This window comes from Chenopodium quinoa, unplaced genomic scaffold, assembly GCF_001683475.1.
Source record: "Chenopodium quinoa cultivar QQ74 unplaced genomic scaffold, ASM168347v1, whole genome shotgun sequence".
Taxonomy (NCBI): domain Eukaryota; kingdom Viridiplantae; phylum Streptophyta; class Magnoliopsida; order Caryophyllales; family Amaranthaceae; genus Chenopodium; species Chenopodium quinoa.
Genome location: NW_018743575.1, coordinates 948,687 through 1,020,775, shown reverse-complemented (window position 1 = coordinate 1,020,775; position 72,089 = coordinate 948,687). Strand labels below are relative to the sequence as shown.

At 36.2% G+C, this 72,089-nt stretch overlaps 1 protein-coding gene across 2 annotated transcripts; it reads right to left on the bottom strand.

Moving 5' to 3' along the window:
- Positions 1 to 25,834: 25,834 nt before the first annotated feature.
- Positions 25,835 to 66,587, bottom strand: LOC110682678 (exportin-7-like). Of its 2 annotated transcripts, none has more exons than XM_021859010.1 (29): positions 66,112 to 66,587; positions 65,634 to 65,897; positions 63,084 to 63,244; positions 61,556 to 61,621; positions 56,850 to 56,967; positions 56,572 to 56,681; positions 56,333 to 56,428; positions 55,294 to 55,414; positions 54,106 to 54,173; positions 53,136 to 53,222; positions 52,417 to 52,569; positions 52,224 to 52,319; positions 51,985 to 52,044; positions 51,780 to 51,898; positions 51,599 to 51,686; positions 49,101 to 49,205; positions 48,916 to 49,020; positions 48,788 to 48,840; positions 48,629 to 48,692; positions 48,386 to 48,520; positions 44,817 to 44,929; positions 44,637 to 44,730; positions 43,784 to 44,003; positions 39,438 to 39,568; positions 34,885 to 35,031; positions 34,577 to 34,705; positions 34,206 to 34,304; positions 26,808 to 26,846; positions 25,835 to 26,436 (listed from the first exon to the last, which is right to left on the bottom strand). In XM_021859010.1, the coding sequence occupies exons 2-29, from the start codon at positions 65,872 to 65,874 to the stop codon at positions 26,299 to 26,301; spliced, it is 3,156 nt and encodes a 1,051-aa protein (XP_021714702.1). In that variant the 5' UTR covers positions 65,875 to 65,897; positions 66,112 to 66,587; the 3' UTR covers positions 25,835 to 26,298. The 2 variants fall into 2 exon arrangements, with proteins under 2 accessions (XP_021714702.1, XP_021714703.1); XM_021859011.1 differs by having other exon boundaries at positions 48,916 to 49,017; positions 66,112 to 66,586.
- Positions 66,588 to 72,089: the final 5,502 nt, after the last annotated feature.

Genomic DNA, 72,089 nt, shown 5'->3' with positions numbered 1-72,089 from the left:
ACTATAAGCCCATCTGAGTATAAATTTCTTCTTGTAAGCCTTCATCATAATTGTAAACTCGTCATACCATATTTTACACAAACATTCACATATACCACGATTATTGTATGAAAACTAGAATATGTAATATGAAATGTATAATTCTTGATATATATGGATGATGCAATTGAACAAAATATGCATAATGAATTATGCATCTAATGACTTCCTACACATGCAATAAATGATAATTTACCTATGACTCAAACATGCACATAAAAGACTCAAAATGCAAAACACTGTACAATGTGGATTTTAGAAATCCATATTTTTGCTTGGTCTTCTGGTCCATGACAAACTTTTGATCATCATCATTTACATTTCGTTGGACTTCTAGTCCATGATAAGCTTTGATTGTAATTAATGTGTCGACATCAAGGTGGACAATAATTTTAGATCTCTTATTTTAAGTCCACCCATTCTGCATATGCATAATAACCATCAGTTCCATCACATACCGGTATCATAATATAATTTGAGATTCAATTTTCACTCGCATGCTATTTTACAATGATATCTGACTTCATTTCTCATTGGTACCATCATAACTTTTCTTACATCATAGGTCATCTATTATAATAATTCAGATATCTATACCACTTTTGGGGTATTTCATACACTATGGTATTTATATACTATTACAATATTAAAAGTGTCAACTGCACTATCTTGCCATCCATATATCACATCTTTATTTTGGAACCGATTATACAATCTACACTTCAGGTGTAGTGATTCAAGTATACATAATTGACAAGCTTTATCTCAATGTATACACATGATATGACCAAAATGTATCTCTATATGCTTCTAGAAGGGTCATAATGGTATACAAATCAAATCATACATGTGCAACATATCTTGATAACATATGGACGAAAGTTGGCTAGAAAATATTTTAAATTACCTTTATATATATAGAGATCATCAGTTTAATTAATTTTTTGCCAACTTACTCCAATTCTCCCCCTAAGTTGGTAAAATATCTCATATATAGGGGCATCACAATTCTTCACCAACTTAGTATACGAATTTGCAATAAAATTCATTTCATGGGAGGATCATAATCAACAAAATTTATCTCTCAGAAGAATTATATTAAACAAACTTTTATCTCTTCTAGAGAGCAATTTCAAAGAAAAATCATTTCTTCATTAACTATACATTGCATAACGCATATGTATTTATTATTAAATCTTTCATGATTTTTTCTCTTCAGGAGATTAATAATTCAATATCAATGGGGAGACATATGTTGTGCAGTTGAATTTCCTTCTTTTCCTATTTCTTATGTGCTGACATAAAATAGCCCCAATCAATAGAATTGTTATACAAATATAAACTTGATTGTAATTCTACTAGGTGATGATCTTCTGGATCACTAGAATTGAAACCTTGATAGTATGATACTAATTAAATATTCAAAATTTCCACATAAAACTTGTATTTGGTGAGCTTCTGGTCACCAACATGTGACAACATATAAGTTATTTAGGTGAACTTCTAGTCACTTATTACTCTTTCGTATGAAAATTTATTCAAAATGAATATATTATCTCTTGAAATTTTCTTCAACACAAATCATTAAAAATCACAATCCAAATATAGCTCAATCTCAATGTTATGTCTTGTCATTCAATTCATTTCATATATCTAACATTGAGAGAGTGTCAGCACATTATCAAATGATACTTCAGGTTTCCATAACGGGTATTTATTGAACCCGGATGGCCTAATTTGATTATCACATCCAATCGTTTATCTAAATTTAAATTCTGGTCATTTTTCCAACACTAGTGTTTACTTTATTAGATATATTTTATGCATTGCCATGAGTATGATGTGATATTAGAACACCAATGTGTGTTTCTTTATACATTAGGCAAGACAATCAACTGATACTTGATCCAATAATAACTCAGCTCATACCCTGTTGGAGCATTGATTATAATCTTGATACATGCTAATCTTGTTGGACATTTTATACTCTTCTGGAGTATTTTATATAATCATGGTACATAATAATTTTACTAAACATATTCTCTTATATAGATCTAGCACAATGTATCACTTTCTCAAATTTGCTATTGTCAATAATTGCTCTTTCCTATTTGCAAATTCTTATCTTTGGAACTTAATTAGCTATACGCTTCAGGTGTGCTTTAGGATCATTAGAAACTATTGTTATCCTTTTGGGATATCAATTTTAATTGGAGCATTTACAGTTGGTATATAGTGTCATTGTAAATTTGTAATATAGTTTATAATTATGTGGCCGCCCTATTAAATAAATCATCGACATTTAAGCTAATGTATGTACCAAACTGATCATCAATGTATCTTATTATTCATGTGCAAGGATTAGATATAATAATGAAATAAATGTTATATCCCTCTAATCCTTGCATATGGGGGTATAGAACCAATTCTACAACCTTTATAATTTAATCTCTTGCACTTTTTAAGTCATAAATTCTTTTGACAATGTCATGCATCAAGCAAAGTAAAACTACTCTTATAAACTCTTACTTGTTTCTCTTGCCCAATTATATTAATCTTTATATTGCAAATTCTTAAAACTATGGGCATAATAAATACATTTTTCGAGTAAGGTGCTCACAATGTCATGTTTAATTTCTTAAACTCATAAACATTATTTCTCGGCCAAATAAATAATATATAATCATGTTTTTGCAATTCTTATTTAATGAATCATAAATAAGAAAACATAATGCAAACATGCTTATTATCCTTTCAATCATACAAATCCTCATTTACTTTAGGGAGTGAGTAAATCTAATAATTATGAATCACCATTTCACACCCACCCAGGGTTCGGTGTCTAGATACTATTCAAAATCTTTTGTATATACTTTCCTCATGACACTGTTTATAGAATCACACTATCCCTAGTATTGTGAAATGTGAATGTAGATTGTTTAAGCAACATACTATATTAGAAACAAATATATATATTTAAGTCATATACGTATCATAATATAATTTTTGAGGCTTTCTGAATCTTCATAAATTAAACGAACTTCAGGTCCATATGTATGAATATATCATGTTCAATTTATGCATCATTCTTGCAATCCAGCTTCATGTAGGCATATTATATCATATATAAAATCAAATTTAAACACGCAATATCAACTTATAAGGTTACTAACATGTCATGTCAGCTGAAAAACCATACTTAAGAAATTTCACAGAATCCAGCATATCAAGGTCATACATGAAACTTATGTAGCTCATAATTCACTATACACATCACCTACACTTATAAAGTACCTATGATTTATGTGAAACACTTTAGAGAAAATAATTCTTTATAGTCAAAAATCACTACATCACGATACATATATCACATGTGAATAAACACGACTCTTGTCATGTATTTAGAAAATGAAAACTAACTTCTTAGGTGAATAACATATTATATGTATAAACAACAATTCGGGATTATGTATGAAATAATTTCAACATAGCGCAAAATCCCATTGAAACTTCCTACGTAGTACAATTTATTAGACACATAGATACATAATGACCCAGTTGAGAATATTCATCATTGCGGAGGGCAATTACTATCCTTTTGAGACTAGATTAAAATTCGCATATTAACAAGAATAGTAAAACAAGTGAACTATTTCAAAAGAAGCCAAAAATTAAACATAAGTGTGGCCTGATACCTACATGACTTTATTTTGGAAGCAACCACACCATCCAATCTAGAACATTTTATTCTCGATTTTTTCCACTGTATATAGTTTCTATACACGAAAGATATAACTTATGTTCATCACGAAGGCGTCAAAAACAGGTGAAGGTTTTACGATTTATCAACCAACTCTTTTGTACAGATTTATCATCCCGTATAATAAATAGTCACAAAATATACATAAACATTCAAGAAACAGAGGTACAAACTTCATGTTTTTACCACATGTGGATTACATACAAACTAACTTTTGTGCGACCTTGCTTACTGACATGATATTATATTGAACCGAATTTTTCACTTTAGCTATCAAGTGTAGAGGTATAATGGGTGTTTTCTAGATCAAGAAAAAAAATAAATGTTATACCTCTAGTACATATATACATTTCAAGTTTATAGATACGCTAAATTATATATCAAAGATTAACATTAATAATTCTAATTCCCTTTTAAAGTTTTAAGCTAATAAGGATATTCACAAGGTAAAGCTTAGCACATTCTCTATGCTCAACAAAACCATTGCCTAACACTCTAGATCAAGGAGGAGGTTCAACACAATAAAACATTCGAAAACAAAAGCCTAATCAACTAGGATAAATTATAAGTCCATAATCAAACATGATTTATCAATGGACACACAACAAGTATTAGCAAAAGTAAAGAACATGCAACTTAACCAGTCAACTAACACATTAGCCCCAAATAGACAGACTCCCATAAAGGTCTTCGTACTCAACCCACCTCCATTACTAATATATATCACAAATATATTCTAGGCATTAGATTATTATGTATATAATGATTTTTATTGTATTTATTCTTTCCTAGCTGTCAAATATTTAGTTACCTTAGCTTTAGCTAGTTTCCGTATTATTAGCAAATCAGTGGCTGATTTGTAGCCCAAGATTGCTCTTTGTAATTTGTGTATATTTGGTGAAAGTTGAATGGAAAGGTACGGAATTGATTTTCTTCAATTACAAATCCATACATTTTGCAAAAGAAAACGCATAATTAAGGGCACATAATAAACATATTATACAGAACACTAGAATTAGATTACGAAGTATAAATTTATAAAAACAGTATATTAGACTTGAAAGTGAACTTCCCTGATATCGAGCGTGAGTCCAATCACCTTGATTATTAAAATTCGGGAATAAAAAAACCCACTGAAGGATAGTGCCGGCTTTAAGATCAAACTTAAGGAGTCCTTCAATTGATGCGACAACTTGTTTACGGAGAACTTATTATTATAACAATGAATATTCCTTTGATTAATAGTATACCCAGAAATTTGACGAACTCTTTTCCTCTCGTTTTCTCATCGGACCCAGAGATATTTCTCCCCAAAACATCAAGAACAAACCGTATATTATTATTAAGAGCTTTGGTGTTGATAACGTGTTATAAAATTAAAGCTGTTTGGGGTAAAAATTACCTCTGCCACGTGGTCCAATGAGGGCCTGACACGTGTCACCCTCTTATTGGCCTAAAGGGATCCTATCAAAGGACGCCATGTGGCATTGAACCCCCAATGGGGGAGCAGATTCTCATCTGCTATGAATTCAGAAATACATCCATAAATACAAAACACAAAAACCGAGCAATATTAATTGCGGAATCTCTTTGGATCAGGGGGAATATTTACCATTTCCGTACGTTTTATTACTCCATCCAGATACTAACTTGATCGTTGGAGGCGGAACTCCAACCAATCGGAGTCTCCGTGCTTTTGCAGGTATAGGCGTCGGACTACGCATACTCAGGATCGTAACTCTCACGAGGGACTCAGAAAACCCCGAAACATTTGGCGCCGTCTGTGGGGAGAGTACTTCTGAGATGGCATCTGATACTATACCACCTGTAGAGGTCAGCCGACCTACGGGTGAACCTGAGGTCCATACGGACCAAGAAAGTGTAAGTGGTGACGACTGCGAAGTTGAAACCTATATGGCCCCAGACGGGTCATTTCGATCCAGGCGCATCCGTTCCAAGGAAACGAGGGAACGGGCTCAGGATAAAGCTGGTCTCAATAACCCAGGCGGTAAGCCTGCTGGGCGAACCCAGGCGGCGGTGGGAACTACCCCTGTCACCAGAGACGAACTCATGAGCCTCATGGCGAGTTTCAAAGGGGAGATAACCGACATAATTAAGAAGTCAACTGGCCCAATCAAGGGTCAGCCGACAAAGAAGGCTTCTGGGAAGAAGAAAATTAAAGACAGGGTGCCTACTCCTCACCCTAAGCCTAAGGGGACGGATGGGCCCCTGATCGACCTTTCAAAACTTCGTTTCCCTGAATCAGGGCAGCGGAAAGCCATCCGGCATACACAGCCGGATGGGTCCAAAAAGACCTTCTCTGACGCCTGGATGTTCATCTAGGAGAAGAGAAGTCAGAGCATGTCTCAGTCGGCTTCCACGTCGACCTATCCAGACAGTTTCCGAAATGCTTCAATGAAGCATTCGGAGACGCAACAAGGGAGTCAGTCGCGCAGCATGTCTGCACGAACTGGCCCTCACGTGGCTCCGTATGTGCCCCAACAGCACTACGCACCGTATGGATCTCCATTCATGCAGTCGGCTCCCTTCGGGGGTCAGGCGGCATACTAGGTCCAGCCTATGGACTGGCAGCCTTCGGCTTTCTCCCGAGAAATAAACTGGCCCTCATGTGATCCAGCAGCCTATGGACTGCTAAATCTTGGAGAGCAGCCTTCGGCTTTCTCCCGAGAAATAAACGAGGCGGCACAGCCGGCCAAGGTTAAAAACGTTTTGGTTGGTGCCTACGACGGTACCGCCAACCCGGAAGACCACCTAATGGCATATACCAACCTCATGTACCTACAAGGGTTGGATGACGCCGCCTGGTGTAGATGCTTCCCGGCTACATTGAAGGGCATAGCCCAACGATGGTTCGGCAACCTGCCGGTTGGGTGCATCATTAATTTCAAGACGCTAGCATACCTGTTTGCGTCCAACTTTTCAATGAACATCCCTGCCAAAAAGACAAGTCTCGACCTAGGGGCTATCCAGCAGGGTGACAAGGAGGGACTTCGGTTCTATGTCAGGCGGTTCAATCTGATGAGAATCCAGATTCAGGGGCTGTCTGACGAAGTTGCTTATACAGACTTCTTTAAGGGTCTGAAGGACGGGTCAACTTTCAAGTTTGACTTAGTCCGAAAGAGGGTGGCTACCCTCTAGGAGGCGCTGATGGAAGCTGAGGCCTATATACAGGCCACTAAACTCTGCGCCATCAAGCACCCATTGGAGCCCAAGAGGTCCGATAGGAGAGACAGCCGGCCTACTCAGCCGGCTAAAAAAGAAGAAAAGAAAAGAAAAGAGGTCTGGGCAGCTGACCGCCCAGGTCAGCCGTCTCAGAAGAAACAAAAAAAGTTTGAACCGTACGTCCCCAAGTACGAGTTCAACAAAGACTGCTCCTCCATCCTCATGGAAATAAAGGACCAGTTGACAATCGAGAAACCGGCTGCATTAAAAAGCTCTGTCAAGAACAGGGACAAAAGCAAGTACTGCCAGTTTCATGAGGATATTGGTCATGACACCAATGGCTGCTATAGCCTCAGGCGGTTACTGGACCGTCTGGCTGACAAGGGGTCTCTGAAGTCTTATCTGGTTAAATCCAAGGGCAACTCCAAACCAAGCGGGGGTCAACCACCCAAAAAGCCAGCTATTAGCTCTGAAACTGATAAAGAGCACATCTTCACTATAGCAGGCGGCTTCGCAAGCGGAGGTCCCACCATCAGGGGAACCAAGGATAACATCCAAAAATTATCCAACCCAGAGGATGAGGGCCAGGCGTCGAAAGACACCTTCCCTGAGGTCTTCATCTCCGAGAAGGATAGGGGCATGGTTAGGCGGCCTCATGATGACCCAATTGTCATCGAATGCAAAGTTGCCAATCAACGAGTTGGCCAGATCCTAATTGATACCGGGATCTCGTCTGACCTGATCAGTTACCAGTTCTTGACAAAGATCAAGTACAAGCCTAGCAGCATGCACAAGGCCCCTCACCCCCTAGTCGGCTTTGGGGGAGGGGTAGTGCATTCGGTGGGAAGTATTGACCTACCCATCCGGCTAGGAGACAAGGGAGAGGGGCGGCACATGGTCGTTAAGTTTTTGGTGGTCGAAGAACTGACCGCCTACAACCTTATTCTGGGCCGTCCCACTCTCAACGAGTCCAAGGCAGTCATCATCCCCTCTCTTATGCTGATCAAATTTGAGAGGGATGATGGATCAGTGGGTGCCCTACGCGGAGACCAAAAGACGGCTAGGGAGTGCTATCTCTCAGACGTCAGGCCGACTGCTACTGCAGCTGAGCACAATGAGGAACCCACTGGTCTTGAAGACAAGGAAGCCGCGCCTGCTCACAAGGCAGCCGGTAAAAAGAGAAAGGCGGACCAATTGGCCCCCGCCAGAAAACCAAAATAGCAATCACTAGCCGGGGAAAGGCCGGATGATTCCCGACCCCAGCCGGCTGGTGAGAGCTTTGAAGTCGTCCTGGACGACAGCCGCCCTGACAGGACAGTCAAAGTTGGAGCGGTTGCTTTTGAAAAGTTGGGGGCAGACCTGCTCCAACTTCAGAGAGAATTCAAAGACATTTTTACCTTTGAAGTGGAGGAGATGCTAGACGTCAACCCGGATCTAGCCGTCCACAAGTTAGCCGTTGATCCCAAAATGAAGCCGGTTAGGCAAAAGAAGAGGGATCATGGCGGGGAAAGGTCTCAGGCGGCAGCCGCCGAGGTAAAAAAACTCCTGGATGCTGGGTTCATTCGGCAGTGCTACTACCCGGATTGGGTAGCAAATGTAGTTCTTGTGAAAAAGCCGAATGGTACCTGGCGGATGTGTGTAGATTACACGGATCTGAACAAGGCATGTCCGAAGGATAGCTACCCACTTCCCAAGATTGACAGCTTGGTCGACTCTACAGCCAGCCATGCCTTGATGAGTTTCCTGGACGCCTACTCAGGCTTCCATCAGATCCCCCTATGGAAGAAGGATCAGGAGAAGACGGCCTTCGTCACTGATCAGGGGTTGTACTGCTACACAGTGATGCCGTTTGGGTTGAAGAATGCGCCTGCTACCTTTCAACGAATGATCAACACGATTTTCATTAATCAAATCGGAAGGAACGTAGAGGCGTATATCGACGACATGATAGTCAAGTCCAAACTCCAGACGGATCACCTAGCCGACCTCCAAGAAACCTTCACCACCCTCAGGCGGCATAAGGTCATGCTTAATCCCAAAAAGTGTGTCTTTGGTGTTGAGTCTGGGAAGTTTCTCAGATTTTTGATTGATCAAAGAGGCATAGAGGTCAATCCGGAAAAAGTACAGGCGGTGATTGACATGAAGTCACCCCCCACTGTCAAGGAGGCCCAGAAGCTAACCGGTTGCCTGGCGGCCTTGGGAAGGTTCCTCAGCCAGTCAGGCGACAAGTGCCTTTACTTCTTCCAAGCAATCAGGAAAAGGTCTAGATTTGAATGGGGAGAAGAGGCTGAAGCGGCATTTCAGAGGCTAAAGCAACACTTGCATTTTTGCCAAGGCTAGTGAGCCCCTTGCCCAAGGAGGTTCTCTACATGTACCTAGCCGTCTCAGATCACTCCCTAAGTGCTGTTCTCCTCGCTGAGAGAGACGGCAAGCAACTCTCGGTGTATTTCATCAGCCATGTGCTCAGAAATGCTGAGTTACGGTACCCAATGATCGAAAAATTTGGGCTGGCTCTTTACAAGGCAGTCAAGCGGTTGAAGCCTTACTTCTTGGCCCATCCGGTGATTGTCTATACTGATCAGCCACTCAAGCGTCGAATGACTACAATAGTGTCATCCGGCAGAATGATCAAGTGGGCTGTTGAAATGTAAAGCCTGGAAATAACATTCGAACCTAGGCGGGCAGTGAAAGGTCAGGCGTTTACCTACTTCGTTGTGGAAATGACTAGGCCTGCTCAGCCGGAGAATACCGATCAAGTTTGGAAGTTATTTGTAGACGGAAGTTCTACCTTGAACGGCTATGGTGCAGGCGTGATTTGCAAATCTCCAGAAGGGGATACATATGAATATGCACTACGGTTCAAGTTTCAAGCTTCAAACAATGAAGCTGAATATGAGGCCCTGCTAGCCGGTATACGCATGTGTAAGGCAGCGGGGCAAGGAAAGTCGACACCTGCTCTAATTCTCAATTGATTGTTAGCCAATTCAATGGTGACTACGAGGCCACCCATCCGACAATGATCAAATACCTTCAGGCGGTCAAAGATGAGGCGGGAACTTTTGACGAATTTTATCTGAGTCAGGTGCCCAGGTCAGAAAATAATCAGGCGGATGCTTTGTCCAAACTGGCCTCATCCGCCACTTGTGATACGCCTAGGTCAGTCTTCTGGGAGGTCATGGAAAGAAGAAGCATTGAGCATGACCCCATTAGGATTCTTGACCGAAGCTCTACCGGGATGGACCCCATCCGGGATTATTTGGTACATGGCACTCTGCCGGATGACCCTTTAGAAGCGGCAGCACTAAAAAAGCGAGCTTTGAGCTTCGAAATGAGCAAGGGAGAACTCTTCAGAAAGGGTTACCTCCAGCCGTTGTTGTAGTGTGTTACCCCAGAAAGGGGAAAAGATGTGCTTAGAGGACCTGCACGCGGGCTTTTGCGCATCACATATAGGCGGCAGGTCTCTGGCAAAGAGGGTCAGGCGGCAAGGATACTTTTGGCCCACTCTTGAGGTAGACGCCATGGATTTGGTAAGGAAATGTGACAAGTGCTAGAGGTTTGGCCGGCTCATACACCGTCCGGCAACAGACCTGACGGCTATCTACAGCCCGGTTCCATTTGCAAAATGGGGCATGGACATCTTGGGTCCTTATACGCTTGCCACAGGTGGAAGAAGATACATTCTGGTGGCTGTAGATTACTTCACCAAATGGGTTGAGGCAGAGGCGGTCAAGGGCATCAAGACAAAGGATGTCATCTCCTTTATTTGGAGGAACATCATCACCCGGTTCGGGGTCCCTATGTCTATGGTCTTTGACAACGGACCTCAATTCAAGACGCCTACCCTCAAGAATTGGTTAGGAGATCAGGGGATCTCGCATTGTTTTGCATCTGTTGGCCGGCCCCAAGCAAACGACCAAGTTGAATCCTTCAACAAACTCATCTCAGACGGCATAAAAAAGAAGATTGAAAGAGCCGGTGGTCTCTGGGCGGATGAGTTACCTCACGTCCTTTGGGCCATCAGAACAACCAAAAAGGGGGCAACCGGTGAAACCCCGTTTCTCATGACATATGGTACTGAAGCCGTTTTGCCTATTGAACTTTATGAGCCAACACTCCGAGTCATGCTCTATGATGAAGAGGCTAACTGGGAGGCCATGCGTCTTGCATTGGATTCACTCCCGGAACGCAGGGGCAACGCCGCCTTGCGTCATGAGATATACCGTCTGAGAATGACGAGGGCTTACAACAAAAGAGTACACAAGCGGCCCCTCAAAGTGGGGGACTTTGTGTTACGAAAAATGGAAGCAACCGGTAGAGCAAATGAGCAAGGAAAGCTAACCCCCAATTGGGAAGGCCCTTACCGGATTTTTGAAGAAGTTAGAGGCGGCACCTACCGCCTGGAAACACCAGACGGCAGGCGGCTAGCCAGAACCTGGAATGTGGATAACTTGAAAAAGTACCACTTTTAAGGAGTTGTAATTATTTTTTGTAAATTGTAAATGAATGAAAGTAGTGCTTAATTTTTTTAAAAAAAAAAATTTGTTGTCCCAATGTGAAATGCACATCCGGGCATTTTTAAAGTCCCATGTGTCATACACAACCGGGCACTGTCTAAGTCTACTGCGCGATGCGCAGCCAGCATCTATTAAGACCTAATAGTGTAAATGCACAACTGGGCACCCATTCGCTCAAAATCGAATAAAACACTAAGTACCTAACTTTGCCGTTTGAAGGCACCTAGCCAATTTATTCTAAACCGCCTGAATTAACCCTAAACAGGCATCCGACGACGCCCATCCGGGTGAATTCGTCGAAGAGAAAATCTCCCTTTTGGGTGGTACATTGTTCTACGCGTCATAAACTCAAACGGTTTTAACCGACTAGGTTAAAGAAAATCCATGTCCGTTCGAATGACATATCGCAAACGAGATACACCCGGTAATTGCCCCAAGGCAGTACAGACGGTGACCTTAATCTCGTTAGGCAGCCGGCTTTAGCCCAATAGCACTGCAGCCGGCCCCGCCTATCACAATTATTTTAGAAATTGTAACTGGCTACTACCCCAAGGTAGGTCAGCTGGAAATTAACATTTCAAGTCCCAACCGGGTATTGCCCAAATGCAATACAGACGGTGATATTGACTTTGACTAAGAAGCCGGCCATTTCCCAAAGGCACCCTAGCCGGCTCAATCTCCCATGTCAAAGGTCAAGCCCCAAGGCAACTCAGGCGGCAACCAATGCTATGCCGTAAAACCGGCTTATGCAAGACAGCGCTATAGTCGGCTACAACGTTAAAGAACAAGGCCAGAACCTTGTCTCGCTCTTACCGAAGGTTCGAGTGGAACCTGTCCGGCTTTAAGCCGCCTGAGAGCAGCCGGGCGAGCCGGTTATCAATATGCGGATGATTATGGACGGATGCTTACTTAGAGTTGGAACTAAGCAACCAACCGTCCAGGGGCATGCATGGCTAATACATCCGGCATATCACAAGAGTTCATGCAAAGATTGAGAAGAATTGAAATAAAATGCAAGTGATAAATCAAACCGACCCAGTCGGCATATATAATAATCGTTCAAATGTTAACCGGACCCCTGTCCGGTGAAAGTGATACATGGAAATACACGGCACACAGGCCGGAAAATTTGAAAAGAAGATATTAAGCTTGAGGCTGAGCCGGGTCCTTGGAGGCGGCATCTGAAGTAGGAAGGGGGGCAATCTATTCTTGACTCTCGACCTGGGGCTCCTTCCCCCCGTCTTGGCCAAGCTCCGCCTGTGTGGCTTGGGGCTCCTCCTCCCCGTCTTGACCGATCTCCGCCTGCATGGCTTCGATCTGCTTCTGGGCCCACTCTTCATAAGGCTCTAGAGCCGGCTTGTTCGACTCCTGGGCATCGATGGCAAGATCGGTGTATTTATAGGCAAGCTCCCATACGGCATACTCCGTATCCGGATGTATCAGGGACCAAGCCAACTGCATACGGTTGGCGCAATCTTGCTCATTCTCTTCAATGAGCCAGCTCTGTTCAGCTTCCAAGGTAGATTGGAAGTTCTGATTAGCTAAAGCCGCCTGGTTCTTCAGGCGGACGTTCTCGGTCAGCAATGAAGAGTTCTCCTTCTTAGTCCTCTCCAAGGTCTTGAGGGACTCCCCCGCCTTCCTCACCTCATCCTCGACGTTGTCTTTCTCCGCCTTGAGGTTGTGAATTTGGGTCTCAGCATCATGGAGAGACTTCCGGAGCGCCTTAATGGAGTCTGCGTGTTGCATGATTATGCTTTTAATTTTCAATTCATGCATAATCATGGAATAATGGGAAACGTTATGAGCATCGGACGCATCACGTTTAGCCCATCTTACCTCCTCACACTTGCGGGTGTAAGCCCTTTTGAGCCCCTCCACGCGAAGCATAGACTGCAAAAGTTCAAGCGGTGTTAAGGGAGGTCAGGCGGTAAAATAACTTGAAAAAATATATTAAGGGACCTCATACCTCAGCCAAGCCGGCCATGACCCGGTCGGCATTGAAGGTGTTGATCCCGGGGATCGCCTCCTTCTCTTCCTGGGGACGACCTTTAGCATGGCCCGGGCGTACTGCTGTACATCCGGCCAGCGAGGGGATTGATCTGCACCAGAAACAGACGGTAAGAAGGCAACATACTTCCCTCCTATCGACTGCCGGCTGCCAGAAGAGTCTTCTGGCTGGAGCTGGGAGTGCGACTTGACCCGCATAGGCTTGCCAAGCAAAGAAGGGTTGAAAGGGTCATTAGTACCTTGGGTGATTGGGTGAAGGTCATGACTGCCCTCAGCCGGTACAAGGGCACCTGATGCCCTGGGTGGCGCCGTCCCCTCTGGAACATCCGGCTGCCTGGAGGACAGGTGAAAACCTAGCCCTAGGTTTTTGACAGATTTCCCCCCAACCGTCAGCCAGCTGGGAACTGTCAGGGAGGAAGTCTTCCTCGCCTTATTTTGAGTGGCCGGCTCCTCCCCGGCCGGGGTCTTATTAGCTTGGTAAGGGAGCGAGGCGCCTTGCTCCCCTCCTGAAAAAGTGAGTACAAAGGTGAGGCGGCAGGAAGTCAAACGAAAGTTGAAGAACAAAGAAAGGAATAGCAGTATACCTTGTTTTTTGCCGCCTAGGCAGCAATCTTCTTCTCCGCATTTTCCCTGCGGATATCTGCAGCAGATTTAGCCGGCGTTTTCTCAGCAGGCAACATGGCTAGACCTCGCACTGCAAAAAGAACCCATCCGGTTAGAAGAAAAAATCATAAATTATATGCAAGCGGCAAAGCAGGAGCAAACTCTAGCGTGACCTACGTTTTTTGAATTGAGTGCTAAGTTTACAGGCGGACAAAAACGCCTCGTCACGAAGGAATTCGTGCAACCCAATTCTTGGGTACGCTTAGTAGCTCTCCATTAGAGAGGGCGGTTGTGGTTAATTCAAACAACCCCGCCTCAATTATTTGCCCATAGTCCCCATCCGGGATCCGAGGTTTTTTACATTTGTGGCCTAGAAGGTCCGGCTTCCGGTTGTATGTCCTATACTCCCGGTTCTCCTCGTTAGTGGGCGCAGACATCAGGTAAAACCTATTCTTCCAATCTGACCACTTGGACGGTTTGTCTAGGGTCATCAGGTATTGAGGATAGGTGGTCAGTGTATACCAGGCCCTCCACTCGCCTGGGCTTCTACTCAAATAATGCATATGGGCAAAGGCCTCCCAGCCGGGGTTGATGTTCTGCATCTCGCAGGCGGAGATGTAACCCAAGATGTTAACCCATGAGTTGGGGGTTAGCTGCCAAACGCCCAGACCATACCCTCGAAGAATGGCCTTGATAGTATTGTGTAAAGGGAAGCGGAGGCCGGCTAGAAACGCCGCCTCATAACAGCCGAAATACCCGTTTGCGTTCGGCTGATCGTCTGTCCAAGCTATAGTGCCCCTCTCAGGTGGCACGATTATTCTCCAGTGTTTTCCAAGAGGACGTATTTTGACAAAGTCCTCTAGGTTCCTGGTCATACTGGCCCTGTCCTTGGTCGAGACGGTGATAAAGAAAGGATCGCCCTTATTATTCCATGTGGGCCTTTCTTCCTCCTCGCTATCAGCATCCGGCGTGAGAAGGCTGCTACTGCTGCTGCTTTGCTCTGAGCCGGACGAAGAGGCGGTCTCTCCGTTATTTTCGTCTTCTGAGGGCTCTCCCCTCTCAACTCTAGGAGAGGCGACATCTTCACCGCCTTCCTGACCAAACCCCAGTATTCCATCACTGGGAGTGCTTGGGGTGCCATGCGGAGACCCCCTTGTCATCTCAGCCTGATTAGAGCCAGGCGGCAACTCTTCAGAGGTCTCCCCTCTGTACTCTGGATCAACGGCTGTTTTCCTGGTTCGAGCCATTGCTAGACGGTCAGATTTGGAGATGAACAAGGAGAGTCCCAGCACCCAAAGGAACCCCCAATCCTAGACTCAGTCGTACCAGGAGACCGGCTGACCTCTAAATCGTGGTGCGCCGTGTGTGTATTGGGTGAGTCTATTATTCTAACGATATATACAGCCGGAAAATTTAAAAATCTCCAAAAAAGGCAAAGAACAGTGTTACCTTGTAGATTAAAGAAGAAATTGGTGAAAGTTGGAGAATGTTGATCAACGATACCTCAGACGGTATCACTTTGAGCAAACTGCAAATTGGCAAAAGAAAGCAAAGCAAAGTTAATTACCAATGTTGCCCAAAGATACCACAGGTGGAAGAAACCGGCTGTGGTAATTATGCAGAATAAGTATGAAGTTTTTATGAAAGGTTGTCCAAAGACCCCCCCAGACGGTATAAACCGGCTGAGGACTGTTACAGGAAACCTATGAAGAGAATTGTTCGGAGCTATCTCAGGCGGCAAAAGCCGGCTGCGTGTCCGTAAGAACAATAAATCAAGAGGCTGATTCAATGATACCCAAGACGGGCAAAAGACCAGCTGAGGTATTAGCAAAGCAGTCTAAAAGAAAGTTTTATTGAAGGTACCCCAAACGGTGTAAACCGCCTAAGGGTTCATTAAATGCAATACACCATGAGATTGCTTGAAGATACCCTAGACGGTGTAAACTGCTGAGGGTCTACCTAATGCAATTCACAATGAGTTTGCCTGAAGGTATCCCAGACGGTGTAAACCGGCTAAGGGTCCATTGAATGCAATTCACCATGAATTTGCTTAAAGATACCCCAGACGGTATAGATCGACTGAAGGTCTATATAATGCAATTCACAATGAGATTGCTTGAAGATACCCCAGACGGTGTAAACCGGCTGAGGGTCTATTAAATGCAATTCATCATGATTGCTAAAAGAAGCTCCAAACGGCATAAGACCGGCTGCAGCATTGTCAGATCAAGATGAAGCTGATGACAGAACAATACCTTAGTGAGACGGGAAAAAGATACCGCTCAGCCGGTGCCCGGATGTATCAAGGTTGAAGGTTGTTTGTAAGGAGCAGGCGGGATCAAGAATTCTCTGTTTTTCTCTCAAAGAATTTTCTCTAATTTTTGGCAAAGTGAGCAATGAGAGGAGGGAGTTTTCTATTTATAAGAAATCCCAGAAGGCGAATCGCCACCTCCCCCCTCAGCAATTCAAAATTCAAAAATGGAGGGAAGGAGGCGAACCGTCGCCCTTCCGCATGGTGACAAGTGTCACAGGTGCTACGTGGCATGCCACGTCACACCAGTGAGGGGCAAATGTTTGGGGTAAAAATTACCCCTGCCACGTGGTCCAATGAGGGCCTGACACGTGTCACCCTCTTATTGGCCCAAAGGGATCCTATCAAAGGACGCCATGTGGCATTGAACCCCCAATGGGGGAGCAGATTCTCATCTGCTATAAATTCAGAAATACATCCACAAATTCAAAACACAAAATACGAGCAATATTAATTGTAGAATCTCTCTGGATCAGGGGGAATATTTACCATTTCCGTACGTTTTATTACTCCATCCAGATACTAACTTGATCGTCGGAGGCGGAACTCCAGCCAACCGGAGTCTCCGTGCTTTTGCAGGTATAGGCGTCGGACTGCGCATACTCAGGATCGTAACTCTCCCGAGGGACTCAGAATACCCCGAAACAAAAGCGAAAGACAAGAAAGTTGAGGAAAGAATATATCTATATTCTTATTACTGAATGATATGGGAGTACATATATATATATATATATATATATATATATATATATATATATATATATATATACACACACACACATATGATACAATTAAGGTTTCCTTGTAGAATAATAAATCTAATATCTAGAATATCCTAGAATAATCATAGGGGTATAATGGGCATCCACTAAATACATATATTATGTAACAATAGTGGTATTTTTGTAAATAAATTAACCAATTTTATTAAATGTGGGTCATAAATGTTTTTTTTTTCTCAAAAAAGTTTCTTAACATAAGAAACACCCATCATGTTTCTCAAATGGGCAAATTTGTCATTTTCTATCAATAAGTTAGGTTAATGTTGTAATTTTGTCTAAAAAATCTATATTTCCAAGCAAAATAAAAAGTTTTTTATTGAAAAACAATCAAACAATTATGGAGAGATGGAACATGCCAAAGGTTTTAAATGGAGGAGGAAGCAATTCTTTCCTTTAAGGCTCCGTTTGGTAGGGCGTAAAACATTTTCACTGAAAAGTGTTTTCCCATTTTACATTGTTTGGTTTGGTGTAAAACATTAAAATGTAAAACTTGGGGTGGAAAATCATTTTCCACCTTATTGAAAACATTTTCCCCCCAATTTAGAAGGAAAACATTTTCCATCACAAGTGGAGGGAAAATATTTTCCATTACAAGTGGAGGGAAAACATTTTCCCTTACAATTGAATTTTCAGTTCAACCAAACAATGGAAAATGCTTAAAATGGAAAATCATTTTCCATTCAACCAAACAACGGAAAACTTTTTTGAAAATGAGTTTTTCCATTGTAAAATGATTTTCATGGAAAACCATTTTACGTTGAAAATGTTTTACACCCTACCAAACGGACCCTAAGTGTAAACCATACCCTTATTTTTTCACCTTTTTCGATTAGGGTTTTCGTTTAGTTCAATGGCAAAGTCGTCTAGTGGTGAAAGTGGTGTTCACGAGCTACTACAATGGAGGAGCAATAAAGTAAGAAGAAGATGAAGGAGGATGAATAAGATGAAGTATGAATTAAGAAGAAAAGGACAAAAAAAAAAAGTACCAAAAAAATTTAAAAATTTCAAGCAATTCCTCTTATTTACAAAATTACCATTTTGAGAAACATTCAATGTTTCTCATGTTGAGAAATTGGGGCTTTCTCCTCATAAATGTTATTTATTTATGAAAATGTCATGTTAATTGAGATTTTTTGTTGATTTATTTACATAACATCCACTTGATAAATAATGTTTATCATCATGATTAGGCTTCCTCTTTTGTTACTACTCTCTAGTTTTCCACTACTTTAGGTGACTCATTTTTTTTCTAGGATATACAAGTCAATCTTTGTGATTGACAAAATACGTTAATTATAAAGGTAAAATCGACATTTTCATGAATTATTTGGGGTATTGTTGAAATTTTACTAAGATGAATTGTAAACTGAGTAACAGCTCCGATCCATTACTTCTTATTCCCTTTACCTTCCTCTTTCCTCCTTCCTTCATCCTCCATTGAAGCTTCCTCCATCCTATATTGAAGCTTCCTCCTTCGTCCTCCTCCTTTAAAGCTTCCCCCTCCTAATAATTTCTTCCTCAATATCCACTATTCCCACCATTTTCAACTCCATCTTCAATGATCAAGCTCAAAACATAGTTCAATGGAAAACGTACGTGGCCACCACTACCCTTTGGGGTTGACTATAGCCTTAATTTCATCCTTTATTCATAGGGTTTTTGTTGTGCCATCGATAGAAGGTGGAGATGATGAAAATGGTATTGATAGAAGTTGAACATGAGGAATACGATGGAAATGGTGGTGTTGGTGGAAGGTGAATGAAGATCGAGGAACATAGAAGAAGATAGCTTCACTGGTGGCGTTGGTAGGTATTGTTCATCTATCACACCCTTATCTTCATCCATCCGAGAATTGTTCTTCAATCTTACAACAATGCCATTAGATTGATGAAATTCGTCAATCATAAAGATTAACAAGGGCTTGCTCGTGTTATTTCAAACCTCCTATCTTTTGATTGAAAATTCTAATTCATTTTATAATTCTTTCATATCACTATTTACATACTCCCTTTGTATATTTTTAAGTGTTACACTTTTACCGACACATAATTTTAGGCAACTTAATCGACTTAAATAATTTAAGAAAATTGGGTTAGCTGGAGTATTAAAAAGGTGTAATAGAAAGATACTGTGTTCATAATAGTTTATTGAAAAGTAATGAATGTTGATGAAGTAGTGACGACTCACAAGTTGCCGCTACTCCTCTATCTCACAGATAAAATAATATACAAAATGTACAAAGAAGAGGGAGAGAGGAAGAGAGGAAGAGAGAGAGAGAGATAGAAAGAGTGAAAAAAAGGTGGGGCGTGGCTCACCTTTTCGTCAGACATGGTTTCACGTGCAAAAAAACAAAAAAGAATTGGGACCACAACTATTGAGAATGTATTTTGTACCATTGAACCTTTTTTTAAGTACACTGAAAGTGTATTTTGCACCAGTGAAGCTCCAATGATATAATTTGACAGCTCAATGAGACATTTGAACCTTTTTAAAGTGCCACTAAAAGTGTATCTTGTACCACTGAGAGTGTACTTTAACCACTGAAGCTACATGGCAAAATTTAAATCCCGCGTGACATGACCAACCTGCCCCTGCGAGACACCATTTAAGTAGCTCACAAGAAATAATTAAAACTAGTAATTGTGAGTTTGGCTGGGAACCATTAGAGGAGGGAGATATAATATTAAAATGTAGCATTTTGTCAAAAGAAGAAGTGTAACACTTAAAAAAACACAATCGCATTTGATAAGTGTAACACTTAAAAAAATATGGAGGGAGTATTTTACTTTGACTATCTTGATGGTTTATACAAAGTATATATAAGGAAATAAATAGGCATACAAGATCTTGTAGATCCGTCTCGTATCCTTCGATTCATACTTTTAATAATATCAAATTATTATAATTTTCGTATTTTACATATTGGTAATTAGAGACTTTATTAATAGAAATAAGCTTTTGACACGTAAAATAAGGAATTCTGATACCATGAAAGAAGTCGTTTCCTTCAATAACTTGAGATGTTGACAGTACGTGGGAAAATTTTTCATTTCTGTGTGAGTGAATCACACAGAGTGTGACGGCGTGGAAGCGTTTGTTATATTGGATTTATCACGCAACCTATTCCAAGCCTCCATTGCCATGATATCAAGAGTCAGTGTGACATAGAGGTCGCAAGTTCAATTCAAATCTTATCCACCCATTCTTTCAAGTGGAATATGAGACTTTTCTCCAAACTAAGCCATTTTTGGTAAATATTTACCAAAATGGTTGCGTAGCAAAAGTATTTACCAAACTAAGCTTCCAGGCTAAAACGCTGTCTCGGACAGCGTTTTATGCCTGTTTTTTTTTTAAAAAAAAAAAATTCCACTTAAAAACGCTGTCTGGGACAGCGTTTTTTGTTGTTGACTTTTTTTTTTAATTTTTTTTTGTAATTTCAGATATTTTAAAATTAAAAGGAAAAAAAAAAATTGGTATACACATAAAACGCTGTATAAGACAACGTCTTATGTACAACATAAAGCGCTGTCTGAGACAGCGTTTTATAAACAAAGTTTTTTGTACATAAAACGCTGTCTGAGACAGCGTCTTATGTACAACATAAAACACTTTCTGGGACAACGTTTCTCTGCTGGTCTGCAATGCACCAGCAGCTTGCAGCCTTTGTACTCTAATTTCTGCCCCAACACACCACCCCCTGCCTTGATTTAGCCACCACAGTCAACCACCACCCCCACCACCAACCCCTACCATCGACCACCACCTTCCGCCACTTTCGACCACCCTTATGCACTTCAAAACAGTCCAACTACCCCCAACAACACTTCAACCACCTCCACCACCAGCCCCAACCTTTCCACCACCGTCGACCACCACCCACCACAACCAACATCACTAAACCACCATGAAGCACCACATTAGCCACCACGGCCATCGCTTCTACCCCGTTTCTAATTATGGATCCCAAATGTTTTCTTTTTGATACAAATCGGCCTAGAAGGATCTATTTTGACTGACATAAGTCCAGTTTGGATAAATAAGGAAACTAAACATCAAACCACGCACATATTTATTCAACAAACATGTATTATATTAATAATGTAATCGTTATATACAACATTCTAGAAAATGTTTGTCTACAACAAATAAATCATACGATACTATCCCTACTCATCAATTCGGGATAAAGGTTCCCTAGCCTGACTGTCGTCTGTCCGTCTACGACGCCGAGTGTAATGAGAAATGGTGGTGAATGGGTCTCGGGGCGGTGGGGGAGTGAGCTGGCTGGACGATGTGTCGTCTTGAGTCCCGGTGGGCGCAGTAGTGTGGATGATGTACTCCTCTGCGTCTGTGGGTATCGTATGATCACCTCCACCGCTACTCTGGCCGGGGTCGAACTGTGAATGGAAGGAGGATCCACTATCTTGACCGTCCCGCTGGTGGACGAGATAACTGTGACCATGTCTCTATAAGGAAGTCACTGACATATCTCGCATTCGCTCAACCTGGGCTCTGGTGGGTCCGTCTGCAAGGGCGAGTGACAGTGCATCAAACATCGACACCATATCCGCCGCCTGCAGTAATCATCGATCAGTTAGTTACATGATATATAAAAAAAATAAAAAATGAGGACGATAAGTACAATAAAAGAAACTCACATATCCGTGAATGACGTCATGTGCTGGCTGGTAATGTGTGGACGGTGGTGTGTAGCTGGGGTAGATGAAACGGCGTGTAATACGCCTGTACCACACCATGTACGGATCGTGAGGATCCATAACGCCCTGCATCGGATCACCGCCAACGACGAACTCCAGCCGTTGCTACCATAGCTCAAGGAAACGCCAATGCTCCAATGCCCAGTTCGTCTCCCCCTTTCCCCGACGGTCAATGCCGTGAAGGCGTACACTAGTGTCACAATGCTGGGGAATAGGCTGGCGTAGTCGGAACTGTCGCATGACGCGGTCGGGTAGGTGACTCTCCACGACCTCGAAACAAATCAGGGGGACTCTGGCACGCCACTCTGCCTGATGATCCAGTAGATGTGCAGGCATGGCATCTACCAACTCCGGTACATACGGATCCCAGGTGATCTGCAATAACACATCAAAATAAATATTATAATTAAGTTAGTCCACATACGGTATACAATGTTTATAATTGTTTACAAATATCTAAAAAGGTTCCACCTGCTGCTCAGTGAGTCGATCAAGGGTGTCTCGGTAGTACGGAAGACCTGTCGCCGCATGCGCCTGTGTGAGTCTGGGGACCACCCACCTATGGCAACAAAGTTATTTTGTTTGTTAGCAAAATGAAACCGTATGAAGGCAAAAAAGACTGACAAATGTTACAAACCTGCAACCGTATGCCTCATCAGCTGCAGGGAGCGGTGGAGCGATGTACGGCTCATACTGGTCATCCCAGTCCTGCTGCCCTCGACGATGTACAGCAGGCCTACCTGGTCTTCCTACGTGGATGTGCTCCCAAGCCCATAACTGCAATACCAAAATACAAAACTATGTTAAGTATGACGTTAGTCATTGCCTAAATAGCTTGTGAAAAACTAGGTTGGTTACCTGAAGCACGATCAGAGGTCCACAGATCTCGACTGCACCACTCCGTGAGGCTCTACACAGGTGGCGATACAACATCGCCAAACAGGCACTACCCCAGTTGTATCCACGGATATGATCCCAGTCGTGGTCTAACAGCTGTAGGTAAATAAGCTGCATATGGCTCCCGCTCTTGTTCCCGAACAACACGCCGGATATGAGCAGGAACAGGTATGCTCGAGCGTATCTCTTAACTGTGACGTCATCAGCGTCCGCAGGCATGGCACGGAAAGTATCTCGTAACCAGCCGGTCCTCAACCCGGATCCCCTAATATCGTCGGGACCCGGCTGCACCCCGAGAACCCAGACTACCAAACCAACGGATCGACTATCGCAGATCGTGTCACCACAGTCCCATGCACAGGAAGGCGCGTCAGTATCGTGACGTCCCGCAATGTAACGGTGGCCTCCCCAACTGGTAGATGGAAGGAGTGCGTCTCCTGCCTCCATCTCTCCACTAGCACAGTGACAAGCTGTCGGTCGATCTCCCTGAACGCCACCCGATGAATACCGCCAAAGCCAGCGTACTCGACGTATGCAAGACATCGTTCATCGACAACCCAGCCGCCCAGAGCCCGGGTAGTGTAGTGCCTGCAAATCAGCGCCTTCGCTACGTCACCCTGAAAAAGCATGATCCGTTTGTAATTAATATTAGATAGTACATCAATATAATGAATCCAGAAAAGTAACAGATGAAATATTACCGTCTGGTTCCATACGTCGACGCTCCGATGTGTGTCCTGCAGAGTCAGGACAGAAGGGTCAACGGGTCCGGGTGTCCTATCCTGTCCGTGCATGGTGTCTGTTCATCGAAAACGTTACATACAAAACACCAACAGAATAACTGGAATAGCACTTGGAAGGACGCGGTGTTGTAATCAGAGACATATGTAGCTTGCTGGAATAACCAAAACACATATTACGATAATTGAAATCTAGAGCGAGGTAAAAAAAGTTGCCCACAAACTAAGCATTAACTCCATTTATAAACTCTTAGTTTAGGTTGCAATGCAAAACGATTACTAACAAACTAATATTTTAAACAATAAACTAATATGAAATGGTAGATAAATTATCAATAATGAAATAACCGTCTTCTCACCAATAATCTATAATTATCAACAATTATATTTCACATATTACCATCAATAATTTCAACTATTTCACATATATGTACCACATTACCATCAACAATTTCATGAACAATTTCATCAACAATGTACCACATTACCATAAAAAATTATCAACAATTTACAACATTTTCATTAATTATTAGCAACAATTTGATACAATTTGAACAATTAAGAGGGGCAGTAATTATCAACATTACACTAGTTTGAACAAAGCAGCAATTTGAACAATTCAACAATTATCAACATTACACTAGTTTGAATTTAGGGTTTACCACGAAATTGAGTGGAGAGGGGCAGCAACAACACAGTGGTGGCGGCAGCAGCAGCAGTGGTGGCAGCCCGGTGGTTGACTGTGGTGGCGGCAGCGAGATAGAGTGAGAGTGAGAGTTTGAGGGATGAGAAGTGAACTAGCCTGCGAAACACGAATATAACAACCATAAAAACGCTGACTGAGGCAGCGTTTCATTTAAAGATAAAAAACACTATAAATGCTGTCTCAGGCAGCGTTTTTAGTATAGGTGTATTTTTTTTTCACTTTATTAAAAACTCAGAATTTAAGAAATTTTTTTAAAAAAGTCAACAACTAAAAACGCTGTCTCAGACAGCGTTTTTAAGTTGAATTTTTTTTTTTAAAAAAAAACCAGGCATAAAACGTTGTCCGAGACAGCGTTTTAGCCTAGAAGCTTAGTTTCGTAAATACTTTTGCCACGCAACCATTTTGGTTAATATTTAGCAAAAATGGCTTAGTTTGGGAAAACGACGTGGAATATGGATATAAGAAGTCTCCTGTTGCATTCACATTTCAAGCCCTACGGATTCTCGTATGAGGAGGTGTGATAAAGTATATGAGTCTCATCTTTTTTTTTTTTGTATATAAATCTCATCTTGGGCTCTCATTCTCCACCAATACATTTTTTTTAATTTTTCTCTCCTCATGGTTCTCACTTATACAAATTTTACTATTAATGTCACTAACACACTTCTTTAACCATGAATATAATTTAGGAAAAAAATAATAAAGAATAATACGGTTTCTGACCGATTTTTCAAAAATAAAATAACCTTATAATTATTACTAAATAAAACGACCTTTGACGTATATCTGCTCAAAGTAGAGACCCTTTTCAAAATAAAACATTGAGCATTATTGAGATATTATTTCCCTAAGTTTGTAGAGGACCTTTTGTGCACTCATCGTTTGTAAATGTATCAATGTTCGTTGTACAGGTGACACATGTATTAGCTCATTTAAATTGAATTAAATTGGGTCATTTTAGGTTTAGTGACCTGTGATTTGATATTTACTGGTTGAAATTGTACTCGTCCCTAAGAAAATAATTGAGATTAATGAAAATGGAAAAAAAAAACAAAAATAAAAATAAAGGTATGTATATTTAATATCTGGATATAATCTCCAACGTGATAGCAATCTTTATGTTAGCCTGTTTGGTAGCATGTAAAACATTATGAGAAGTAACCACTTTTAATTTTTTATTTACTTAAAAACTTATATCTAGTTATTGTAATCTTATAAATAATTTCAAACATATGTTTGCTTTTCTAATCTCATTGGACAACTTAAGGTTTGAAATTTAGTCCTAAAAATTAAAGTCAAATCTAATAGCATCAAATTAAATCGAAGTTGATTTTCAAGGTTTTTACCTACTTATTTGTTTTTATCAAATTTAATTCTATATAACTAATCCATTTTGGATTATACAGAAATCGGATAAAATTAGACCGTCCAATTCAAGCACTCCATATTTCACTCTAAAATCCATATGTTTGAGCATTCAACAGTAACAAAGAAAGTAAGCTACAAAAATTCGGAGAGAAGCGAGTTTCCAAATCATGTGCTCAGCTCAAATAACTCCTGTGAACAAATGAAAGGAAGGAATACAAGCAGATTCATCTTTTCATTATCAACAGTCAAAAGAATTGTGAAGTTCATGTACAAAACAAATATGCAGAACTGTCGGACAACTAGTACAATCCAGACATCCAACGCGTTCCATTTTACTAAACAAAAATGAACTTGACCTAAGATTTCCTGTTGCTCTGTAGCATTCTGGCATATGATTAAAGAACTTCATCCTAGCAGTTTGTAAGCATAAGACTAAGTGAAATAGAACCTATTATGTTAGTATACTTAAATTAAATGTCCAAATCGATCCTACTTTTACTGTGCTAACAAGACTATACAAAGCAAACATGATTCTCCTGCGCATTGATCTTGAGGTGAAATCAGCACCTCCTATCCAGGTACTCCAACATATCGAAGCATATATGAAAGACAAAATGATATGCTTAAATTAATAATTTCTGAGAAGAATTCCCTGTCCAAAATAGTAGAGCTACTTCATACGAAAGTCGTGCCTGAAAACAGTCAAGTTCTGGGTAAACTTGTCCCTGTTTTTTGAATCTAAACTTCGGGATACATCTGCCATTAATTTGTCAAAACAAAGCACAAGGCGCTGCTGTTGTTCCACTGGCTGCAAGTATCAAGAGGTTAAATCGGTTAAGTGAATGTAACATGCTTTGTATAAGAAGTTGGGTATTAAATAATGACCTACAATCTTCAAAAGTCACCTTATAATGCAAGTTATGTAATAATAGTAATAGACCACAAACTATGCATTAAAAAAAAAAAAAAAAAAAAAAAAAAAAAAAAAAAAAAAAACAAACCCTTCATGCATTGAAAAGAAGATCAACTGTTCATGGGAACAAAGTTTGGGAAAATTAAAGCAACTATGACTTATTTGAATGAAAAATTAAGAGACATAAACTAAAGCTGTTTCTTGTAAGCTGAGTGCACCATAAGTCTATTGCTAAGAATTGCAGAAAGACAATATCGAAAATATACCTGTGAGGTCAGTATTTGAGTTTTCAAATCCGTAAATATCTGCAAAGTCAATTAGGATAACAGGTTAGTTAAATAATAATTTGTTCCCCTTTCCTGGTGAGGAAGGAGATAGATGATCTACTTCATGTCTATGTTGGATCTTTTTCCTACATTAAACCCCGTCCTGGGTTAGAATCAAACTTCATTTGACAAGATAAAAAAATGTGAATGGCAGGAAAAGGAGCATCCAAGAAAAAAGAAAAGATATAAAACCAGGATAATAGTGCAACAGTATTATACGAAGTATAAGACAAACTAGCGATGATTTACTAAAGACCAGGTGACCAGACTTTTTCTTGAAATAACTTTTAATTTTTACACCTATTTACTTTTAAGTTTCCCTAACCTAGACTTGTTGATAATAAAGTTCCAGCCCAGTCAAATAACAAGTCAACTAGAAAAAGGAAGGGGCAGTGCAGAGGGAAGAATACTAGTTTTCAAAGATGAGCATCCGATTTCTAAAACCTCCATCTTTAAGCTGATCTGATATATCACATTACAGTAAAACACACTTCTGTAGAATATTTCCTTGAGTATTTAACCTCTAAATCCCTACCTTCATTCAACAATGCTCCAAAATATACTTAACAATAACAATAGCTGCTTGCTTCACAACTCTGAAGATCCAATACATAAACATAAACTCAAATACTTAATAATACGAATGGCTGTGTGTCTCACAACTTTGAAGGTCCAATACATAAGCATATGCAGGGATGAGCATAATGTGGCGCGATACGAGGATACCATTAGTATCAACTCTTTCTATTTAGCATACATACTTGGTTCTCAACTTCTCCCACCACCTCGACACCTAGTTCTATTGAGTAGATTTCCATTAGAATTTCTATTAATGTTGACAATAAAGTATTGACATGGCTTTTTGACATACATCATATTTCGCTAAGTAATCTCCTATAGCCTATTCTTTTTTGTTCGCCCGTCCCTTGTATATTCCCCTCTAATTTCTATTCTTTCTTTTTTTTTTTTTTTTAAATTCAAGTTCAAATGTTACATCCTTAGTAGGGAAAGAACATCGATGGATTAAAAATAAGGAAAGGATCAATCTATAAATTATTTTTCATTAGCTAATATTTCACTTGTATGTTGCTTTCTTACCTCTAAATTTGTTTGTAAAACCCATAAAAGTAGGAAGAGTTCAGCATAGGGATGGCAACTCAATCCGAGTTTGATTCGAATCCGACTCGATCGAAGAAAAAAGTCCGATACGAATTCGCTTAAAAATAGTCCGAATCCGAGTCCGACTAAATAGATTCGAATCCAAATAGGAGGCGGATCGGACTTTGGATCCGAATATGACTAATATGATGTAAGAAATGAAATTTATTAGAGATATTACTAGCAAATGTTAGTATATCTCAAAAACGGAGCGGAATGTATCGGATGTGTGAATAAACAGACCGGATTTGGAGGCGAAAAAATACAAGTCGGATCGGGCTCAGATCAAGCGGATTCGGATTCATGATCCATTTATTAAGCAATTTAGCCACATCCGACCAGAATCCGATCCGTTGTCATTCCTAGTTGGGTATAGGTTAGGCTAACACAAGGGTTAGTTAGGCACGAAACAAAATGGATATGACGACACAACATAACAAGGGCCATTCTTGTACATCATTCATAATATTCAAGTCTGATTTTGAACAAATTGGATAGGAAAGAACTTTTAAGATAATATATAAGTTTTAAATCATATAAAAAAATCACAATGCTCTAAAAAGTTTGTGAAATCCTTACAAAAAAAATCCAAATTTAAGAAAACGTTTAATGCATGGCATCAATATTAATTAAACTTTACATGGATAATTTATTCGAAAATCAAAATTTTGCAAAAGAAGGTCAAATTTTCTCCAATTAACTTTTAATCCAAAATGAATTAGTTACTCCCACTGAATTGTAATAATTGCAACATTAGGGAAGGCACAAATGTTTAGGAGACTTATAGGGTGGGGACCAAAGGGGGGAATGTTATTATATAAAGTATAGTTAGTGGGGATAGTTAATTGTAAATAGGAGAGAGAACTAATAAAAAAGAAGGGTAAGTAGGGTTACTAGAAGAGACAATAATAAAATATTTGTGGGTCCTTACCAAATGAATAAGTGTTGCAATTATTATGAAATGGATGAAAAAGAAATTATTACGATTATTACGAAATGCAGGAAGTGTTTAAATGGACTATAATTAAAGTTTATCCAAATAACATTCACTGGAAATTCATTTATTTTTGGCAATTATGCTACTGGAATTTGACCTCACCTTTTAAAACCTGAATTTGTCTTAAAAATATTAGTTAAGTAAATTTTTTGATTAAAATTAGAATTTAAATAATTGAACATAAATTTAAGTAAATAAAATAAAATGTAGTTTTCATAATGCTTGATATACTACTAAAATAAAGATCACCATCACGTTGGAGATTGTTTCCAAACATTAATTATACATGATTTATTTTTTATAAACCTCAATTATTTTTAAAAAGGAAATTAATTAGAATAAGTGGTGAGTGTATATAAAAATTTCACATATCAAATCGTGAATCACTAAACCCAACTCGATTTTAATCAATTCAAACTACACATACATGTGTCACCTCTACAAACTTAGAGGAATGTTATTTTAATTAGCAATTTTTAATTAGATTATAATTATAATGTTGATTTCATTTTCTTGGTTTTATATATTTCAATTAGGTAATGCTACCTAAGTACCCATGTCGAATATGATTACTTAGCGAGTACCCACGTAGCATGAGATAGGCTAACACAAGGGCTAGTTAGGCACACCATGAAAATAATCCGATATGACGACATAGTGTGGGACATGGATCAAGCCTACGCATCATTTAAAAGAATCAAATCCGGTTTTAGCCAAAATAGTTAGAAAAGAAATTTTAAGTCTACATATAAGTTTAAATACATATAAAGAATCACAATGCTCAAAATGATTCATGAGATAAATATTTTTAAAAAAATTAATTTAAAACAAAAATTAACAAATAACATTAATGTCTTACCACACTTTACATAGATTAATCTGAAAATAAATTTTTTGAAAAAGAAGGTTCAATTTTACCCGATTTTTTAAAAATCCAAATTGAATTAGTTGTGTAATTTGGACTGAAATTTAATGGGATTCGACTAACATTCACTCCTAGCAAGAGACAAATAAATTAGGTATAACATTGAAATTCGATTCCGATTTAATTTGATGTTTAAAGCCTCCAACATTCATTTTGAACATTGATGCTACTAAAATTTTACTTAATTTTTACAACCAAATTCCTAACCTAAATTTGTACAAAAATTATTGGAATTTTTTTTTGTTTTAAAATTAATTTTTATTAAATGCTTAAAATTAAGTTATAATTAAACCTAAATTATTAAGTAAATAATTAAAAAGCAGTTTTCATAAAGCTAAATATCCTACCTAAATTAAACATTGCTATCACTTTGAAAATTATTTTCAAACATTAATAATATCTACATGATTTCTTACTAATTAACCTCAATTATTATGATCAATTATTTTTAGAAAAGAAAAATAATTGAGAAAAGTGATGATTGTACAGAAAGATTCACAAATATCAAATCATGAGTCACCAAACCAAAAATGACCCATTTTAATTCAATTCGAATGGCCATACATGTGTCACCTATACAAACTTGGCAAAATGATAAACATATTAGTAGTTTTAATTTAAATTATAACGTTTAAGTATGTTTTCCTAATATTATATAATTCAATTGGCTAATCTATTTGTACACTCACCATTTGTCCTAATTATTTTTCTTTCTAAAAATAATTTGTCATAATAATTGAAGATAATAAGAAAGAAATCATGTACATATAATTAATACTTAAAAAATAACCTCAAACATGATAGCGATTAGTATTTTAGGTAGTATATCAACATTCTAAAAACTGCTTTAAATTATTTACGTAAAAATTAATGTTTAAATATTTAAAAGGTAATTTTAATCATATAACTAAAACTTAATTTTAATCATAAATTTTCTTTTTTATTATTTATTTGAATAAATTTAGGTTTGTCCAAAATTAAGATTAAATTCTAATAGCACCAATGGCATGCTAAAAATGAGTGTTGGATACTTGGATGCTTTAAAATTCAATCGAAATTGATTTTCAACGTTTCGACCTAATTTACTCATTTGTTGCTAAAGAACCTTCTATGAAGGAATGAATGTTACGAGGTTCAAATTTAATTCCATTCCAATTTAAATAATTAATTCAATTTGTATTATAAATTAATTAGATAAAATTGGCCTATTTTAGCAAAATTTTGCGTTTCGGAAAAAAGGGTATTTGGATAATATTTTTTTTTTATAATTACATGGATAATAAATCCATGTACAGTATAGTAAAACGTTAAGGTTATTCTTTAACACAAACTTTCATATGTGGCCGGCCACAATTTTCTCTTTTTTTTTTTTTTTATTTTACACCACAACTGCCAACCCTCCTCTCTTCTCTCTCTTTCTCTCTCCTCTTTTCTTCTTCTCGAAGCCAGCCAACATCAAATGCTCCACCCATTTTATCTCTCCTCTTTGCCAAATCGAGCCCACCAGTATCGCAATCCAGCCACTCACAGCCACAATTGACCCACCAGTATGGCAATCGAAGACTTATTGTGTACCACCGCTGCTACTTTCTCGTTTGAAATTCGTTGGGGTTTCTGAGTTCCAAATCGAACAACTCTCGAAGAATGAAGAGGAAGAACAGAAAGTTCGAGAAGACGATTTGTTGAGGTCCAGTGATGCCGTATCCACCATCATCAACGGCGAAATCAATCTCTGACGTTTCATTTTTCGCAATGTCAAATTTTTTTTTTTCATTTTTTGCCCTCAATTTAAGTTAATTTGTAAATTCAATCGAATTAAGTTAATTTTTTTTAGGGAGATTTAAGTTAATATTTGGTTAATGATGTTTAAACGACAGCTTTCTCGACACATTGTATAACAACATACAGGGCGGTCAGTAGGGGTTACTTGGTCATGGGTTACTAGGTCGGTCAGGGGTTACTTGGTCGATCAGGGGTTACTAGGTCCATCGGGAGGGTTACTACGTCGGTCAGATGTTACTTGGTCAAGGGTTACTTGTGTGTTAGCTGGCCACACCATGTGGCCAACCACACACAAAACCTGCTGATCCCTTAAATGTTTATTAAGATTCTTTTAATTTTTTTTTTTTTTTTTTTTTTTTTTTTCAAAGATATTTATCTCACAATGTTTTTTTTAGCATTGTGATTTTTTGTGGGATTCAAAACTTATATATAATCTTAAAAACAAACCTGAGTACTTTGAATGATGTCATGGGCTCATGGCACAACCCATGTCCCACCTGGACATTGTAAATTTGTAATGCTACCCATATCGAGTATGATTATGCTACCCATGTCGTGATATGTGGATACCATAAGAACCAACTATTAAGACCAGTCAAACATGCAGTATATAAAATATTACCTCTTTCGATACGCTGACATACCAAAAATAGGACACCGTAGGAAAGAAGATGCTAGTGAAGAGTTCTGCAAATCAGAACAATAAGACTACAAGGCAAAAGACCTGACAAGTGACCTTTGCCACCTAGGGCTGTTCAGATTTAACGTTTCAATTTTATTTATTATCCTTGATCCACAAGAAACCTTAACAAGGAACTTACCTTTGCAAATCTAATTAAATTTCCTACATGATATTAATGGCATTTATGTGTTATTAACTTTTCTGTTTCGTGTCCCAAACTTAATTAAATATAATTGGTTCTCAACTTCTCCCACCACCTCGACACCCAGTTTTATTTAGTAGCCTTTCGTAGAATTCCCATTAATGTTGACCATAAAGTATTGACATGGCTTTTTGACATATTTCATTATTTGTTAAGTATACTACTGTGGCCTAGTTTTCTTTGCTCGCCCAATTCATTTAAATTCCCTTCTAATTTCTTTTCTTTCTTTGAATTATTTTTCTTTAGCTAATATTTCACTTTACGTAAATTGCTTTCTTACCTCTAATAAAACTATTTGTAAAATCCATATTACCAAAGAAAACTATAATAGCACATTGCATGTCACACAAATCTACTTTATTACAAGGATGAATTAAAGGTGAGAGAATATGGCCAAGATACAAGCTAAGATAGCTAAGCAATCACTTCGTAGTAAAGGATGTGGTACAAGTAGACTACATTCAAGAGGTTGCCTTGAAAGCAAAAGATCCATTAAAGAAAGCAAAATCTATAAAGAAACAGATGATATCCTCCAAAAAGGGAGTTGAGATGGGTCAAAGACTGTAAAATAGAGCATCTCACTTAATAGGTTGGAGAGCACTCCTAGCTAGACCTCTTTTAGACATGCTATTTTTAATGTAAGTGTTAACATATTGAAAGAATCAAACGATTTAATGACAATCATGGTAGTGTCTGCTATAAAGTCAAAAGGTGGAACAAAAACCATATAAGCTCCAGCACGAAACCAAGATTTAGGTTCACATGAGAACTATTCTTATGGTGAGAAACACATAAAGTACGAGTAAATACAAACTCATCACCGAGATATACAATTATTGCTTGTCACATGGCATTTTTGTAAATAAATCAATAGTGATGATGATTGGATAGAGTTGTTGATTTATTTACCAAAATGCCATGTGATAAGCAATTTTTTTTTATCCCGGTGATTAACTAGGGCTTCCTCATAAAGTACATGTAATAAAATTAAAGAGTGCATCAAAAAAATTTGTATAAATGTATTTTTTTTTTTTTTAGTTGTTTATTTATGTTTTTTTTTTTTTTTTTTTGGTGCTTAAAGTGATGTACCTTTTATCTTTCAAACATGTATCATATAGCTATATGACACGTACCTTAAATATTCATTTTGAATTTATTTTTAAGAAAAATTCATCTTTTTTTTTTTAACTTAAGAGTGATGTACCTTATTACTTTATAACATGTACTTTTTATCTTATAGATATATTACACATACCTTAAAATTTTGGAAAAAAATAAAATAAAATTAATAAGCATCCTCACAAAATGCTAGGTTTACTAAAAAGCAGGGGAAATATCAAATGTCTTGATTTCTGCACAATGGCATCATATTAAGCATCACTGCATCTTTATTGAAAACTAAAAACAAAAAAAATTGCATCACAAAGCTACTTTTAGCCAGATACTATGTACTATCAACAGCATGAAATCAGTCTAATTCATACAGTGTTATCCCAGGCATGCATAGTTTTTTCCGTAATGATACAAACACAAAGCTACTTATACTCTGTGTTGGCCGAACAAAAGAAGCGTATAGATTAAAAAGCTAGTACCTGCTCGCTTATCAAAATCAGACTCAGAATAGGCCTACTCAAGCTCCATTGATTGGGACAGTCCTCAAATAAAACAAGCTCAAATAAGGTCTTCAAAATCTGTCAGAAGCAAAAGTAGATTATTACCACAATAGGACACTAAAGCCATACAAAATAAAATTATGTGCCCTCCCAGCTATTCTCTCCAACTTTAATAGAACTGAATCAATAGTGTGCAAGACTGCACACATCTTGCTACCTCATACAGATAGGTGTTTAAGTGTCATAGTCGGCTATATGTATAAGGAAAAAGAACTTATTTTAAAAACTAATAAATTAAAAAAAAAAAAATAAATCCCTCTTCACGATGATTTGAGGATATAAAATCTTACTTCTGGGAACAATGTGGGGCATTCTGCAATATGCCGTGCAAGACTGATTGTAGCTGGTGAAGAAGGTGCATCCCCCATAGTAATGTTGTTGAAATAAAAAGCTGCCAAATTATCAATTGCTGATGCGCACTGAGAAGAGCATTGATAAATGTCAAGCTAGAATATGATAATATGTGAAGAAAACAGCAATCTTTTACATTCACTCCACTTGAAATAATCTAGAGCCACACAAACATGAACTAAAAAAAAAAGCTGTATATAATTTTAAGAAATATTGGCTACTGGGATGCAGGGCAGCTGTAACGCACCTGTGTTGAGATGCCAGTATCTAAACCTTTAAGACCAGATTCAAGGGATCCCATAATGCGCATAAAAGTGCTTGTATCAAGATTCAGTACAAAAGCAATATGACTGCTAAACAAAACCTCCAGAAAGGCAAAATATGCCCTTGTTAACTGCCAACAAAGAGAAATAAACTCACATCAAACTTTTTTAAGTGTAAATACTAAATGATAAAGTGAATGCTTACTAGCATATTTAATGAGCATAGATTAAAAAAGTCCCTTCAAGATTCAACGGTTCAACCATAGTAAAAGCAATATCAGTTTCTAAATCTGAAGAAACAGCAGTCAACTATGTCCAGTAATATAGACTCTCCACTGTAAGAGAATAGAAAACACATACTTTACACATTACACTAACTCAAACTCAGAGTTTAGGCTATGTTTGATCCTATTTATTTTGTCTAAATTTGTATCATCTGATCTTATATTGTCTGCTTAAAGCTTATTATGTATGTAATTTCTTAATTGTGTGTGAAATTGTCCCGGGGGGAGGGGGGGGGGGGGAAGAGAGAGAGGAGGTAAATAAATAAATCACTGTTTCAACTTCCTGAACTGAACAGAACTAAAGTTATCTTAGTCAAAACAAGTTAAATAGAATAAGGCGTAATCTCATAACACTCAATAGTTTCATAAACTGAAATAGGAAACAACCTGGCCTGTACATCAGTTTGCATAACTTCAACTAGAAATATCATTACGCAAATGTGTCACGTTCAAAGCTAATATCTTAATACTCATAATTATTACAAAAAAGAGAACATAAAGGAGCTGCACCTCATAATCCAATTCTTATATCATGGAGCCACCAGACTGTACATCCTAGTCCCTTGCATATTTGCATTACACTGACATGTTCGTTGTATGACACCTCTATCCTTTTCAATTTAATAAAAGCACTATCACTCATCACATCCACCTTTTCTGTGCAAAATAGTCCATAACTCCTATCACATTTACATTTTAAATAAAATACCAATTCACTAACTGCCATTATATGTGTAAAAAATAATTTGGGAAAAGGGGTGTAACATACTTAAGGGAGCATGGAGTAAGATAAGGCTACTCCATCATAATAACGTCATTCTTACAAGAATTTTCAAGTTTTCAGACATAAGGCGTAAAAAGTATTTCCTCCTTTTTTTTTTACTTGGAAAACTTCTACTCCTTCCGTCCCATATATAGTTTCTGTTTTCCTATTTTAAAGAACCAAAATGTTGTTCCTATTTATATTTTTGGATAGAATGTAAAGACCATTATACCCTCATTTTTTTTAACTTTATTCATTGTACTTCTTAAATTACCCATAAATTTTCCACTTGCTTTGTATTTTTTTCCACTTTCTCTCTTTAACTTTTGCCTATAATTGTACTTTTCATCTTTTTTTTTTTATGTACTTCATTCACTTTTCCCTCACTAACTTTTGTCTATAATTGTAATTTGCACTTTTTTCATGTACTTCATCCACTTTCTCCTCCCATTTCTTAAATACCGTGAAAAAACAAAAATAAGAATTATATATTGGGACCGAGGGAGTATATTGTACACTATTCACATTCTTTACTTCAATTACATTCCGTGATTCATTTACAGAAAATATAGTCATATGGGTAAGATCTATCTTAATGTGTACTCTACTAAAATTTAATTTTTCTCCCTTCGTTTCTATATGTTAGTCCCATTTGGAATCAATCACGTAAAATAAGAAAAGAAGAATATTGGGCATCTAACATTAAAATACTATAACAGCTCATAATTAGTTATGTCATATTCAATTTTTCTGATGTTTTGGAAAGTATAAGCCATAATTGTGGCCTTTGTGGCTGAGCATGCGACTTAGCTAAGATTTTATTGCCATATCATTAATCCACTACCATCACAATTAACCAATCAAATTTAACATTTCAAAATCTTTAACTAATCAGATTTAAATAAAAATCATGAAAATTAAAATGCAACTTTTTAATTTTCCCAGTAATTTAGACTTTTTTTTTAATTTTTTTACGAGAACACCACGTTAATGTTTTTATATTTCGAAAATTAAACAAAATAATTGAATCTTCAGAAAGAAATTTGAAACAAGAACAAAAAGATAAAGACAATTTGAGCAAATATTACGAGCATTAAACATTGATCTCAATTAAATCTCAATTTGAGCAAATACACCCAGCACATCAGAACTCATGGCTAGCAAGCACCAAACGAATGGCAAATGCAGCTTAATCTCAATTCAATCTCATTCCTCATCGTATACCTCTACAATACAGAACAATCAAGACAAGGTTTACGCACAAAGACTATTAAAGTGGTAAAAAAACACAATATAGAACAATCAAGACAAGATTTAATCGAATTCGTACCAAATATACAACCTATTGAGGAGAGAGAAAAATATCAAGGAGAGAGAAAGTGAACGTTTAACAAAATTAACTGGGGGCTTCGTTGAATCTGGTGGCACTGACCCAGAAAATCGAAATTTTAAGGAGTAAAGACAGATTAGCCTTCAGATTGAAGAGAGAAAACTAGGGTTCTTCATGTACAGTGGATAATGATGGGAAGTTAAAGAAGAGAGAAGGGAAGAATCTGGATGTTTGAGAAGTTAAATGTATCAGTAAAAAAAACAAAATAATGTGGTGAAAAATCATTGACTAGAGTTATTAAGCGTGGAAATTTAGGAAACGATCCAAATAGAATCAAGGGATATAATGGGTATTTAAATAAGACAGTGAGGGCGTAATAGGAAATAAATAAAGGCTATAAAAGGAAAATATACAATATGGGTAGATCTTTTTTAAACGCCTAAAATAGCATATGGGACTAACATTATGAAACGGAGGGAGTACAATATTTAAAAATACAAAACTAAAGATATTAACGTTTGAAATTGGAAAACGTGAAAAAACATAATGTTGCAAGTAAAACCCTATGGCCATTATTTATATTGATACTAATGAATGAAGTCAACATAAATACTTTAGACTCATAATTCAATAACCATAACAATTATAACCATCGTATTTATTCAAACATCATATGGTAAAAGCTATGACTATATTTTCAAGTAGAATAAAATAAATCTAGAAAATACATAGTTCCTCTGTTTGTCTGTAGATGCATCACTTTCTAAAAAAGGAACATTTTAAATAGATACATCACTTTCCTTGAAAATTAATAAACTCTCTCTATCTCTCTCCTATCACATGGCTCTAATTTTTTCTTTCTCTTTATCTCTCTCATCTCCAAAAATTGCCTAGGAGTCCACAATTATTAAAGCGATGCAACTAAAAAGAAACGGAGGAAGTAGATAAAATGACATCAACAATGCACAACATAACACCTATCTGTAATAGACAAACCTAAGAAGGGGCAATATAAATAGTCATGGTCTTTGAAATTAGTTTACAGAGAGAGAGGGAAAGGAAAAGGTAGGCAGATTTTTGAGAGAACACTTAGGAGAGTTGTGACCTCAAGTCACTATTCGGAGAGTAGTAGCCTTAAGCTACCTCGTAGATTTGCAACCTAAAGTTGCTAGTTTGTAAAAAGCTCAAACCTTTTAATCAAAGAATCAATCTTTTTCTCTCTATTTTCCTGTTATTTTCGTGAGTAAGTTAGCAGTAATCTCGGTGTATCACATGTAGTAATTTCAGTCTATTACACTGTTGCTTCTACAATTCTACTACATACCGTAATATTTTTCCCCAAGGATACAAGTTTCCACTGTTTTAATGAGGTAATTGCAGCCCTGTTTTTCTTTTTCACTTTTAAAGCATCCACATACAAACACACAAATAAATGAGAAATAGCCAAATGGGGATTACCCTACTGCAACACACAAAATTCAAATCCATCACCTACAGTGCAAAAGAAATTTATTACTAATCACCTAAAGTTTAGCTGGAGTAACTATGCACCTCCTAAGTCCTACTATGGAGGGCAGTGAGAAACAAGACAACAGGTTTATATCTGCAAACAATGCTGCTTATTGATAAACAGATTTATAATAAGAAAAATCAGTTGAATTAAGTAGGGCTCTTCTGTTACAAATTTTCAGTTTTGGTTCAACAGTTCAATTTAGGATAGCAAGGTACTGTAAAAGATTCTAGAGCCATTTCTGTTACACATTAAGCAAAATTTATAGATGATGAAGATGGCTTTGGCCTTTAGATGATGAAGATGGCTTTGGCCTGAGATTCAAGAGGGTTATTTACATAGAGGACTGGAAATAATAGCAGCACGATCCATCAACAGAAAAAAGATAATCCGTTCAAAAACCGTTATTTTCTTCTTTATACTCCCTATAAAATAAAGAGGGAAATATTCTGATAATATTTGATGGAACTGGTGAAATAGTTGAGCTAGTTCACAGAAAATTTATACTCCCTATAGAATATCTTCCTTATATTACAGGATGGTACTATTTACCTGTTATGTTCACAGTAGCTATTATTGTAGGATAGACCAGAACAATGGAATTTAATTCAGAAATAATAGCACATGTAATTATGTAGAGCATCACATACCTTACGAAACACCAAGATGTCCCCCAAAGGGATCGATAAGGTCATCTTCAGAGCCATGTCAAGGGCATCAGCAAGAGCTCTATCGCCATAAAGTTCAAATACACCAAAATTGACATAGTTTCCACCAAGAGCTACAGTGAAAAAAGAATTAACAACATTAATCAAGACGTGAACATACCCACATAATTTTCACATGCAGCAAGACCCATTAGAAAAGTTATATCATTCAGATAAAATAAATAAGTAGTTTAGTTGTTAATTCCCTCTTTTTCTTTTCTAGATTAAAATCACTGTATACTGATATTCATAGAGTGCCACAAATTTTAATTTGACAATCGCCACCATACAAAGTGCCAAAATTTTCCTTAAATATTCTTTATACAGAAATTAGGGAAGATAATGCTACCTCTGTCTTACAATGATCATCTTATTTGGTTTTCAGCAATTACTTCCCCCGTTGCACAGCAACAATTATCATTTTAGGAAGTTTCACAAATATCAGAACATTTCCCTATTTGCCCATGTTGTCTCTCTTTCTCTTTCCTCATCACATGGGTCTCTATCTTTATTCCTCTCTATCTCTCTCCTCTTCTTAAAATCCATGCCCCTTCCCCATGTTGCAATATTAGGGGAACGGAGAAAGTATTAGTTAGGAATTTATCAATACAAATAGTAGTGAATTACAATTGTAACAATAGGCATTGTGTAATTAAAAAGACAATCAAAGGATACACTATCAAAAGAAAAGAGCTCATTCTTAGGGATGAAGGGTCTAATTAATTAGAAAAACATGATATAGTCCATATTTAATCAATTTAGATAAATAGTTCATTAAGTGTGAGAGGGACAATCAGCAAGCACATCTAGAATACATGTCACTGGTCCAAACAATCACAAATTCTTCAAAGAATATAATTGAACAGAGCTACATACACCAATTTATTTTTTTTTATTTTTTTTTTTATGGAAAAACTACAAAAACTTAAAACGGAGATAACAGGGAATAAAAAAAGAAAGAAAGAAAAAAGAGGCACATACATTATTAAAGAGTCACATAGTTACGATGTAAAATCATCCATCAGCAACACACACACACACACACACACACACACACACACACACACTGACAGAATAGTAAGAGGTTATGAATGTCAAATGATAAGGTTAATAATCACTCGATGGAGAGGAATTGTGATGACCTTGTGTTACAAAGAAATTTCCACGTGAAATGATAAACATTGGATACTAAGAGTTGTATATGGAGTTAAAGACACTCGATGCTGCAGTTTAGGGCAGATATATGAAAAATTTATAGATGATAAATGCCTCCAAAACCTAGACATGCATCCATCCATGTAGTAAATCCTGTAAGACATCTAAATAACTAGGAATTGAAAGTATATTGAGAGAGTTAATGTTGCGTAAAGGGTTGATGGGCTCACAACAAGTGGAAACAATGCATGCATCGTTGATTTTATCAGCATGCTTTCTGTGGTGAATGGCCATCAATTGAACCTATTCTTAAGCTATCAGATGTTTGAGCCTCTTTTTTTCTGTACCCTCTGATCGCCATCTTTTGTATTAACTTTTTGCAGAGGATGCAGGATGTGTCGGGAGGTTTAAGCATTGAAACATGATGTCTGTTTCTCATTAGCAATTCAGAGGCAACATTATTATTTTTTGTCTCAAATAAACTTCAGAAGGTCAATAGTTTACACTACCCTTAGATCTTTATGGTGATTTGCTAAGGTCATTCTGCAGCCTTCTTCTCCAAGAGTATTTGTTCCAAAGTGGGTGAGCGTCCTGAGCGACCCTAATTTCCCGCTTGCCTACGTCTGGGTCCCATTCAGAAATCGGCGACAATAGCCTAGGGATAGTGTGAGAGTTTTTGAGAGGGGTAGCATTGGGGAGGCTTTATCCTATTCAATTCCAGTGCTATTTATCACTTTACAAGTGAGAGACCATCTTGTACAATCAAACTGTGCATAGGCCTAAAGTAAAACTCTAGCATGAAAAAAATCTCTAGGGAAGAATTTATCGCAGTTCTGGAATTTATATCTACCTCCTATTTTATATCAAGTGATCAGAGCAGCTATGATACTCTCAGGGCTTTAGGGTACTCAGATTTCCAGATCCCGTGCATGGACTTACAGTTATAGTCCATACAAATGCATGTCACATGGTTCCATTTCAAAAATGTGCTAGCTTAGTTAAAAGTGGCATTAGGAAAAAGATTGATTTCCTTAAGTGTACTAAGAAAAGGTTTTTTATTTTCTTTTTGGGAATCTACAATTCAGATGAAGTCCTCTAAATATTGAACGAGCTTACTAAAAGGTTGGTTAGAGGCATGCCCTTTCTGGATTGTAGATGTTGGAGGATACGGTTCGCCAGGTTGGGGATTTATCTATCTTTTTCACTCCTTAATTCCTTATATAAGCACTTTTGCAAAATTTTGAATGAGTATAGCCAAAAGCATTAATAGATTAAATGATAAGACAAACTGCAAATTTGACAACCCAGCATGGAGACTGAGCATATTCTTTATGTGTTTTGTGCCTGAAAAGACACTGAAATAGGGATTTATTAGTTTATGCATAAAGCACTTTTATAAGCACCCCTTTGTCAGAAAACAACCTTATAAAATTTATTTTGGCAAGTTTAGACCTTAAACAAATTTTTTTTGTCAAAGAAGACCTTAGCCAACTTTCCGACGTTGACTCTCTCTTTTCCAGTGTTGACTAGAGCAACTTGGCATGTGATCTTATTTCTTTCCTAATTACACTCTTTTCCCTCCAAATTCCCCCACAAAAGACCCATGCTCTCTCACATCCTCCATAACGATCTTCCTTTCGCTCAAATTTGAAGGCTTAATTACCCCAAAAGCTGTTAAATTATGCAATTCAAGTCTTGAATGAATCAATTTATCACTTTTCGACCAAAATAATGTGTTTTCCTTTCTTTAGATTTCTGAATTTTTATGAAATTGGGTTGTTGAAAATTAGGTTTTTTTCCCTAAATTTTTTAATTGATGTAATCGAAGAACAATGAAGACGAAGATCATAAGGAAGGGGGAGTTCGGTTCACGAGTCTTGAGATATTGAGGAGGGAAAGGGTTGGGGCGTTTAATAAGATGGGGCGGGATATAAAAAATGGGTATCAAAGGGGGGTGATTATGAAGGTGGGGGTTTGAGGATTTTAAGGGATCTGGAGAAGAGGAAGAGTTACTTGGAACAGGATGAGGAAGAACAGGATCGGAGGTGGGAATGAAGATGGTAACGAGGAGGTTGGAGGGGTGGAGGGAAAAGAAAATGGAAGCTAGGGCATTTGATAGTTGGTGACTTGTGCTATAAATTTTTTCCGATTTGAGATGAAGAAATTGGATATGATGAGAAAGAATCAAAGATTGACGATAGAAATGGAGAATAAGGAGATATTCTTGTTTATTACTTTTGGTGTAGTGGTGATGGTGGTGGACTGGTGATAGTGGTGGTGATTGGGGTTGAGATTTTGAAAAAGAGGTCTAATTAGGAAAAAACAAAGTCAAGCGCCAACCATGCCCCAGTCAACGCTGGAAAAGAAAGAGTAAACGTTAAAACGTATAGTTAGGTCTTCTTTAACCCAAAAAAAAAAAAAAAAAAAAAAAAAAAAAAAAAAAAAAAAAAAATTGTTTAAGGTCTGAACTTGCCAAAAATATTTTACAAGGTTGTTTCCAACAAACGCGAGCTTTTAAAAGGTTGTTTCTGACAATTTTTCCTTAAATATTTTATGCATTAGAAAAATCCACTTTCCTTTGACTTAGGTTATCGGAGTCCTAAAGACGTGTGGGATCTATTAGGCTTCTTGGTCATGTTTGCAATTCCTAGTCTCATATCTCTTGTAAAACCAAAAAGTCAAGTAACCATGTTTCACAATCCCATGGGTCTTGTGTCTGGACTTCGGAAAAGAAATATTTTCGCGATACAATCTCCAAATCATCTACTTCAGACACAGTAGTCAATCTTGCGTACTTTTGATGTTCCTTAAGGACCTTAAGTACTTTTGATGTTCATGTGTAAGCTAACATAATCATTAATTAAACCCTATTTAAGTAATTTTTCCACATTTTAAAACTTTTTTATTATCCACATTAGCTTTTAGTTTATTGGTCAACTTGCGATATAACCACTATCCTAATTCATGCAAAGAGTATTGACCTATAGTAATAACTAAAAAAAATCATTTACTATTATAGTATCAAGTCAAGGAATAGGAGGCTACGAATGAAATACCACACACACACACTTTCCTTATCTCATGCACGTAAATTTCAATGATAATGCTAAAACGCAGATTACAGATGCCCTCACCTCTTGACAGTATAGTTAAGCAAATCCATATGCCCTTGTACTTGAATGAATAGATTTCAGATGCATTAGGAAGAGATAATATCCTTGAGCCATATGCTACTATTAATTTGCTTACTTCCCGGAAAAGTAGTATTCCATTAGCAGAAGAAGAGTCAAATGTCAAACGCTGGGCCTTGTTCAGTACAAATTCAGCCATGAATTTTAATAATGGGGTTGTAACCTGTAAAAAGTAATCATGATTTTAACTTTAATGAGACTAATTCATCTAGATAAAATCCTAAAAACAAAATTAGATTAATAAATAAATATTATGAAGTATTAAGAAAACAGGAGTTCCGGTGTCCAGCATTTCTTGTTGAGAAAACACAGAGAATTTGACAACAAACACATGCGTGGTTGCAAGGAAATCACAAAGATTAGCCCAACACTCAGTCACCACTAAAAGCATTCTTAAAGAAGAATGGAAGCCTTGCAGTGATCTGATAAGTCACTAGAAAAAGGAGAAGATTATTCTTATTACCCAACAATGCAGGTCTGCAAGTCAATTTACTGTTGGGAGGATGTATAAATTGAAAAAGGTTAAACATTTTATAAAGATTCAGCATTACTCTCATAAAAAATTATCGATGAGGCATCTAAATATATGAACCAGATCAGCATCACAGTTACCCAAAATAAATGGCCTAGCTAAAAATTTATTTCTTAGTTAACAAGGCAAAACACAAAAGCATAGAGTAATGCAGATCCATTTACACTAGAAAATTCCAGATTATACATTAGAACATAGAGCCCTTATTTTACATTACCATAAGTTATATACTAGATGCCTCAATGGACTATGAGAATATCATACCTCAGGAGTGTCAGCCCAATGTGAAATGCCTCTCAAGAGGAGTGGCATCCTTGAAGGATACAACCAATCGAACAAGAGCCCATAAGTTCTTCGACTAAAGTTAACACAGAAAAATTTATCATAAAAATCAAACTCAGAACTAGGAGCGCAAATAAGCAATAATCTGTTAGAAAAAGATACCTGTTGGTGGCCATTGCAATTCCCCTGAGATCTCTCATCAGTCCAATTAATGAGTACTTAACATTATCACTTCGAAACATTGTATCTGGAGTCGACTCCAACGAAACAAAAACCTACAAAGAACAAGTCATATCACATTACCAGAATTAAATCCTAAATTGCTCCAGGCCAAAGAGCCACTTTACAAAGACACAAAACACAGACAAACCCCATTTTTACAGTTGGTATAGCCTTCACAATCATATCTTGATTAAAAAAACGTAGCAAGCTGTGTGCTTTTCTCCAGATATTGATTGGTAAAGCAATACAAACCGAAGCCTTAATCCCAAAGATGGGTCAGCTAAAAACAACAGTTTGGACTCTAAAAAAGCAATACATCACAAATATTTTTCATATTCCTATGCGTAACGATTTAACGATTTTTGGCATATTAACAAAGATTAAACAGCTTGATTTGGTCAACATTAGTGCAATGACATTCAGTTATGATATCATATCTTTGACTGCCTCACGTTCCTTACATATTATAGTTTCCCGTAATATGTCGCCATAATGTATAAGATTTCTCTGATACAGTTAGTCTACGTATTTTTTTTTCCCTCTCACAATTCATAAGACATACACATACCACCATACTGTTCTAACTTCTTTAGTTGTCAAAACACAAATTTGATGGTTAATTTTTGTATGCATATTAATTAGTAAAATTATATAGAAAAGTTACACTTCGAAAATATACATTGTATTATACTTTGAAAATATCCATTGAAACTTATACAACAACATTTTATATTTGCATGGTAAAAAGAAATATTTTAAATTGACATCCCCCACAATGTACAATGATGTACTCCGTCAGTCTTCAAATCATTGCCTCTAAGGCTTGGGCACGCATATTAAGAATATATGGTATAGTGTAGGCTTTTAGGTAGATAGTGGAAGATTACTAGGGGTAGCAAAAATTCTAGGTACTCGGAATTGGACCAGTTAGGAATTGATGGTTTTGGAACCAGAATCGATTAGGAACCAGAAGGTTCGTAACCAAAATTGGACCAGGTAATGAATTAAGGAACTGGTTACAACCGGTTTCCATTCCCATTCTCAGTGTTTTGGAACCGGAACCAATTGGGTACCCAGTTACCCGACACATATTAAAATATATATGTATTGTAAACACCAAAACGAGTTGCATGTATATAGTTAGTAAATAATTAATGCTTTAAGAAAATAGCTCTGTTTTTTTTTTTTTTGGAATGGTAAGGAGAAGAGCCCTACTTGTCGGAACCTCTCATAGGCCCTCCCAACCCGGGTTAGTGGTCTAGGCACTTTGGGAGTTGGGGGGAAGGGTAACGAAATCCCAACCCCAAAGTGCCTCTAGAGGAGTTTGATCCCACAACCTCTTGGTTGTGAGATGCAAACTTTCCCACTAACCAAGTGTTACTTGGTAAATTAAATAAATAAATAAATAAATAAATAAAACAAACAAACAAACTTAATGCATACAACAAATATAAGTATCAAAAGCTTATGAATGAAATTGACAAAAAAAAAAATATTATAATTTGTATTGTTTTTTAACAATTACATATATAACCAGGTATCCGGAACCAAAACCAAAACCAATACCCAGTGGTTCCAAACCCAACTCCAAAATTTTAGTAACCGGTTATACCGATTCCAAATTTTAGGACTTGATCCCAACCAAACTCCGGGTCCAGTTATTTAAACCGGGTACCTTATCTGCTCACCCTAAAAAATATGAATAATGGAGAAAGATATAGCGGAGGACCCACATCACACACATTATAAGAAGAGAGAAAGTGAGAGTGAGGTAGTTATGGTAGAGCCCAAATCACATAAAATTGGGTGAGGAGAATTTTCCGTATAAAGTAACAAAAAAATTATATGGGGACAAAATATTTGTGGACAAAGGGAGTAATTACTAGGAGCATCACCACCCATATTTTTTTAAAAAAATTTTTATGTCATGACATGAGTTTTAGTGGGAAGAAAAAAAATCATCTCATGGGTTGATATGTTCCATTGATGGTACTTGGTACATATCATGCCTCCATTTTTGCAAATATCAACTATTATTACTTTTTAGTTCTAATTTAAAAAGCTATTTTCTCCAAAATGATATTGATAAAAAAAAAAAAAATAATAAAGAAAAAGCAATCAAGAGTCATATTTTTTGTAGAGTTTTAAACAGGCACCACTACTGGCATATTTTCAATAGAAAAAGAATAAGAAAATTTGTTGTAGAAGAGAGGAGGATTAGTAATTTTGAAAATGTTCATGAGCAAGATAAAGTTTGATGTAAAAATATAATGTCATGACATAGATGATGTGAATGAAAGAGAAAGTGGCAGAGAGAGAGGAATGATAGTGAAAGTGAAATGTTCAAAGACTTTAAACATAGGCATCATAGTCAAATTGCATAACCCCATCATTGTGGATATCAGCTAACCTAGTAGGTATATTCTTGGAAGTTATGCCTAAGACCTACATCACAACCCTTTTCGTATACCAAAAGCATAGCCCTTGTCATTGATGTAGTTACAAATCCAAAGTTTGTTAACAAGGAGAGTGATAAAAGATAGAGGAATCAATCAACAGCTTTTATGTAACAGGTAGAAGTATGCTCATTTGTTCAAGAAAAATAGATAGATGAATCAATTTTAGAGCAAACAAGATGTTAGCTAAACATTTAATAATGCAAAATTGAATATTAATTTCACATACAACCTCTGGATTTTCAATTTTACTCACTTTTCATTTTGACACTATACATACATACCATTTTGATTGTCTTTTCTATGATTTGTACCAAAGAAAAAACATAATGTGGATCTTGTTAGATTCATATCGGTATGTGCTTTCATAAAAATCATACTACCGCCGTTTTGTTTTAGTTGACACCATTCTATTATCACGCTTGCCAATGCACAATTTTCACGATCAATATCTCTTTTTTTTTTCTTTTTTTTGGTTAAAACAATCAATATCTCTAATTATAACGTTGTAAAATTATAAAGAGTGGATATTAATAAAATATACATTAGGACGATACAAACAAGATCCCACATGACTATGCTTTATCGTAGCTATAGATCACAAAAGTTAGTCAAAGTATAGTTTGTGAATAGTGCAAAAGTTAAATGGTCTGTCAACTAAAAAAAACGGAGGAAGTAATAAGTTTTTATAATTTTACTTGTAAAAAGTTAAAAGACATGGATTTTGTTATTTTGAAATTGTAAATTTGCAAGTGGAAAAAGTCAAATAGAGTAAACTATCAGAAAGAAACGAGTAAAACAGACTACAGAACCTTGTCAACTTTCTCCATACCATCACTAATTTCCTGGACTTCGTCCTTAACACATTACTTTACTTAGGGCCAATATACAAAAATGATCATATTCAGCATCCTTACACAGCAGGGCTGGATAAAAAATGTCATATATATTCAGAAAGATCAGGCTCTATTGACTTTAAAATAAACTGCTTAACTAAAACTATTCTTACGTCCACTTCTTTTATCACTTTTCTCACCAAATATAGAGGAATACCTTTAGAAGAGGCTCCATTGAGGACTTGAATTTTACAGGGCTATCCTCCATAAAGATTAGCCAACCAATTATATAATAAAAAGTTGTTCTGCTACGAGAGCACCTATGCTCTTCCAGAAATGGAAAGTGGTCCCTCTGAAATCAAAATGTCAAAAAAAAAGAGTCAAAACCACTATAGAGCTTAAGTTCCTCAGCTAACAAAATAGGGAAATGACAGATTCAAATACATTAGACAAACAGTACCGTGTGGTTTGCAACAATGAACTTGACTGTGTCCAGTCTCAGAAGAAACTTTCCAGTCATATAACTGCAAAAACAACCAAAGGCTACATCAGTTTAATTTTTCTAGTTTTTTCTTATACAATAAACTGTAAAGCAATCTAGGTTAACATAATTACTTACCCAGAAGCCAGCTCCAAGAATAGACTCAATGTATGATCAATAACTTGTTCGCTCTACATACAAGAAGAAAAGCAGAGGTTAGACGAATATATTAATCTACTGAGAATAAATAAGCAATCAAGACCCACCTCTGTATAACATTTTAAATTTGTTGCAATCTTGCTCACAATGACGTTTAGTAAAACTAAATGATCATTAAGCCCTAGAAGCTCCGATAATCGAGCATATAACTGCTGCACCCAAAGATAAGAGTCTCAAGCACAACTTTAGAAATAAAATATTGTGTGGTAATCATATTATATGATGTTGTTACCTTGGACGAATGCATGGCCTGGTCACCAATATAACACTTTCGGAAATTCTGGAAAAACATGAGTATTGCACGATCTAACCTCTGCTTGCTAATTTCAGAATATCTCTTCAACATGCAAAAAATTAAAGGTTATTTTACATTGAAAAGTACGATAAATTAATAGGAAAAGAACCAAAAATAGTCACACAAGGACTCAAAAATTCTCTCAACTTTTACACGCAGTTAATGTACATAAAAGTGCGGAAGAAATAATAACCTTCCCACATGCATTCAAAAAAGGAGTACCAATAAAAAAAATCTAACAAAATGGACCAAGTTTCCAACAAAAAATTCTGCAACCTGCTAAAAATCAGGTTGAAAACTAAAACTCTGCAAAGGCGGTGTTGGAAATCTAAATCTACTCCAGCTATAAAATCCCCATCATTAATAAGGTAGCAAGACTGCTCAGAAACCTAAGTTCCTTTTCATCAGCTTGCAGACATAATGAATATGAAATTCTTTTACACTGCCTCAGAAGGTACTACTGCGCTACACTAGGGAGGACAAAAGGCTTTGGGAGCCTTATTTAGGTTTATAAAACTAACATGCAACTAGATAGTGGGTTAATAGTTTATCAAATACACAAGATGTGAGAAGAGAAAAATAATAAAGAGGGTAGGAGTGGGGATCATGAGTGAAGAGAAATAATTAGAATTCTAGTAGAGGGGAGTAGGGAACCAAGGGAGGAGAGATAATTAAAAGTAGTATAAAGTTTCCAAATTGGAGAAGTGTAGCACTTAGAAGATAAAACAACATGAGTACAAAATATCAAGTCACAATGCTAAGGATGTAGTAAAGTTAAAATCCAAAATACTGAACCACCCGTGACACTTGTGTGGCTGAAAAACAGGATGGAACAATGGGAGGCGGAAAATATGGAACAATAAAATTTGGTTCGAATCCGGACTCTTAAAGATGGAGGGGAGCAGGAAAAGGGGGAAAATTGGTCATTACTTTTTACCCGACGGCATCTTGCCAGGAAGTTGGTGGGCTCATCATGAATTACGTTGGGGTGGCTGGTAACTACCATAATGAAACTGCCTTTTCTTTTTTTTTTTTACATCCGTACTGGAGTTATAACATTTGAATTTCTCTTATATTCTACGTTCCAAAAACGGATTCTATCATATATTTTTCACTCTCTATGATTATCTTTATTTCAAGTATTTGGGGAATTCTACTTAATAGACGAAACATCCTTAGTACACGGCTGAGGAAAAAAAATCAGTGAAAAAAAAGATTAAAAAGTTAAAATGTAAAAATAAAAATTAAAAATAATATTATAAAGTTTTTTTTTTTTTTTTTTTTTTTTGAGGAAGAGAAATAAAGTTAATAACTCATTAATATGATATGTAACACAGTTTGTGACAGAATAAACGCCTACAACTTTCACAGCTTTTACCTGACTATTAAATTTCAAACATGCAATCTGCAGACTTTTCAGAACCGGTTGTTTAAAAATGGTATAGGAAAAAAAAAAAAAAAAATTAGTTTCAAACAAACAAAGTCACAGCAACAGAAGACCAAGAATCATCCCTCATTGAAGAAGAGTCAAACACTATACATCTGTTATCAAGATAACCCCTTACAGAAAACGAAGCATGACACAAAGAAAAAACGAAAAAATGAAAAAAGAAATAAAGACTCAACCAGAATCCATGAGCAAATAAAATAAATAAAGCTACTTCCTATGAGCTGCCAACTTTCTACAATACCAAAATATCACAGCAGGTGCTGCTTATATAAACACAACCCCCCACCCGCGCCCTTCAACAAATGGAAATTCTTGAAATCCTTTGTGATGGTTCAACCTAAAGAGCCAGTTTTTGTTGACATAAGCCCGGCCCAGAAATAAGGGGAAGATGGGGTCCAGAAGGCTGTTAGAAAGTGTAAGGTGGCAATATGTAAGTAAATAATCAGGGTAAGTGGGATTTGAGGATTGCTGTAATGACAAGCTGTGAAAGCAGAACAGAACAAAAGAGGAAAAAGAGGGTAGTAGCGATTTATTGATTGTGTACTGTTTTTCTTAGGAGAGTGTGAACCTCTTGAAAGCTCATTGTTATCATAATCATTAATTTTGCAGCCTGAATATTATTCAAATCATCTTTTTACTTAATTTCAATGTTTATTTGTGATTAAGCTCATTTAGACCATCTTGCATTAGAGTTTATCTCACGTTTCCCACACAGTAGTGTAGTACTACATCAATATCAGCCACTTGGGAGGATCTAGCCTTGCAGGGTGGTCATTACTGATTCACAAGGATCCCACATTCCCACGTGTCCCATAATATTCGCACCAGATCATAAGTTACTGATGCTTCCAGCAACTAGTATCTAACCATCTAGAGTGCACCAATCCACATTCCACAGTTGCCTCGAAGAAGGACACTATATCATAATAAATTGGGGTGCCTGCAATCTTTGCTAAAAGCACTATAATAAAGATCGCTGTGATACCTTACTGAGTGATCCACTGTCTGCAATCTTCACTAACTGCAGAACACGTGCCGAAAGTTCAGCATCAATTACCTCTTGTGACTCTGTACTGCAATAAAGTAAGATCATAACATTATTTTTCACCCAAAAAAAAAAACATGGATATTTTTAGTAGAATTCAGGCATAAACTGTCTGTTATACCTACTGCCTGTACATTGCTTGATTTTGAGAATAGCAGCAATAATATGAACAATCCATGCAAGTTTGGCTTCAATTACAGATAGCTCTTTGATATCACTGGTAGGCATTTGAGCTCTTTCCTGTAACATAATACTAGTAAATAACTTTTGAAACACTGCCAACATGAATAACACGGAAGTCTCATTCACAAATCAATTCAGAGTACCGTATAACTCTGCAGAATAGGCTCTATGACATTAACTATATATAGGCTGCTGCGTTCATACTGCAAAATAACGTTAACAAACAAAATCAGTGCTAAAACAAGAAATAACAGTGATTTTAGTAGTCTATTGCTATACGCCTATACATGTATCCATGGAACAACTACCGATTAAGATACAAGCATTTCAAACAAGAATTCATACTCTAAGAAGAAAATCAACGCAAAGGAAAAGGAGCAACCTGGAATCTGCAAAGATAAGGAAAACAATCAAGCTGGTCCTGAAGAAGTTCAACATTGTCGAGGGGATTCTCAGAGAAGTCATCAGGAAGCACAGCCTAAAAAGCAAAATTGAAAAGGACAATTGAAATTTTATATCAGAATTAGAAAGTGAAACTAAAGAACACTGGCAAAAGTTTCATTTTGAGACAAAACCTGCACAGAGTCAAATCTGGAGGTGATAAAACCCTCAGTGATCTTTGGCACGAACTCATCAAGCAAACTTGGCGCATCACCTTTTAAATATGGTACAGAAGTTACCAACCTCGACCACAGCCCCAGAAGGTAGTATACGCTGCTGCTGGCCCACTTATACACCATTCACAAGGTAAACAATAAGGGTCATGGCAACTCGTGAAGCATCAGCGGTAAAAGAAATTTATCAATGAATTAACTGGGAGACAATACTTTCCAATACAAACACAGGATAGGAGTAAGAATATATCAGCAAGATCTCAGATAAAAAGAAGACAGCTCTTTCAACTACAGGGATTAGATAAAGTTAGGGCAGCACACCCTTCAATCAAAGAAAAGTTCATTAAAGCAAGAGCTTTTTAATCCAAAATAAGTGCTGCTTTATAATACTTTGAGATAAGACAAACTTTAAAATCTCCACCCCAATATGAAGTTCCACATTAGTATATTTGGATGACTAGACGACCAACATAAAAATTATAATCCCTTTTTGCTTTTTCTCCCTCCAGTCCATCAGCCCTCTTCTCTCCGTGTCACAACATTTTCCCTCTTACAATTTTTCCTCTTTCCATCCACTTAAAACCCCATGCCAATAGTCCTTGTAATACAAATTAAGTGTTTGAGATTCATCCACATAGATCAGACTAAGTAAGGATCTTTAAGGAATCCACGAAACTAACCTGCCAGGATTGTAACGATTTTGATGTAAACTCAGCCACGAGATGTATCCAATCACTGTAACCTTCCAAATTAACAAGTTCTGACAACTGTAATACAGACATAGAATTACCGAGTTGGCAGTAAGAAAACCATACTGTATTATTAATCATGTGACTGCAAGACCACAAAAATGCAAAAGAAGGAAATGGAAAGCCAGCAGCATTCCTTTAGAAACAAACATAGAATCATCTCGTCCGCCTTTGTTCATAAGAAAAACATAATTATGGTGACCATGAGATTCATGACAACAATGCTTGTAAAGAACAAGTGCCCACTGCCAAAATTCACCATACTAACAAGTCAAGAAACTGCTAGAAATTCCACAAATAGACTCCAAATTATTAATCCAGTTGATTTATAGAAACCACTTTCCAATGATTCTACAGCTACGTGTTTGGGAAGAAGAGACCTTAAAGGCAGTGGATCACTCTTAGGTCTCAGCCTCCCTGTGACCATCTCCACTTAGAAGAAAATACCCATACCGTTAGGATTTCAATATTCAGGTAAGAGTACTGGAGCTATAATCATCCTAGACTAGAGCATCGCCAACAGCAAAACAAGATTCTGATCAAAAGGATGCTCTTCCGAACAAGATTTTTGTTTTTTTTTTTTTTTATGATTACCTATTAGAGAATCAGAATACATTTAAAATTTCTCTTCTACATAAATTTTCCATGTCTTCACATGCCAGATTTGATTTAGGGAATCACTCAAGAAGCAGAATTTTGCAACAAGGTTTTTGATTTCTATCCGCTTCTAATTTTTATTCTTCATAATAAAGCAATATAAATTAACATGTATCTGTAACAAAAGATCCATTTAGTGAGGAACAACTGAGTAATGAGTGGGTAAAACAGTCACTAACTCCATTCAGAAGGGCTTCAATGCATCACATACAATTGAAAAAATATATATATGCATATTTTTTACCTGATAATTCACTCTAAAACGACCAAGAAGACGGCAGAACTCATGGTAGTTATCATGTTGCGCAAGACCTGTGTTAGCGAAGAAAAAATTTCACAGAAAATGAAAAAATGAAATACAAAAAACAATTCCAATCATAGCCAAGCCTTCAAAAGTCATAAAAATAAAGTAAAAGCTAAAACTATTCAGAGAGAGCATAAAACCCGAGTGATAACCTGATGAACCTATGTTATGAGTAAGACAATATAGATTTAAGATACATTATTGGGAAACCCTATAAGGTGATCTTGTGTTTTGCAAAATTTTATATGGTGGATTTTTTTTTTCCCATGGTGACATTGGGTTTTTGCTTAACAATATTCCGTGACCTTGTATAGCATAATCTGTTAAAATTTCATTGACTAATCAACTTTTTTTCTATATCATCCCTTTATCTCCATGACCAACGACCACCACCTTCCTCCATGACTATCGACCAGCCCCTTCCTCCATGACCATCGACCACTGCCCCCTTCCACCATGACAAGTTACCACCACCCCTTTCTTGCATGAACATTGACCACACTGCCCAGCCTCCATGACAGCCACCCAGCCCACCCTCCCTAGAAAAACCGGCAATTGGTACCCACCAGTCCACCACTACCCTCATTACCCAAAAACAGCCACTACCTCCACCCCTTCAGATTTACTATTCTGGTTGTACAAACGTTCACAAAAGGCATACTGAATAAGAGAAAAGCCTCAAAGGTCACTGGCAACAGATGGAGCGGAATGTAATAAAACAGCCCATTTCCATTAGCAAGTATTAACAATAAATTAAGCAAAGTAAAAACAAAGCTTATTTAATTCTCTATCTTCATGAAACTAACATCATCTTCAATGCATAAAATAATAAAGCTCAAGACACTAAGGCGATAGGTATACAACTATACTCAATATATGCATTAAAGAAATTCCTACAGCTTCAGTAACATAACTATTCTCAAAGTCATAATAAATGAGCAATCTTCATTTTTCTTGCCCATAGGAAGCTCCATACAAAATTACAAATGCCATAATAAGAGCAACACCAAAAACACTTAAACATTTTAATAATTAATTTTTTATTTTGTTTAGAAAAAATTCAGTGTCTTCAGGTTGTAAAGACTTTTTCATATACTCCGTAATAAACATTGAATGAGCAAATAGTACCTTGTCCACTCTGTAATATTTCTTTAGTTCCTGTCATTAGGTGGGCCAAATATTTGGAACGTACACTATCAGAGAAAACAGAGCGCCTTACTGAAGCCAAACGTACTAAGCATTCGAGAGCCTGAGAACATAAGAAAGAATATTTAGGAACAGGTCAACAAATTAAGACTTAAGAGACACCTATGCCTTATAATAATTAAACAGCATAGAGAGAAGGGAGAAAACTATGTAAGATGTAGATAGAAATATAAAACTGTCTTATTATTCATCATCAAATAAAGTGATATATATATACAAAGATAACTACCAAAATGATAATGAACAGACACAATTTTAGAACACTCCCCCTGATGTTCATTATCTAAAACAATACAATATCTTTTTTGAGGTAAAAACAATACAATATCTACTAATGCGCATGAAATGCTAATTTTCAGTAATTTAGAAAAGAGAATTTACTATTTCAATATGACCATTGGTATGGAGTCCCTTTACATATCAATTGCAATACCATTATGCATTGGCAACCAACAAAGACGTCACAGCGTAATCTCTATGTAACTGTGCTCTCAATGAAGTACATCATCAGTTCAAAATGACCATAGTCAACTAGAGGGTCAAAAACATCCAATGAACTACTGTAATATATAACAATAACTACTGAAGCCTACAGGGTGATGTTACAGAGCGTAACAGTACATGAAAAATTAGAAAAACAATAATGCTATGTTACTAGGACTTTCATACTCATGCTGGACATAGATACTTATCTATGTGTTAAACTCAGCTAAATTTAAAAAAAAATTAAAAAATAAATTTGAACCCAATTTAATGGTCTAAAATGAGGTTTCACTAATACCCATGTCACAGTGTCACAAGAATTTGACACAGGTACCTGAAGATTTAAGGTGATAGAGGTTGAATGAAGAGTTAGAGTAACATAGGTTAAAAGATACGGAGCCAAAGAGTTCAACAACCAACTTTCTATAGAAAAGTTCAACAGCAAAATAAAAATTAAAATGATAAATGTATCATAAACCTCCTTTGAAATTGGGGGCTGCGTGATAGCGTAGTAGTCAAAAAATATTTTTAGAGTTGAAGGATCTTCAAGAATAGGTTTCCAAGAAGATGGAACCTGCAATGAAACCAAGAGTCTATAATCATCATTCAAAGTTTATACAAAAAAAAAAAAAAAAAAAAAAAAACATGACGGCCATTGTCTTTGTTCAAGCATCAAACCAGTATATAACATGATTTTTAACAAAAGGGAATTCTGACCTGTACAGCACCAAACTCTTCAGAGCTCTCATCAACAGTTGTGCCAACAAAGTCAAAAGATAAACATTTCAGCGCAAGTGAAAGTGCCAGCTCTTGCAACTTGCTTGTCGCTACATGAAGTTTTATTAGAAATCATTGCGGTGAGAGAAAGTTATGAAATCAGCAATAATAATGTTGAGTTGTATTAATATTGAAGACGAAATTTCTACAATGAGAGGACTGTTTGACAGGGAAAACAAGAAAATTAAGAAATATGACTAGATGATAAGACATATTACAATCACTAGCAAGTTGCTGCAAGGATGTTAGGGAAATTTGGAAAATTTGAGAAAGTGATTGATCCCTGAAGGAGCATGCTACCCTCCGATGATGAGTTGCTGGTAAACCTGAATTAGGCTACAAATCAAAAGAAATGAACATCAATGTAAGCTGGTAAAAGTTAGCAAAAAAATTAAAGTAAAATAAAAAGACTGATTTAATGCAAAATATAACGAGCATACAATTAGCAAAAATTGATTTTATATATTGCACATAGAAGACAAAACATTTAATGACAGTTAGAATTATTAACCATGTTTCCAAGATTCAAGTATAATGCCCAACTGCTCAAAAAAAATCCACTAAAAAGGGCAAGTAATATGCACAAGTCACATAAATGATAATCTTAACAAACTTCATTGCTTCAGATAAACAGTGGGAAAATTTTAAAAATTGGCTAAAGTATACACCATCACCACCACAAAGATATAGATTCCACCTATAAAAAGGGACTAGGAATGTCCAAATGTAAGCAGCCTTAACCTAGGCAATGCAATACTTTCTATGGAACCCCATCAAAAACATTTTTTTAATACAACCAAAGATATTTAATATGTGTGAAATTCAATGTCGGTCCAGCCGTCTAGGGAAATGGAGGGCTGCGGGATACAACCAACATAAAACTTAGTCACATTCAGAAGGATGAGAACATACCGAAAAAAGCAGAGTACATAGAGTGCCATTTCAGTATTAAAACTTAGAGTGAGTCAAACAAGGTTATAGAAACATTAGATGGTTAGGAGTTGCTTATAAGACCATAACTAAGTGAGTGAATTATTTTAGGTTGGTTTTACAAAGTGATAAAGACATTGACCGAGATTTAAATTACATGATTACGTCTGTGTGGCTCAAATGGAGAGTTGATACATTGTGCAACAATTGTGTACCTTAAAGGTTTAAGAATACTTTACAAGATTCTATCAGACCAACGTTTTATAAAAATTAGAATGTCGGGCATTAACGATTTATCATACTATAAATTTGGAAATGGTAAAGATATGTCGAGATTGATGTGTGCAGACGCATTAGGGAATAGAATGTAGCATAAAGATATACGAAAGGAGGTCAAAGTTTAAATATAGAGGATTTGATAAAGGATAACCAATTACGTTGTTTTAAGCATGTGAGATGTCCTTAGGAGAAGATGCACCAGTGAGGAAATTAGAGAGTTGGGAATCTTAGGATACTAGGGATTTAGAATAAGCCGAAAGAGGCCAAAAATAACTTGGATAGATTTATAAATGATATGAAGACATAGGGTTTGCAGGAACATATAGCACAAGACAAGTAAATGGAGAAAGAGAAACTTTGTGAACAGCCACTCAAGATAAAAAAAAATATATATATATTAAATAAAAATAAAAATAAAAATAAACTTGGGTTCATGCAACCGAGCCCATTTAGTATTAAGGTCCTGTTAGCCATTATTTTGGTTACTAATTATAAAATATTGCAAAAGAAGAACAATACTCCCAATGTTCCACATTACTCTCACAACGCTTTAAATTTTTGCACTTTTTACACCCTGCTTTGAACATTTGTATACTAATGTAGATTGTATTAATATGTAAGATGTTGGCTTTGTCTTAACGCATATTTTCAAAATAATAGCTTTTTATAATTTTTTACTAATTGAAAATTTTACAAGTCAGGGTCAAAGTTTTGCGTTGGCCTTAACTTTATATGACGTGAGACGCAATGAAACGCATAGGATCACTACACCTAGGCCTAAGATGCGTGCGATTTGGATATAGGAGCACCAAAAGGCCCAATATATACTATGTAAACTAGTATAAACTTTTATAACAATTCTATATTAGAGAAGGATTAAAAAAAACGGTTTTGTCACCATACCTATTAGCTTATTCACAACTACCTCAACTTTTCAAATTTCACCATATACCTCCCATATATGCAAATATGTATTAGGCACCCCTAATGAAACACATGCATCAACTTCATTTCTTACTTAACCCCCGAGTAACCTTAAATCTTCGTTCTTTTTCCCATAACCCCAATTAACCCTTGACTAACTCTAAGTTTTCCTTCTCTCTCCCATTAACCCCTAACTAACCCATAATTGATCCCTAATTTAGTAAAATAGTTTTGGGCTTGTTCCAATTCTATTTATAAAGTAAACAAATTATCTTAATTTTACTTAAATACTCTTTATTTTTCTCACTTTATACCCTTTTCCAAACTCTTTCAGCCAATTATACGGTTCCTTACGACGATTCATGTTAACCGACCCCAAATCATTTTGGTTTGGGACTAAAGCATTGTTGTTGTTGTTGTTGTTTACTTAGGAATAAATGGGAGACTAAAGAAAGACTAAAAGTTAACTAAGGCTTAATATCCCAACGTTGACAACCATTATTCATTAAGCACAACTAGAAAAAATTTGCCTATTTGAGGAGTATATGGTGAACTTTGAAAAGTCGAGGGCATATTGTGAATAAGGAGGTATAGGGTGAGATGTCCAAATCAAAAATATATGATGGAGAATAATTAAAAACCTTTCAAAAGAAAAAAAATATATAGAAAGGGGCGAATTGGCACATGTTCATGTGATTACCACATAAAGTATGGGGCCTAAGGGCACCTACCTAATTGAGAATGATAATCTACAAATCAAAATTAAAAAAAGGAAGGGAAAAAGAAACACTAGCTAACGAATAGTAGGAAATTTACATTGTATCGTTGAAGCTTCTTGATAAAAAAAATTATAAAAAAAAATAAATAAATAAATATATATATATATATATATATATATATATATATATATAAAGTAGGGATCCGGTGAGAATAGGTCCATATGTGAGAATTCATACTTATATGAGAAGTGATCTATAATTTAGAACATACGAGTGAAAATTTGGAACATATGACTCCGATTTAAATTTAGAACATATGAGTAATAATCTAGAACATCTGTGTGAGTAATAATTTAGAACATTTGATTTAAGAATTAGAACATGTGAGTAAAAATTAAAAAAATTTGTTTTATGAAATTTAGAACATATGAGTAAAATTTAGAACATCTGATTTATCAATTTAGAACATGTGAATAAAAAATTTAGAACACCTGGTATAAATATAGAAAATGTGATTAAAAATTTAGAACATAGTAAAAATTGGAACATATGCTTTCAAATATAGAACATATAACTAAAAATCTTAGAACACACGTTTTAAAATTTAGAACATATAAGTTAAAATTTTGAAATAAGTCATTTAAAATTTATAACATCTAACTTAACTAATTTATGGTTTAGAACATGTGAGTACTAATTTAGAATATCTGATTTAATTTGGAACACCTGGGGAAAAGTTTAGAACATCAAATTTAAAATTTAGAACATACGAGTAAAAATTTAGAACATAAAAAGTGTTCTCACATATGAAAGAGTTCTCACATAAGTGAGGGGTTCTCACGAGAGCCTTCCCCTATATATATATATATATATATATATATATATATATATATATATATATATATATATATATATATATATATATATATAATAAAAAGAGTAGGAAAGAGTGAAAGAACAATCGAAGAGAGAGAAAAGAGACAGGTTTCGAAGAAAGAGAAATTGACATATCAAAGAAAGAGAACTTAAACTCAAACTCTTATCCTACGACGACAACCAAACGCCCGGATGCCAAACATCAAACGGACATGGGCAGCCGGGAATATCTTGCAAGATAGTAACAAAAAAATTTTGAATGCTAACTCTTCATTAAGGTGTAATTTTGGATCCAATCATTCAACTCAAGATCATTCTAAATCCAGATAGAAATTGACCATGAAGTTAACAGATTGAGTTATTATATTAACTATATTCCCAAACATAAAATATTGAAATTATATACTTCTGCAAAGGTAATCCTAATCTCCATGTCATTCAGGTTGCACATAAAACAGTGGCAATGAAATTATATATTTGACATCTTCTGCATAAGCAATCCTAATTCCCATGTTATTCTGGGTGCAATAAAACTCTAGATAGAAGGCACCATTATGGTGGTAAACAAGTTGATACCTTCACCACCATAGGAAAGATCAACATACCTCTTATCTCATTCTTGCAAGATCATGATGAAGATCATTGTGGATCATTGCCACTCAAAACACAACACAGGGAAGCAGACAGCGAGAAGGGGCATGAAAGTTACTCATTAAATTGAATGAAACCAGTTCTTCACTCACTTCAAGAAACTTGTTTTAGTCCATTATTTTGCAGTTAAGATTGCAATCAAATTTTATGTCAAGAAAGATTATATACATCTAGCGCTCTCATGATTGTCTTCAATATACATGTTAAACTTTTATAGTGGACCCCCAAAAAAACTTACACAGCAAGTAATAAGATATGTACTCATCAAAATTGTACTCTGGTTATATCTCTAAGTTTAATAAGATCAGATCAATAGAGAATGACAACTGAGAATTTTTATTATAATAATCCCAAACCACAGCGCTAGGTTTTCGTCAATAAAACTACAAGTACAATAGAAGAAACAAAAGTCGTGCAAAAGCAAATAATAAGAAAAGAGGTTTGCCTATCAGCAAAAATGAAATACTTGATTTCCCCGTCCTCTTCAATACATAAAAATAGTCAATTTAAGAATTCTAAAGATTGTACCAATGCGAACAACAAACCTGATTTATCTCAGAAACAAGCTGGTTTAATATCTTCAACCCAATAGCATAGTGATGCGGTGTTGCCTGATATGTTTACAAAAAGGAGAATAAGGATGCATTCATAAAAATAACATGCTAAAATTTTAAACAACTTCTTCAAATAGGTTGTAAGAATTTGCAAGTTCTGTAGCATCTCCATTCTCCAATCAAAGTATAATGCTCAAAGATCAATTTTAAGGTACTATTAGTTAGATAGTACAACAATGGCGATAGTTTGCTCCATCAACAGCAAAACTACTACTCCTAATAGGGTTGGACATCCATAAATAGACACTACTGCAGTAAATCACCAACAGATCAGACATAATAAAAGAACATTGGAAAACCACATTTAAGGTTCAAAATATATCTTTAGTGTGTTGCTCCTGTTGAGCTTCAATCCAACTAAATAAGGATTTGTCCATGCACAACATATAATGAGTTGCCAAATAAAGTACTTTGCTAGTGTATTTTGAGTGTTTCAGACCTTTCAGTCCTTAACCTTGCTAAAATGTTTACCAAAACAATTATTAAATCAGGAACAGAAGTCACAAGACAAATTTAAAGTTATTTGCTAAATAGAGTATTGTCAAATCTTCTATAGAGGCTCAGCTATGTCCTTATTTACCCAAGAAATCGACAAATTTACTGTGATAGGTTACCTTACTCAGGGAGAACTATAAAATAAATATATTGATAATAATAATGATAATGATAATAAAATAAAAATTCTCAAAATCATGCAGTTATGTCCTTTGGTTTATAAAGGGCGTTGCTTTACACAAATTCGGAGATACTCTGTCAATTAATAAGTTTGTATGAGCACAAAAAGATACAGCCTGCTTATGGACCTCTTTTATCAATAAATTGACAGCAAAATCAAAGATTGGAAATTGTTGATTACAGAATTGTAGCTCAGTAAAATAGCGACTACTAATACTTGTATGAACCCCGTCAACGACAAGGTAAAGAAGTAATGAACTCAGGCTGTACATGTACATAGTCATACCTATAACTAGTTGAGCAGCTACAGTGCTACGTGCGGTCTCTCAACAAGAAAAATAAATAACTAATAGAAAGAAAGCAGTCTAATAATGAACAAGATATTGTAGAAGAGAGGTTCAAAACCTAAAAATCAAAATATGAAGTAAAAGAAAGAATGATGAAACTAAAACTTATGGCCAGTCTAAATAAAGAAAATACAAAGTATAATTTAATGACAGATTACAGCAACAATTTTCTACTACTTGTATGTGACAATGGATAACAATCTGTTTGTCATCTCTTCTTCTGAAGACCATTTCCTTTTCTTGTTTGTTTTTGTTTCTTTGGACAGGAAAGACCATTTCCTTGATGAAAACTAATTTATGTGAAGTGCTTTGTAACTGGAACAAGCTTTAGAGACGACTAAAATGAAGCATCAGGACCTATCTATTAAACACCTGCTCTTGAGTACTGTGTCAACCTTACAAATGAAATCAACGAGTATATTTACAGCAATAAGCACCTGGCTAAGAAAGCTCATGGACTCTTTAACCACGTCCCTGAATCTATCATCATCAAACCAACCAAACTTTGTGAGCCGGCATAGCAGTTGAATGACAGACTGTATCACAAAGTGCTGTAATTCCGGCCCTCTTGTAGCCAAATAGTTTATCAAGTAATTCCCTTGCACACAAATACAAAAATGAACAAAGAGATCAGACAAGAATGAAAAGGTGAACTCAAAGCTGAGATTAGTCTTATGCCAATATTAGCAAGAATTGCAACTGTCCCGGTAGTGTGGATCACCCAGCTTTACGAGGCATTTATATTATAAATCAATGAATCATTTCTACAACAAATAATATAGATCAATGAACCATTTTTAGAAAATTCGGTACCACTCCATCACCAAATGTATCACTAACAATAACACACACAAGGACAGCAGATAAAAGTATGGAAACCTACTATTCAGTTAATGGAATTGATTTTATAAACCCCAAACCAAAGCATAGATAACCTCAACTCCGCTCACAATACTTTCACAGCTTAACTGTCATAAATCTCACCATTGCAAATTTGTTACCATATGACCTTTAATTAGGAAATGGGAAAACAAGAATCATAATTGCATCACATATACATGACATGTTTGTTGTAGTCCATTTCTCAATACTGAAAAGTTGTGCATCAGCGAGGCTTTCAGTTTTGTTTAGTCAATTCAACTATTATATCCAATTGAGCACTTCATTGTGCATTAACTAGAAATTTGATGCAGATCATGGTGGGGTAAATGTACTTTCTATTTTTACATAACAAACAAATAGAGAATATGGAGAATAACGAACTTTCACGATTCAAATTTAAACTAGGTTGCTATTTTGCAGCTATCTCGCATACACAAACTAAATTTCAATTCAATTAATTCAACATTGTTCCTCATAAGACGCTACAGCCTAACGTGCAATATAAATGCTAGAAAATTCTAAGAAAACAAAAGATAATTATTTTTTAAACTAAATTTATGACAGAATAAAAGATCAACAATAACTAAGTATTAACTCTAACAATTAGCCAAAATAGGATCTAATTTGCACGAAATCATCACTGTATTTTCCAAATAAAAGATCAACAATAACTAAGTATTCTGGAGTTGTACCACCAAAGTATTAAATGAAACATCATCATCTTCATCCATAGTTTCACATGAATCAAGGAGTAAAAAATCTTGTGCAAACAATTAGTGCATTGCGTCAAAAGTTTGACATTTGCTGGGAATTCGTTGCTTAATAGCAGCGGAAATTGTACAACAAAATTCTAACATTTTTTAATGCAACACAAAAAAAATCGTTGAAAAATTCCAGGTAAAAATCCAGATAGAGTCAAAACAACCCAACTGCGCAAAACTCCCAGATATCGAATGAGTTCTTTAAAGTTAAGTCGAACAATGGATCGATATTGAGAAATTATCTCCTTATATACCATTTGATGCAGATCATGGTGGGGTAAAAAGGATATAATTCAAGAAGTTTGCAGCTATCTCAGCGTACACAAACTAAACTAAGAAGTTGAAAAAGATGTGCCTTCTCAATCAAACTTCAAATTCAATTAACTTAACATCATTCCTCATAAATCACTACAACATAAGGCCTTTTATATATGCAATATAAATTCCACAAAGTTTCATATGTGGCTAGCCACACTGTGTGGCCAAGGTTACTTGGTCAAAGGTTATTCGGTTGGTCAAGGGTTACTCGGTTGGTCTTCGGTGTTGCCAGCCACATAGAAAACGCGCTGAATAAATTCTAGTATATTCTGGGATTACAAAAGATAATTATTCTTTAAAACCAAAACTATAACAAAGTAAATAATAATAATTCATTATTATCTTTAACAATTACCCAAAAGATAGAAATTAGCAAACTTGGACCTAATTTGCACAACATCATCATTGTATTTTCTAGATGCACTTCAAAATTGTTACTAAAGTCGTCCGTATATAGTTACCACCTAGTTAATCTATGTTACATGGACTCGGGTATCCATGTCCAACACGGGCGTTTGACTCGGCTATTTGTGTAAAAATTCCATGATTTTGAATGAAAAGTGAAGTATCCAAGTTTCATACCTATATCCATCGACAGTCCGATATGGGTACTTACAGTAAAATGAAAAGTTCGAGTAACATAGGTCCTAATGCCTCATAAACAAGGGTATGGCACAATCATACTAAAAAGAACCTCTATTAAAAATTAAACCATCTCAACACTATCATTGCACAATCTAAGTCAAGGTTCGAATAAAATTGGTATTCTAGATAAATTAATCACAAATCATATACTTATTAACCAAATGTGACTATTTCTAATAACACACACACATAGCTAAATTTTAAGGGTGATTGGGAATATAAAAAAAAAATGGCATTCTATAAAAATAATCACAACCATATATATCATATATATTTCAAGAAATGTGACACATTATATCGAACATCCTAAAATGGCATATGTGACTATTAATTACGGATAAAGGGAGATTAAAAACAAAGGCCATAGTCAGCTGCACATACTGATATCGAGGCGAAGCTGCAATGACAGTGACTGATCTGTAACTTGCTTCAACAAGCTCGAACTCGCGAGCATCAATGCATACGGTGTCAATGCATTGTCTAGAATGTACTGGCATTGCGGAATATACTCGGAATTCATCGAAAAACATTTCAAAGTATTCTCAGCATGAGCTCTTTCCGCTGAGTCTTGTGAATTGTATAGCCTCTCACATAATGCCTCCAATTGTTGCAAACTTTCCATGATTTTGCACTCAAATCCAACTCCTTTCACAAACAATCAACACCAACTTAATCTCCAAACATTCAAAATCATAACTTTAATCAAATTAAATCAAACTTCATCATGAAAATACCCTAATTACTCCTTATTTACTTACTATGCTAAAATAAAATCCACAAAGTATAGACTAAAATTTCAAAAAAAAAAAATTTAATAAGTGAAATAAATCATCGAAAAGCGTGAAGATCGATCGATTACCTTGCAACAAACAGGTATTGGAATTGAAAGTTGAGATCAACGAGTCAAATCGATTGATTGAGTGAATCAGTTTATCTGTGTTTTAGGGATGAAATAAGAGAAAGGAAAATTTACGTAAAGAGATTGCTGACATTGTTAAAAATGAAAGGGAAAGGGAAAAAGATTGAAGTAGCAGAATCCAAATTTGTGCATCGCTTATAGGGTACGGGTTTAATTTAGAAATGTTTTTGTCCGGTTTTTTTTTTCATTGTTTTCTATTTTCTATTTTCATTTTCGAGTAACATTTCAATTTTTGTTTCTCTCTTGTATCAAGCAACTTCTTTTTCGAATTTTAAATAATAGTGTTCAGACATTTATGCCGTAAAAATATTTATTTACATATTTTCTTTTATTAATGCTAATTTGATTACATAAGGTTAAATTGAAAGAGTTCTCGAACATGACTAAATATACTTCCTCCGTTAACTATTGCAACAAAGGAGTATTAGTTGTGAGACATAAAATATACGAAGTATATGACATGAATAAAATAAAATTACATTTTTACGAATTATATGTCTCCACTACGTCCTCGATTTCTCGATTGATGCATCATTAAGAGTTACGCAAACCAATAAAAAAAAGACAGAAAGTGGAATAATAAATGTAATTGACCATGTATTAACCTTCAACCATAGCATCTAAAGTAAAATTAAGTTAGTTCTCACTTAAGATGCATGCAATATAATAATTTTGTATACAATTTTATTAAAAAAAAGAAGGATGCAATAATTATGAACCATTAAAAAAATTAAAAATAAAAAAGAGATGCATCAATTAAGAACGGGAGGAAGTATTAAAAAAAATTAATAAATAAATAAATAAATTAAATAAAATAAAATAAACCGAGTGAATTAGGTTCATAGATTTCACTTAACAATTAGGCAATTATACCCCTTCTTAATATACGAAGTATAAAATAAAATTATTTTTTTTGTAAAATAAATCTTAATAAATTAATTTCTCTTATGACAGCTATTTACAAAACCTACTAATACTATCAGACTATCAATGTTTTAAGTTAAACAACAATAAAACAAATTAAAGACACACATGATCATCATACGTGGACGATATTTTGGGAATTTGTTCAATCACCATCACAAAGAATGGAAGGAATTTATTGCAATTTTAACAATATTGTGGGAATTCATTCTTGAAAATTAGGTGAATAAAACTTATCATTGACATTTACTTTAGAATCCTCAAGTATCGTGCACCACTTCCAAACTTGTACTCTATATAGTAAGAATCTATATCTATATTTTTTATATACTAAAGTAATCAACAGAGTTATCCCAAAAGTACACGTGTCGCGTCCACATTAAAACTTTTCCCGCCAAAAACTTTTTTGACTTTTTTTTCCTAATAAAATATTACGATAATTTTTCTTATAAATAAATCTACAACCTAAACCACCCTAAGAAAATAGAACAATAATAACTACTTTAAATAGATATTTTTTTTTGTTACTTTATAAATAAATAATAAAGGTGAAATAACTGATTAAAAAAGATTAAAAACAACGAACAACGTATAGTCGTAGTAAATTATTGATTTTTTACCCTTTAAATTTCTAAATCAATTCAACTGAAATTTATTGCTCCAAAAGAAAACTACCAAACTAAAAAACTTTATTAATATATGAAGATTAGAAAATATTCTATACTTCCTTGAATCTCCATTCTTTAATCTATAAAATGAAATGTCATTTTCTACTAAAAAAAAAAGGGATTTCAAGTAAATTTTATATTCATAATTTGTCAGCAAACTACAAAAATAGAGATACTCTGTATTAACATGTCATCTATAATAATTTGATAATGTAAATAGATAATTAAATGTATACAACACCTGTGAACAAATACAAACTTAGAGTAATTTACGAAGTATAAATATATTTTATAGAACTAGTTATATACTAGACTAATCACCAGAGTTATCCCAAAAATATACGTGTCACATCCATAACAAAAAAAATTCTGCTAAAAACCTTTTGTATTTTCTTAAAGAATAACATAGTTAATGAATATAAACTTACAGTAATTTATAAAAAAAAAATATTTTACATTATACATCTAACACAAGAGTTTTAAGGGTAGACATTAAATAAATTTAAATTTTAAAAAAAATGTTATACTTCCTCCGTCCCATAATACATGAGACATTGGACTTTTTTTCACTATTCATGCATTAGGTTTGACCATAATTTTTTACTAGCATAATAAAAATATATTTTCTCATAAAATATGTTGTTAGATAGGTTTTAATATAAAGTTTCATAATATAATTTTTAAAATAATTTTCATTAATATCTAACTATATAAAAATAAAGTCAAACTAGTGCATTGACATGTGTGTCATGTATGACTGTGTCATGTATTATGGGATAGAGGGAGTATAAGCCATTTCATTTTAATGGACTATTATTGTTTACAAGTCTAATTAATATGAATTCGTGCATTGCACAAGGTAAAAACTACTCCCTCTGTCCCTTATTTACATGCCTATTTCTCTTTATTATGTGAGTAATAAATGTTAGAAATAGGCATGTTAATAAGGAACGGAGGGAGTAATATATTAAAAAATGAGTTAACTTTTTCATAAAATCAAAAACATTTTATTAAGGCTTTGATTTTATGAAAGTTGTGAAAATAATGCCTAACCCAATTAATCCCTTCATTCAATTATTGGGTCAATCTTATTTCCTAAACCAAAGCTATTTGATCATATAATCTGTCTATTAAAACATTTTTTTGATAAGAAAACAACATATCTTAATTCTCTATTAACGTTTTGTCGGTAAGAACATAAGAAGTAAAAACATCTAGGAGCCTTCCTCCATCCAAACCATAACCTCCTCGAATAGGTTGCAGATTTGGCCATGAAATGTGCCACATTATTGCATGATCCCTTAACAAAACAAGCAATAAAAAAATTAAATAATTTTACAAGGGCAATAATATCATTCACCATCACTTGTACCATTGTTTTTCATTAGCTCTTAACTGGAGGGGGATGCCCCAGTTTCTCATAGTGAGAAACAAAATTTGTTCCTCACATGGCATTTTCGTAAACAAACCAACAACTTTATTCAACTTTATTCAATTGTGAGCCCACAATAATGAAAAAGTTGTTGATTTATTCACCAAAATGCCCCCATGAGAAACAAAGTTCGTTTCTCAAAATGAGAAACAGAGAATTTCCTTAACTGGAGTAGAACAATAGGGCTAAGAGCCTAAGATAATCAATGTCCTCTCCAAGAGAACATAAACTAGCATCATACGCAAATCTCATCAAACTAAAGAGGATTAATGTAGTGTTTGCTACTTTGCTTTACTACCCATCCATGGTACTTTCAGATCTCATCCAACCGTCATAAGAACATTGTCAATTTGCTTGGTTTGCTTAATTCTGAATCCACCCCCTGCTACCACCTACAACCACAACTGTGTTGAGCTTTAAACTACCAGCAGAGGTGGCCGCTACACTTGAGGTTTGATTCCACTTGTCGCCCTTACAGAGTTTCCTCACACTTCGCAACTTTATCGTACTCACTCAGGTAGCTCATTTTTACGGCATTGACTTGTTTGGGTCTAATCTCTTTCTTTCAAACACCTAAGAGTTAAAAGTGTTCTTGATTTATTGCCAAAAAAATAGCATAACAATCTCGATCAATAACACATGACTTTGTAAAAAACTCACACCATTTTGTTATACCTTAGACCACTCTTTCACTTTCAATCTTACAAGATGCCATAGAATTGAATTTGAAAGTCTTTGCATAAAAGAGCTATATGAATAGTAGATTTCAGATTATCACTACATCTCAGGCACAATTGATTGACTATATAAAACCCCATTTTTTGTTAGGTTTTCCATAGTGGTAAGACCTTTTCTAATATAATTGCCATTATTAATGCAATATTTCATCTCTTCCTTTGGAGTTCTTGATGGATGGTAGGCGCTCCACACCATGATTTCTCTATTCTTTTTTTTTTTTGTAAATTTACAAGCCAACATGTCAATTTGTTCACTCTTCGCAACTGAAACACGTTTAATTGTTTTAATTTCCATCTCATTGAGATGCTCATGCAAACCGTAAAGGTTCCATTCGTCCCCCTAGCTAGCTTGCCTTTCCAATCAAACAAAAAACTATTTTCTATCTCCTCCATGGCGTCCACCTACTAGATTTTGCATATAGGATTCCTTCCAAAAACAGATATGACATCACTTATTTCTTATAATATATTTTGAACCCGGCTCTTTTCCACCAAGTCCCTTATAGCTAGACATAATAGACCTCGAGGTATTTATAAGGTTAAGTGGAATTTTTGCGCTCTAGATATTCGTTTGAGTCGGGGAAATACTTTCCTTTTAGGACATGCTTGGATTGAGGAAGATGTATTAATAGGGTAATAAAAGTCAAATTAAGCAAAATGAAAGTGAATATAGGAAAGGAGGAGATAGTGATGGTATGATTGTAAGGAAAATTATGTAGTGATGGTGTGGTATGAGGTGAAGAAAGAGGAAGTAATACCCTCATTTTTTAGAGTAATTGTTACACTAGTGGGAGGGTGGGTAATAACTATTACCTTCATTATTAGTGGGAGGATAATAATTCCTCCATATCTCTCTTTTCCTCATGGCACAACTATCTTATTTCATTTATAAACACCTTGTCTCCTACAACAACACTTCTAATTACTTATGTTTTTTCAAGTTTGAATTTTATTACCCCCTTAATATACTACCCCCAATCCAAACTGTAGGGTTTCGTAGTGACCCGACACTACGCGGAAGAAAACCCACCAAGACCCGCCCCTTAATTAAAGCAATTAACAAGCATAAATAAATTAATCATACAAGATTAAGAACGAGAATTATACCTTTGTCGCGTGCTTCGCTCCCAAAGAGCTCTTACTTCAAAATCCCGAAACCACGAGATCTCCGACGGATCGTACCCTCGACCCGACCCGAGCGTCCTAAGTCTCGAAGGTTAGTCGAGACCCGGACAAAATAACTATGAGTTTTACGAATCAAAGGTTTACTCTTTCTTAGAGTTGCCTTTTTAATTCCACTCAAGGTTGTTCATTTCCCAATACCCAAGCATGGTATTTATAGGGAATTGAACCCTTGGATTTTCATCCTCCACCAATGTGGGAGAATGAATAAATTGTCAATTAATTTATTTCTAAAATAAATCAATAATAAAATACAATCACAATGCAACAAGTGTCAAGGGGAGAGAGAGAATTAGGTGAGGACCATGAAGGGGTGGGGGGACCATTACCTTGCTCCCCAAGGCTTTCCCAAAGCCTTGGTCCCCACCTTCATTAAAACCGCCTCACCATGCTGCTGGGCTGGCAGCCAGGTGGCACTGCCAGCATGCCCAGCCAGCTAGCACCAGCCCACCAGCAGCCTTCGCATCCCAGCTAGGCAGTGTTGCTTGGTGCTGGGCGATGCTGGGCGTTGGTGCGTGCAAGTGCTATGCGCTGGTGCGTGCTGGCGCTGGTGCTGCCTCTGGCATCCCACGCACCACATGCATCCACGCTTCTCCCTTCGCACATGCTCGCACACCCAACATGCGTGCTGCTAGCGAGCCACGCATGCTGGCCCCCTTTGCTACACACACCACGCACACACCTTCGCAGCATCTCTCGCACATGCACTAGCCACGCACTATGCGCACTAGTCATGCACAGCGTGCATCGGCCTCGCACCACACGCACGCACCTCGCAGCATGTCTCGCACACCCAGCAGCTAGCACCACTCGCCCATGCTCGCACAGCTACGCGCATCCATGCCAGCACGCACTAGCGCTGTGCTTGGTGCGTGGCCTGCGATGGTGCCTAGCACACACGCAAGGCCAGTGCTACCTGCCAGCTTGCTGTGCTATGGTGCACACGCACACGCACACACGCATGTGCCTAGCATT

Coding starts and splice junctions, on each gene's coding strand:
- LOC110682678 (XM_021859010.1), bottom strand. CDS start 65,874: ATGGAAAGTTTGCAACAATTGGAGGCATTATGTGAGAGGCTATACAAT. Junction 54,174..55,293: donor AATATTACAGAGTGGACAAG/GTACTATTTGCT, acceptor TCGCTAACACAG/GTCTTGCGCAACATGATAAC. Junction 49,021..49,100: donor AGGCCATGCATTCGTCCAAG/GTAACAACATCA, acceptor CTTTGGGTGCAG/CAGTTATATGCTCGATTATC.